The 72,089-nt window shown below is 44.3% G+C and overlaps 1 protein-coding gene across 1 annotated transcript; it reads left to right on the forward strand.

The window, feature by feature from the left end:
* The first annotated feature begins 20,517 nt into the window (after positions 1-20,517).
* On the forward strand, positions 20,518-22,908 carry LOC123071650 (fructose-bisphosphate aldolase 1, cytoplasmic). Its single transcript, XM_044495229.1, has 2 exons — positions 20,518-20,754; positions 21,569-22,908. The coding sequence occupies exons 1-2, from the start codon at positions 20,727-20,729 to the stop codon at positions 22,615-22,617; spliced, it is 1,077 nt and encodes a 358-aa protein (XP_044351164.1). The 5' UTR covers positions 20,518-20,726; the 3' UTR covers positions 22,618-22,908.
* Positions 22,909-72,089: the final 49,181 nt, after the last annotated feature.

The raw sequence follows: 72,089 nt of genomic DNA on the forward strand, positions 1-72,089 counted from the left end.
AGGCCAGTCGTTGGCTTCCACCCCCTTGTAACTAGTACTGGGGTGTTCGTGGAAAACCCAAACACTCTTTATCCAAATTCTTGGTCCTTTAAGGAGGTGTTTTAGCGCAGCGAACAAGGCAATCGGACTATTCGGCTTTATAACTCTCACTTGGCCATAGAAGTCTATAATTTTAAATTTCGGCGAAGCCCCTAGTATTCGGAAGGCCGAACTGGGGCGCTATACACGCCTAAATCGGGCAAGTCTGATTCCTCGCCTTAAGCGAAAAAAATCTTTAAGGATTTAGTACTTCGCGAACAGCGACCAGCTCTCGCCGCATCATGACGGTCAGTTTTCGGCTTTCTCTACTAAGGTGCTCGTCCGGAAGAACCGGGACACAATCGCAGTAGTTCTCCCTGTGCTACCTTAGCTGATATAACGGAACGTAAGGTACCAAAACAAGGGAGCCGGGCTAACCCAACTATTGACCCAAGACATGATTTGGAGCTGATGCATATAATGCTATAAGTTCGGGGTGCCGCACTGTCGAAAGTGTTCGGACTTTTCTTGCCATATTATGGGGCTCGATAAGAAGCCCCTGGCAAACTGAGCGTACCAAAATGTACGGATGTGATATTAAATAAATATTCAAGGGAAAATATGAAGATATTAGTAAGAAGCTGACGATGTTATACCGTTTCCCATTGTTATTTGTATAATACGTCAAGGCGTATGTTTACAATTAATGCATTAAGTGAAAACAAATAGGACCATTTGATATGTCCTATCCAAGGGCAGGCTGTATGCAGGTATGTAAAACAGGTATAACGATCATTAACAAATACCACCTGGGTACTCCCTTGTGTGCAAAGACTCTTGCCTCCTTGGTGTTCCCTCCTGTAATGAGTCCAGTTATCCGATCTCTCTGAAGGGGCTGCCCGAAAGTAGGGTCCTGAAAGAAAGAAAGAAAAATGGTATGCGGACCTCATGGCGGCCGAACCGCACTGCATGCCACATTGTCGTCTCGCTTCCACCTATGCCCATGGTATTTTAAGCGCGTATTTGTGTACGCATGGCACGAACGCCGCCTAAATGGGGCTGGGGTGGAGGCCGGATTGCTAATCGAGCTCCTGGCGTGCCTGACGGTCCTGTTGCGGGGTGCTCCGGACTCGCTTGACGGTGTTCGGGGTTGTCGTTGCCGAATTGGTTGTTTGTCAAAGGTGGCTGCTTTGTACTTCTGCCGCGAGGGTCGCAGTGTGCTCTTTCATATGGAGGGAGCGGTCTGTGTTCCCATTGACTGTTATAACCCCGCGAGGTCCTGACATTTTGAGCTTGAGGTATGCATAGTGTGGTACCATTGAATCGAGCAAATGCGGTTCGTCCAAGTAGTGCATGATAGCCACTACGGAAAGGGACGATATCGAAGATTAACTCCTTGCTTTGGAAGTTATCCGGAGATCCGAAGACCACTTCCAGTGTTATTGAGCCCGTACAACGGGCCTCTACCCCTGGAATTACACCCTTGAAGGTGGTTTTGGTGGGTTTGATCCATGACGGATCGATGCCCATTTTGCACACTGTGTCCTGATAAAGCAGGTTCAGGCTGCTGCCACCGTACATGAGGACTCGCGTGAGGTGGAATCCGTCGATGATTGGGTCAAGGACCAATGCGGCTGAGCCGCCGTGACGGATGCTGGTGGGATGGTCCCTACGATCAAAGGTGATCGGACAGGATGACCATTGGTTGAACTTTAGGGCAATGGGCTCCATCGCATAGATGTCCCTAAGTGCACGCTTTCGCTCCCGTTTGGGGATGTGAGTGGCATAGATCATGTTCACCGTTTTCACCTAGGGGGGGGATTTCTTCTGTCCCCCAGTATTCGGACGTCGGGGCTCCTCGTTATCGTTGCTGTGCAGCCCCTTGTCCTTGTTCTCGGCATTTATCTTGCCGGACTGTTTGAACACCCAGCAATCTCTGTTAGTGTGATTGGCTGGTTTATCGGGGGTGTCGTGAATCTGGCACGAGCGGTCGAGTATGCGGTCCAGACTGGACGATCCCGGGTTGTTTCTTTTAAACAGCTTCTTCCGCTGACCGGATCTAGAGTTGCTGAATCTGGCATTGACAGTCGTATCTTCAACATTGTCGCCATTGTTCCGACGCTTGTGTCTATTGCGCCGTGGCTTTTCATTACTGTCACGGATATCTGAAGTGCCAGAGTTTCCTGGCGCGGTGTTACTGCAAGCCAGCCAGCTGTCCTCACCCGCGCAAAAGCGGGTCATTAGTGCCGTGAGGGCCGCCATGGACTTCGGTTTTTCTTGGCCGAGGTGTCGGGCAAGCCACTCGTCGTGGATATTATGCTTAAAGGCTGCTAGGGCCTCGGTGCTCGGACAGTCGACAATTTGGTTCTTTTTAGTTAGGAACCGAGTCCAGAATTTCCTGGCTGACTCTCCAGGCTGTTGGGTGATGTGACTTAAGTCATCGGCATCCGGTGGTCGCACATAGGTGCCCTGGAAGTTATCGAGGAATGCATCCTCAAGATTTTCCCAACTGCCAATGGAGTTTGCTGGCACGCTATTCAGCCAATGTCTGGCTGGCCCTTTAGGCTTGAGTGGGAGATACTTGATGGCATGTAGGTCATCACCGCGAGCCATGTGAATGTGGAGAAGAAAATCTTCGATCCACACCGCGGGGTCTGTTGTGCCATCGAATGACTCGATGTTGATGGGTTTAAACCCTTCTGGGAATTCATGTTCCATTACTTCATCAGTGAAGTAGAGGGGGGTGCGGTGCCTCTGTGCTGGGCTATGTCGCGACGCAGTCCAATTAGGTCTGGTCGGTTATGTTCGGCCTGGCCGGATTTATTAGTATTGTATCCGATATGACGATCAGCGTCATGAGCTGTGGTGCGCCCCCGTGATCCGTAGATCGATCTTGGTTGTCCTGCGTTGTTTTCCAATATGTCTCGCAGGTCCTGTGTATTGCCCTAGGCCGTAGTGAACCGGCGTGGGGGTGCGGGCTGGTATCCAGCCTGATATGTCGTTTTATCCCGGCCACGGGGTGGCCGGTCAGCCTCATCCTGTGCTGGAAGTTCAGGCTCTTCGGCCTCTTCTTCTAGCGATTTGTGCTTTTGGTATCCCCTGATGGGGGGCTTGAGTCCGTATTCCTCGGCCGCCAGGACTTCGATCCATCTGTCTGCGAGCAGATCTTGATCAGCTTGGAACTGTTGCTGCTTCTTTTTCAGGCTTCTTGCAGTGGCTATAAGTCGGCGCTTGAAGCGCTCCTCCTCTATGGGATCCTCTGGTACGCCGAATTCGTTGTCACCAAGGCTCACCTCGTCTTTGGAGGGAGGCATATAGTTATCATCCTCCAAGTATCCGTCCGTCGCCTATTCGTCTGGGCCGACCTGCCCGTGTTCCTGTTCGGCTTGCTTGAAGGTGGATTGATCAGGATTGTATTCCTCTTCGGCACCATCTGGATTTTCTTCTCAAGTGCCGGTGTCGCTGTGGCGGGGCTTGGAGCGGCGCCGGTGACGCCCATGCTTTGATTTCTTCCCTGAGGGTTATCTCCTTTTGCCTCATCGCCATTGTTTTCTTTGGGAGTATCCACCATATATATATATATCATATGAAGAGGTGGCAGTCCAGCACCCTATGGGAGGTGGTTCCTGTTCTTCTCCCGCATCATCGTCTATACCGTCGATGTCTTCGGAGTCAAAGTTAAGCACGTCGGTCAAGTCATCGACCATGACTATGAAGTGGGTGGTGGGTGGGTGATGAATTTCTTCGTCGCCTGCTTCCCACGCGAGCCGAACATAGTTCGTCCAGGAATCTCCTGATAGAGAGAGAGACCTTAATGAATTTAGCACATCGCCGAAGGGGGACTGCTGGAAGATATCCGCGGCGGTGAATTCCATTATTGGAGCCCAATCAGATTTGATGGGCATGGATGCACGCGGTCCGGGACCTACGACCGAAGGTAAGTCCGGGGGTCCGGAGACACAGATCTCCTTAGGAGCGGAGTCTGTGTTCGGCTCCAACACCGATGAGTGTGCGGCCTCCGGGGCGGGGTCCATCCACCCGTCCTCGGAAGGCACGACCTGCTCTGGAACGAAGTCCGGAGCCGTAGTAGGTGCGATGTTCCGAATACTATCCGGCTGCAGATCTAGGTCATGCACGTCGTGATTGTTCGACGCTCCTGACATGGGCCCGAATCCATCGAAGATCAAGTCTCCACGGATGTCGGCAGTGTAGTTTATGTTTCCAAACCTGACCTGATGGCCAGGGGCGTAGCCATCGATCTGCTCCAGATGGCCCAGTGAGTTGGCCCGCAGTGCGAAGCCGCCGAACACAAAAATCTGTCCGGGGAGAAAAGTCTCACCCTGGACGGAGTTGTTGAAGGTGGGAGAAGCCATCAAGCCTTACAGCGACGACACAGACGAACTCTCAATGAAAGCACCAATGTCGGTGTCAAAACCGGCGGATCTCGGGTAGGGGGTCCCGAACTGTGCGTCTAAGGCTAATGGTAACAGGAGACTGGGGACACGATGTTTACCCAGGTTCGGGCCCTCTCGATGGAGGTAATACCCTACTTCCTTCTTGATTGATCTTGATGATATGAGTATTACAAGAGTTGATCTACCACGAGATCAGAGAGGCTAAACCCTAGAAGCTAGCCTATGGTATGATTGTTGTTCTGTCCTACGGACTAAACCCTCAGGTTTATATAGACACCGGAGGGGGCTAGGGTTACACAGAGTCGGTTACAGAGAAGGAGATCTATAATCCCGATCGCCAAGCTTGCCTTCCATGCCAAGGAGAGTCCCATCCGGACACAGGATGAAGTCTTCAATCTTTTATCTTCATAGTCCAACAGTCCGGCCAAAGTATATAGTCCGGCTGTCCGGATACACCCTTATCCAGGACTCCCTCAGCGGCGAGTCAGCTTCTTGATGTCTACTACGCAACCTTCTTCTTGTAGACGTTGTTGGGCCTCCAAATGTAGAGGTTTGTAGGACAGTAGCAAATTTCCCTCAAGTGGATGACCTAAGGTTTATCAATCTGTGGGAGGCATAGGATGAAGATGGTCTCTCTCAAACAACCCTGCAACCAAATAACAAAGAGTCTTTTGTGTCCCGAACACACCCAATACAATGGTAAATTGTATTGGTGCACTAGTTCGGCAAGAGATGGTGATACAAGTGCAATATGGATGATAGATATAGGTTTTAGTAATCTGAAAATATAAAAACAGCAAGGTAGCAAGTGGTAAAAGTGAGCAAAAACAGTATTGCAATGCTTCGAAACAAGGCCTAGGGTTCATGCTTTCACTAGCGCAAGTTTTCTCAATAATGATAACATAATTAGATCATATAACGATCCCTCAACGTGCAACAAAGAGTCACTCCAAAGTCACTAATAGTGGAGAACAAACGAAAAGATTATTGTAGGGTACGAAACCACCTCAAAGTTATTCTTTCCGATCAATCCATTGGGCTATTCCTATAAGTGTCACAAACAACCCTAGAGTTCATAGTAAAATAACACTTTAAGACACACATCAACCAAAACCCTAATGTCACCTAGATATTCCAATGTCACCACAAGTACCCGCGAGTTTGATTATACGATATGCATCACACAATCTCAGATTCATCTATTCAAACCAACACAAAGAACTTCAAAGAGTGCCCCAAAGTTTCCACCGGAGAGTCAAGACGAAAACATGTGCCACCCCTATGCATAAGTTCACAAGGTCACAGAATCCGCAAGTTGATCACCAAAACGTACATCAAGTGGATCAGGTGAATATCCCATTGTCACCACAGATAAGCACATACAAGACATATATTAAGTGTTCTCAAATCTTTAAAGACTCAATCCGATAAGATAACTTCAAAGGGAAAACCCAATCCATTACAAGAAGGTAGAGGGGGAGAAAAATCATATGATCCAACTATAATAGCAAAGCTCGCGATACATCAAGATCGTGCCATATCAAGAACACGAGAGAGAGAGAGATCAAACACATTGCTACTGGTACATACCCTCAGCCCCGAGGGTGAACTACTCCATCCTCGTCATGGAGAGCGCCGGGATGATGAAGATGGCCACCGGTGAGGAATCCCCCCTCCGGTAGGGTGCCGGAATAGGGTCCCGATTGGTTTTTCGTGTCTATAGAGGTTTGCGGCAGCGGAACTCCCGATTTAGGTTTCTTTTGGGGGGTTTCTGTATTTATAGGAATTTCTAGCATCGGTTTCACGTCAGGGGGGTCCCCGAGTCAGCCACGAGGTAGGGGGCGCGCCCTGCGCCCTCCACCCTCGTGGATGACTCGGGACTCTTCTGGCCCAGCTATTTTGCTTCAGGGGCTTCTTCTGGTCCATAAAAAATCTCCGCCAATTTTCAGGTCAATTGGACTCCGTTTGATATTGCTTTTCTGCGAAACCAAAAAACAAGAATAAAACAGAAACTGACACTGGGCTCTAGGTTAATAGGTTAGTCCCAAAAATCATATAAAAAACATATAAATGCATATAAAACATCCAAGATAGATAATATAATAGCATGGAACAATCAAAAATTATAGATACATCAGGGACGTATCATTTCTTGGTCGCGGTTGCGACTGTGTCGGGGGGGGAGCGAGGGGGGGGGGAGCTCTCGGTTCCCCGGCGGCAAGACGACAGTGGCGGCGTTGCAGAGCGGATGTTGCGGCGCCCGCAGCTGGCAGAGTCACCTGAAAAAATAGATGGCGGCGTCGGTGACGAAGGAGGCGGGTGAGCATTTGCTGCTGGATGGGGAGAGGCCAATGTGCCACCGGCCAGCGGGCCCGGGGAAGGAGAAGGCGAGCGCGCACGTCCGTCTTGTGTCTGCGCCGACGCAAATCCGGCTCAAAAATGGGCTGGGAATGAGTCGCCCGCAGATGAAAAGCGGACGCGCGTCCGTTTGGCTCGGCACATTGGGCCGACTTTTGTGTCCGCGCCAACCCAAACAGATGCCCGTGGACGAAATGGGTCGCCCCGTTGGAGTTGCTCTTATTTAACGTGATAGTGGACTATCGCCGGCCTTTCTAGCCAGCATTAATGTTTAATTAACACATTTTAAAAATGTGCGCTAGAATGTTTTTTGCCGCGCCGGTTAAAAACTGGGTCGGGCTAGCGTTGGATGCAATCGCCGACCCAAATGCAAAAGCGGACATAGGTGTTCATCAGACCGACCCAAACGAATAAAATGCGAACAAAAACGTTGTCCGTTCCGTTCGACGTATTGGAGTTGCTTTTAGCGACCGGGACGGACGTTCGAGACGGATTTGGGCGCGCGGAACACCCCCACCCCGTGTCGCTTTTGCCGGTCCAAGGCGGCACCGAAAAAGCAGTGGACGGGCACATGAATGCGGTGGTAGGAGGTGGAACGGAAGAAAGGCTCCCCTGCAAAAAGAAAAAAAGAAGGAATGGAAGAAAGGCTATCTGCCGGATGCCCGTTGTTGGACGGAGAGGAGGGAACCGTGGGCGACCGCACGTCCGTCCGTACGTGCACGCCTCAAGCGGTGGGAGGAAGGAGCCGGAAAAGGACGCTTCCGAAAGCGCACGGACCCGAACCCAGAAGCGGCGGCAAAGCCCAAAACGGGACGCCGAAAACTGGCAGAGGCCGTCCAGGTTTAGGCGCCGGCCTCCGGAAACCGCTTGCGTCCGACGGTTTTCCTTTTCCGTTTCCCGACGCCGTCAGTCACATCGGCCCTGGCCGCGCGGCGCGGGTCCGCGACGCGACGAAGCCGCTGCATCTGCATGGCTTTGCTGGCTGGCTGCCGAGCGGGTGGCCCCGCGGGGTCCTCGCTCGTTGACAGGGCAAGGCGCGCTGGGGCGTCTCGTCGCGTCCCGTTTGGGTGGGGGCCGGCACGGGCGTGGGTTGGTGGTGAGGCAAAACCCGTGACTGGTGGCGGCCGCGGTCGGGTTCGGGCGAGGCCCGCTGGAAGGGGGTTTTCCCTTTTCGCGTGCGCACCCCCGGGAAAAGTAAAAATACACGCCGATGTTTCCGAGGAGCGTGGGGGACCTATTTTTCTCTCCTTTTTTTTTCTTGGAACTGAACCTGACCCTTCGAGCAAGCAAAACTATACGCGCGAGTAGTATTGTTTATTATAGCAGCACTTCGAAAAACGAAACGCACCATGGAGTTGATGCTAGTTTAAATTGCGAGGGCATGTGCTTTACGTAATGGAGTAGGTAGGAGTAAATTTGAACGGGCCATGGTCCTCCATGTGCAGATACGCAAAGACAGGCACTGCCCACTACCGTTTTTTGAATCGGCCCAACATGTTGTTTTACCCAATCATCTGAAAAGGTGAACGTTGGTTGGTTTATGCACAGTGTACAAAAGGCCACTTTGGATTTTAATAGCAGTTGCCTAATTTGATTAGTAGATATCTACCTTTCTATTTTCCTAATAAAGTACAATGGCCAATCAAAAAAGAAATGCTCCCAGCCGTTTAGAGTTTTCTTGTCTGCCGACGGCGCCGCCCCCAATCTGCCTCGTCTTATGTGGCTTTAGGGTCAGGCGCGGTTGATCCCGACCTTTGCCGCCGAGAGGGCTCATACTTTGTTTTTACGTGTTTTTTATGAGTCTGTTCAAAGTTTGTGTCCTGCTGAGGAAGGCGATGCGGCGACAACTCCTTGAAGATGGAATAAAGTTCTCTCCGCCTAGCCCCCGTTCTGGCGGGGCGTCTCACGTCGTCAGAGGGCTCGTAGAGGTGTGTCTCCGACGTATCTCACGGGATTTGGTTGGTGTTTGTCTTCGGTGATTGGGTCCGGTCTTCATCCATCTGCATTTATATGTCTGCAGGTTGGATCCTTTCGATCTACATCTCCTTTTATCAGAAATGGTTGGTGTTAGTACGATGACTTCTCGGTTGTCTAGTACAACAAGGTTTACCCGATTGCGATGAGGGAGGAACGATGACGGTGACGCGCCCTTGACTCGCTCCAGTGCTTGCAGTCGTTGGTAGGTGGCATTGGCGGAGCTATGTCTATTGCTGCAGGGGCCATGGCCCCCCGACCCATGAACTTTTTCTGAAGAAACTCTATTTTGGGTGGCACAAATTCAGAGAAATACAATTTTTGGCCCCTCTAGAAAATTGTATTTCTTCATTTGCCCCCTCAGTTGTTCTTCGCTAGCTCCGCACTGCTAGGTGGTCTATGGATATAGATGCAATTTTTTGTTACTTCTCGTGTTCTTAGTAGTGCCATGATATGGGATGAATAGATCGAAATATTTCATGCAAAAAAGTACAAGAGCCTAATTTTCTATTGCTAACACCAACAATAAGTCCATAATAACATCATAAGAGAACTTCTTTTTGTGAAATTGTAACAACAAAATTGTTTGATGAAATTAATGTGAAAACAAAGAAAAAGATAAATCATAACTACACTTCCACTTCATTCGTGGTTGCCTCATGGATGAGATGCATATACGGGGTGTGCCAACCATTTGCCCTTCAATAACCATCCGATTATATCAATCCATGCGGAGCAATTTTTTACACACATTGAAAAATGGTAAAAATGTGGATCTTTTTTAGATTGAATGTGGAATTGTCTGTTATGGGAAATGTGGAATGTTAAGATTATTAAAGCTCGTGAGATTGATAGATCACTTTACTCTTCTCTGGTGAAGGAGATAAAGTACCTCTCGAGTCTTCGTAGAACTAGTGTTACTCATATTAGTCGGTCTCGGAATAAAGTCAGTAACTCTTTGTTGGAAATATGCCCTAGAGGCAATAATAAAATGGTTATTATTATATTTCCTTATTCATGATAATTGTCTATCATTCATGCTATAATTGTATTAACCGAAAACCGTAATACATGTGTGAATACATAGACCACGACATGTCCCTAGTGAGCCTCTAGTTGACTAGCTCGTTGATCAACAGATGGTTATGATTTCCTGACTATGGGCATAGGATGTCATTGATAACGGGATCACATCATTAGAAGAATGATGTGATGGACAAGACCCAATCACAAGCATAGCACAAGATCGTGTAGTTCGTTTGCTAAAGCTTTTCTAATGTCAAGTATCATTTCCTTAGACCATGAGATTGTGCAACTCCCGGATACCGTAGGAATGCTTTGGGTGTACAAAACGTCACAACGTAACTGGGTGGCTATAAATGTGCACTACAGGTATCTCTAAAAGTGTCTGTTGGGTTGGCACGAATTGAGACTGGGATTTGTCACTCCGTATGACGGAGAGGTATCTCTAGGCCCACTCGGTAATGCATCATCGTAATGAGCTCAATGTGACTAAGTAGTTGGTCACAGGATCATGCATTACGGAATGAATAAAGTGACTTTCCGATAACGAGATTGAACGAGGTATTGGGATACCGATGATCGAATCTCGGGCAAGTAACGTACCGATTGACAAAGGGAATTGTATACGGGATTGCTTGAATCCTCGACATCATGGTTCATCCAATGAGATCATCGTGGAACATGTGGGAGCCAACATGGGTATCCAGATCCCGCTGTTGGTTATTGGCCGGAGAGCTGTCTCGGTCATGTCTGCATGATTCCCGAACCCGTAGGGTCTACACACTTAAGGTTCGATGACACTAGGGTTATAGGGAAGGTTTGTACGTGGTTGCCGAATGTTGTTTGGAGTCCCGGATGAGATCACAGACGTCACGAGGAGTTCCGGAATAGTTCGGAGGTGAAGATTTATATATGGGAAGTCATCATACTGTCACCAGAAGTATTCGGGGGCTTATCGGTATTGTACCGGGACCACCGAAGGGGTTCCGGGGGTCCACCGGGAGGGTCACGGCTCCGGAGGGCCCTTATGGGCTGTATGTGGAAGGGAACCAGCCCCAAGTGGGCTGGGCGCCATCCTCCCTAGGGCCCATGCACAGGGTTGGGGGGGGGAACCCTAAAGGGGGCGCCTCCTTGTCTTGGGGGGCAAGCCCCCTTCCCTTGGCCGCCGCCCCCCTCTAGATCTCATCTAGAGCCCCCCCCCCCCCTTCACCCTATAAATAGAGGGGAGGAGGGAGGGCTGCCGCACCACATCCAAGGCGCAACCCTCCCCCCTCTCCAACACCTCTCCTCCTCCGTTTGAGCTTGGGAAAACCTTCCGAAGAACCGCTGCTCCACCACCACCACGCCATCGTGCTGTTGCTGGAGCTGTCTTCCTCAACCTCTCCCTCCTCCTTGCTGGATCAAGGCGCGGGAGACGTCATTGGGTTGCACGTGTGTTGAACGCGAAGGTGCCGTTGTTCGGCGCTTAGATCGGAATCCACCGCGATCTGAATCGCTACGAGTACGACTCCTTCATCCGCGTTCTTGTAACGCTTCCGTGTTGCGATCTTCAGGGTATGAAGATGCACTCCCCTCTCTCTCTCGTTGCTAGTTTCTGTTGGGGAACGTAGCAGAAATTCAAAATTTTCCTACGCGTCACCAAGATCTATCTATGGAGAAACCAGCTACGAGTAGAAGGAGAGTGCATCTACATACCCTTGTAGATTGCTAAGCGGAAGCGTTCAAGTGAACGGGGTTGATGGAGTCGTACTCGCCGTGATTCAAATCACCGATGATCTAGTGCCGAACGGACAGCACCTCCGCGTTCAACACACGTACAGCTCGACGATGTCTCCCACGCCTTGATCCAGCAAGGAGAGAGGGAGAGGTTGAGGAAGACTCCATCCAGCAACAGCACAACGGCGTGGTGGTGATGGAGGAGCGTGGCAATCCTGCAGGGCTTCGCCAAGCACCTACGGGAGAGGAGGAGGTGTCACGGGAGGGAGGGAGGCGCCAAGGGCTCAGGTATGGATGCCTCCCTCCCCTCCACTATATATAGGGGCAGGGGAGAGGGGGGAGGCGCAGCCTTGCCCCTTCCTCCAAGGAAGGGGTGTGGCTAAGAAGGGGGGAGGAGTCCATCCTCCCCAAGGCACCTCGGAGGTGCCTTCCCCCTTTAGGACTCTCCCCTTTTTCCTATATCTTGGCGCATGGGCCTCTAGGGGCTGGTGCCCTTGGCCCATGTAGGCCAAGGCGCACCCCCTACAGCCCATGTGGCCCCCCGGGGCAGGTGGCCCCACCCGGTGGGCCCCCGGGACCCTTTCGGTGGTCTCGGTACAATACCGATTACCCCGAAACTTGTCCCGATGGTCGAAACAGGACTTCCTATATATAAATCTTTACCTCCCGACCATTCCGGAACTCCTCGTGACGTCCGGGATCTCATCCGGGACTCCGAACAACATTCGGTAACCACATACAAACTTCCTTTATAACCCTAGCGTCATCGAACCTTAAGTGTGTAGACCCTACGGGTTCGGGAGACATGTAGTCATGACCGAGATGTTCTCCGGTCAATAACCAACAGCGGGATCTGGATACCCATGTTGGCTCCCACATGTTCCACGATGATCTCATCGGATGAACCACGATGTCAAGGACTCAATCAATCCCGTATACAATTCCCTTTGTCTAGCGGTATGGTACTTGCCCGAGATTCGATCGTCGGTATACCGATACCTTGTTCAATCTCGTTACTGGCAAGTCTCTTTACTCGTTCCGTAACACATCATCCTGTGATCAACCCCTTGGTCACATTGTGCACATTATGATGATGTCCTACCAAGTGGGCCCAGAGATACCTCTCCGTTTACACGGAGTGACAAATCCCAATCTCGATTCGTGCCAACCCAACAGACACTTTCAGAGATACCCGTAGTGTACCTTTATAGCCACCCAGTTACGTTGTGACGTTTGGCACACCCAAAGCACTCCTACGGTATCCGGGAGTTGCACAATCTCATGGTCTAAGGAAATGATACTTGACATTAGAAAAGCTTTAGCATACGAACTACATGATCTTGTGCTAGGCTTAGGATTGGGTCTTGTCCATCACATCATTCTCCTAATGATGTGATCCCATTATCAACGACATCCAATGTCCATGGTCAGGAAACCGTAACCATCTATTGATTAACGAGCTAGTCAACTAGAGGCTTACCAGGGACATGGTGTTGTTTATGTATCCACACATGTATCTGAGTTTCCTATCAATACAATTCTAGCATGGATAATAAACGATTATCATGAACAAGGAAATATAATAATAATCAATTTATTATTGCCTCTAGGGCATATTTCCAACAGTCTCCCACTTGCACTAGAGTCAATAATCTAGTTCACATCCCCATGTGATTAACACTCACAGGTCACATCGCCATGTGACTAACACCCAAGAGTTTACTACAGTCAGTAGTCTAGCTCACATCACTATGTGATTAACACTCAATGAGTTCTTGGTTTGATCATGTTATGCTTGTGAGAGAGGTTATAGTCAACGGGTCTGAACCTTTCAGATCCGTGTGTGCTTTACAAATCTCTATGTCATCTCCTAGATGCAGCTACCACGTTCTATTTGGAGCTATTCCAAATAACTGTTCTACTTGGAGCTATTCTAAATTGTTGCTCCATTATACATATCCGGTATCTCTACTCAGAGCTATCCGGATAGGTGTTAAGCTTGCATCGACGTAACCCTTTACGACGAACTCTTTTACCACCTCCATAATTGAGAAAATTCCTTAGTCCACTAGTTACTAAGGATAACTTTGACCGCTGTCCTGTGATCCATTCTTGGATCACTCTTGTACCCCTTGACTGACTCATGGTAAAGCACACTTCAGGTGCGGTACACAGCATAGCATACTGTAGAGCCTATGTCTTAAGCATAGGGGACGACCTTCGTTCCTTTCTCTCTATTCTGCCATGGTCGAGCTTTAAGTCTTAACTTCATACCTTACAACTCAGGCAAGAACTCCTTCTTTGACTGATCCATCTTGAACACCTTCAAGATCACGTCAAGGCATGTGCTCATTTGAAAGTACTATTAAGCGTTTTGATCTATCCTTATAGATCTTGATGCTCAATGTTCAAGTAGCTTAATCCAGGTTTTCCATTGAAAACACTTTCCAAATAACCCTATATGCTTTCCAGAAATTCTACGTCATTTCTGATCATTAATATGTCAACAACATATACTCATCAGAAATTCTATAGTGCTCCCACTCACTTCTTTGGAAATACAAGTTTCTCATAAACTTTGTATACACCCAAAATCTTTGATCATCATCAAAGCATACATTCCAACTCCGAGATGTTCACTCTAGTCCTCAGAAGGATTGCTGGAGCTTAGCATATTTCAGGATGGACAAAACCTTCCGGTTGTATCACATACAACCTTTCCTCAAAAATCGTCGAGGAAACAATGTTTTGACATCCTATCTGCAAGATTTCATAAATAATGCAGTAATTGCTAATATAATTCCAACAGACTCTTAGCATCGCTACGAGTGAGAAAGTCTCATCGTAGTCAACTCCTTGAACTTGTCGAAAAACATCTTAACGACAAGTCGAGCTTTCTCAATGGTGACACTTACCATCATTGTCTGTCTTCCTTTCAAAATCCATATGTACCTAACAGCCTTACGACCATCAAGTAGTTCTTCCAAAGTCTACACTTTGTTTTCATACATGGATCCTCTCTCGGGTTTTATGGCCTTGAGCCATTTATCGGAATCCGGGCCCACCATCGCTTCTCCATAGCTCGTAGGTTCATTGTTGTCTAGCAACATGACTTCCAAGACAGGATTACGTACCACTCTGAAGTAGTACGCATCCTTGTCATCCCACGAGGTTTGGTAGTGACTCGATCCGAAGTTTCATGATCACTATCATAAGCTTCCACTTCAGTTGGTGTACGTGCCACAGGAACAACTTCCTGTGCCCTGCTACACACTTGTTGAAGTGATGGTTCAATAACCTCATCAAGTCTCCACCATCCTCCCACTCAACTTTTCGAGAGAAACTTTTCCTCGAGAAAGGACCCGATTCAAGAAACAATCCCTATTGCTTTCGGATCTGAGACAGGAGGTATGCCCAACTGTTTTGGGTGTCCTATGAAGATGCATTTTGTCCGCTTTGGGTTCGAGCTTATCAAGCTGAAACTTTTTCACATAAGCGTCGCAGCCCCCAAACCTTTAAGAAACGACAACTTAGGTTTCTCTAAACCATAATTCATACGGTGTCATCTCAACGGAATTACGTGGTGCCCTATTTAAAGTGAATGTGGTTGTCTCTAATGCCTAACCCATGGACAATAGTGGTAATTCGATAAGAGACATCATGGTATGCATCATATCCAATAGGGTGCAGTTATGATGTTCGGACACACCATCACATTATGGTGTTCCAGGCTGTATTAGTTGTGAAACTATTTCCACAATGTCTTAATTCTGTGCCAAACTCATAATTCAGATATTCATCTCTATGATCATATCATAGATATTTTATCCTCTTGTTACGACGATCTTTCAACTTCACCCTGAAATTACTTGAACCTTTCAATAATTCAGACTCATGATTCATCAAGTAAATGTACTCAACATCCACTCAAATTATCTGTGAAGTAAGAACATAACAATATCCACTACATGCCTCAGCACTCATTGGACTGTACACATCAAAATGTATTACTTCCAACAAGTTGCTATCTTGTTCCATCTTACTGAAAACGAGGCTTTTCAGTCATCTTGCCCATGTGGTATGATTTGCATGTCCCAAGTGATTCAAAATCAAGTGAGTCAAAACGGTCCATCTGCATGGAGTTTCTTCATGCGTATATACCAATAGACATGGTTCGCATGTCTCAAACTTTTCAAAAACGAGTGAGTCCAAAGATCCATCAACATGGAGCTTCTTCATGCGTTTTATACCGATATGACTTACGTGGCAGTGCCACACATAGGTGGTACTATCATTACTATCTTTTGGCATGAACATGTGTATCACTACGATCGAGATTTCAATGAACCATTCATTTTAGGTGCAAGACCATTGAAGGTATTATTCAAATAAATAGAGTAACCATTATTCTCTTTAAATGAATAACCGTATTGCGATAGACATAATACAATCATGTCTATGCTCAACGCAAACACCAAATCTCGATGGTAGAGGGAACGTGCGATGCTTGATCATATCAACGTTGGAAATACTTCCAACACATATCGTCATCTCATGTTTAGCTAGTCTCCGTTTATGTTGTAGCTTTTATTTCGAGTTACTAACACTTAGCAACCGAACCGGTATCCAATACCCTGGTGCTACTAGGAGTACTAGTAAAGTACACATTAACATAATGTATATCCAATATACTTCTATCGACCTTGCCAGCCTTCTCATCTACCAAGTATCTAGGGTAATTCTGCTCTAGTGACTATTCCCCTTATCACAGAAGCACTTAGTCTCGGGTTTGGGTTCAACCTTGGGTTTCTTCATTGGAGCAGCAGCTGATTTGCCGTTTCATGAAGTATCCATTCTTGCCCTTGCCCTTCTTGAAACTAGTGGTTTCACCAACCATCAACAATTGATGCTCCTTCTTGATTTCTACTTTCGCGGTGTCAAACATCATGAATATTTCAAGGATCATCATATCTATCCCTGATATGTTATAGTTCATCACGAAGCTCTAGCAGCTTGGTGGCAATGACTTTGGAGAAACATCACTATCTCATTTGGAAGATCAACTCCCACTCGATTCAAGTGATTGTTGCACTCAGACAATCTGAGCACAAGCTCAACAATTGAGCTTTTCTCCCTTAGTTTGCAGGCTAAGAAAATCGTCGGAGGTCTTATACCTCTTGACGTGGGCACGAGCCTGAAATCCTAATTTCAGCCCTCGAAACATCTCATATGTTCCGCGACATTTCGAAAACGTCTTTGGTGCCTCTACTTAAACCATTTAACTGAACTATCACGTAGTTATCAAAACGTGTATGTTCGATGTTCATAACATCCACAAACGACGTTTGGGGTTCAGCACACTGAGCGGTGCATTAAGGACATAAGCTTTCTACTGTCCGCATAATCGCTACTGTCAACTTTCAACTATATTTTCTCTAGGAACATATCTAAACAGTGGAACTATAGCGCGAGTTACGACATAATTTGCAAAAGGTCTTTTGACTATGTTCAGGATAATTAAGTTCATCTTATGAACTCCCACTCAGATAGACATCCCTCTGGTCATCTAAGTGATTACATGATCCGAGTCAACTAGGCCGTGTCCGATCATCACGTGAGACGGACTAGTCATCATCGGTGAACATCTTCATGTTGATCATATCTACTATACGACTCATGCTCGACCTTTCGGTCTCCGTGTTCCGAGGCCATGTCTGCACATGCTAGGCTCGTCAAGTTAACCCTAAGTGTTTTCGCTGTGTAAAACTGTCTTACACCCGTTGTATGTGAACGTAAGAATCCATCACACCCGATCATCACGTGGTGCTTAGAAGCGACGAACTGTAGCAACGGTGCACGGTTAGGGGAGAACACTTCTTGAAATTTTGTAAGGGATCATCTTATTTACTACCGTCGTCCTAAGTAAACAAGATGCATAAACATGATAAACATCACATGCAATCAAATAGTGACATGATATGGCCAATATCATTTTGCTCCTTTTGATCTTCATCTTCGGGGCTCCATGATCATCATCGTCACCGGCATGACACCATGATCTCCATCATCATGATCTCCATCATCGTGTCTACATGAAGTTGTCACGCCAACGACTACTTCTACTTCTATGGCTAACGTGTTTAGCAATAAAGTAAAGTAAGTTACATGGCGTTCTTCAATGACACGCAGGTCATACAAAAAATAAAGACAACTCCTATGGCTCCTGCCGGTTGTCATACTCATCGACATGCAAGTCGTGAATCCTATTACAAGAACATGATCAATCTCATACATCACATATCATTCATCACATTCTTCTTGGCCATATCACATCACATAGCATACCCTGCAAAAACAAGTTAGACGTCCTCTAATTGTTGTTGCATGTTTTACGTGGCTGCTATGGGTTTCTAGCAAGAACGTTTCTTACCTACGCAAGACCACAACGTGATATGCCAATTGCTATTTACCCTTCATAAGGACCCTTTTCATCGAATCCGTTCCGACTAAAGTGGGAGAGACTGGCACCCGCTAGCCACCTTATGCACCAAGTGCATGTCAATCGGTGGAACCTGTCTCACGTAAGAGTACGTGTAAGGTCGGTCCGGGCCGCTTCATCCCACAATACCGTCGAAACAAGATTGGACTAGTAACAGTAAGCATATTGAACAACATCAACGCCCACAACTACTTTGTGTTCTACTCGTGCAAAGAATCTACGCAATAGACCTAGCTCATGATGCCACTGTTGGGGAACGTAGCAGAAATTCAAAATTTTCCTACGCGTCACCAAGATCTATCTATGGAGAAACCAGCTACGAGTAGAAGGAGAGTGCATCTACATACCCTTGTAGATCGCTAAGCGGAAGCGTTCAAGTGAACGGGGTTGATGGAGTCGTACTCGCCGTGATTCAAATCACCGATGATCTAGTGCCGAACGGACAGCACCTCCGCGTTCAACACACGTACAGCTCGACAATGTCTCCCACACCTTGATCCAGCAAGGAGAGAGGGAGAGGTTGAGGAAGACTCCATCCAGCAGCAGCACAACGGCGTGGTGGTGATGGAGGAGCGTGGCAATCCTGCAGGGCTTCGCCAAGCACCTACGGGAGAGGAGGAGGTGTCACGGGAGGGAGGGAGGCGCCAAGGGCTCAGGTATGGATGCCCTCCCTCCCCTCCACTATATATAGGGGCAGGGGAGAGGGGGGAGGCGCAGCCTTGCCCCTTCCTCCAAGGAAGGGGTGCGGCTAAGAAGGGGGGAGGAGTCCATCCTCCCCAAGGCACCTCGGAGGTGCCTTCCCCCTTTAGGACTCTCCCCTTTTTCCTATATCTTGGCGCATGGGCCTCTAGGGGCTGGTGCCCTTGGCCCATGTAGGCCAAGGCGCACCCCCTACAGCCCATGTGGCCCCCCGGGGCAGGTGGCCCCACCCGGTGGGCCCCCGGGACCCTTCCGGTGGTCCCGGTACAATACCGATTACCCCGAAACTTGTCCCGATGGCCGAAACAGGACTTCCTATATATAAATCTTTACCTCCCGACCATTCCGGAACTCCTCGTGACGTCCGGGATCTCATCCGGGACTCCGAACAACATTCGGTAACCACATACAAACTTCCTTTATAACCCTAGCGTCATCGAATCTTAAGTGTGTAGACCCTACGGGTTCGGGAGACATGTAGTCATGACCGAGATGTTCTCCGGTCAATAACCAACAACGGGATCTGGATACCCATGTTGGCTCCCACATGTTCCACGATGATCTCATCGGATGAACCACGATGTCAAGGACTCAATCAATCCCGTATACAATTCCCTTTGTCTAGCGGTATGGTACTTGCCCGAGATTCGATCGTCGGTATACCGATACCTTGTTCAATCTCGTTACCGGCAAGTCTCTTTACTCGTTCCGTAACACATCATCCCGTGATCAACAACTTGGTCACATTGTGCACATTATGATGATGTCCTACCGAGTGGGCCCAGAGATACCTCTCCGTTTACACGGAGTGACAAATCCCAATCTCGATTCGTGCCAACCCAACAGACACTTTCAGAGATACCCGTAGTGTACCTTTATAGCCACCCAGTTACGTTGTGACGTTTGGCACACCCAAAGCACTCCTACGGTATCCGGGAGTTGCACAATCTCATGGTCTAAGGAAATGATACTTGACATTAGAAAGCTTTAGCATACGAACTACATGATCTTGTGCTAGGCTTAGGATTGGGTCTTGTCCATCACATCAATCTCCTAATGATGTGATCCCATTATCAACGACATCCAATGTCCATGGTCAGGAAACCGTAACCATCTATTGATTAACGAGCTAGTCAACTAGAGGCTTACCAGGGACATGGTGTTGTCTATGTATCCACACATGTATCTGAGTTTCCTATCAATACAATTCTAGCATGGATAATAAACGATTATCATGAACAAGGAAATATAATAATAATCAATTTATTATTGCCTCTAGGGCATATTTCCAACAGTTTCTCCATAGATTGATCTTGGTGATGCGTAGAGAATTTTAATTTCTACAACGATCCTCAACACTCTTTGGCAAAGTTTGCTCGTTTAAAAGGTAGGACTATGACCTGGTTGGGCTTTGGGCCGCCTGAAGACATTGAGTTGAACAAGATTTATTGTAATCCTGTGTGATGTGAATCATACCAGTCTTACCCGCAAAAAAATAGAAATAAAAAATAGACCATACACCTATATGTTATATCAAATATATCAAACAAAATCATGAAAATGGCGATGAAATAACTGGGAATACCATGTGCAACACATATTTATGTCTGTCTTAGGTTTTTTAGGTGAATGCTTTTCGTAGTTGGTGCATAGCCTAATACTTTATTTAGGAGAACTTATTATGAAGCTTCAATTTTTTTCTTCCAAATCTAAATAAAGAAATTCCTGGTTTCCTCTATTTTCAGAAAACCCGCACCTCCCAAATAAAGCCACCGCCGAGGGCCTGGATAAAAATAACACAGGAAACCAGGGGCGGTGGGAGAGACAGCCCAACGTTCCTACGGAGGCGCACCCAGATCGGATCCCCCTTCCTTTCCCCTCGTCCAAGCCTTGGCCTCTTTATAACCCCCACCCTCTAATCATCCCCGTCCACCAAAGCCTTCAGCCTCCCTCCCTCCCTCCCCTGCCAACCCCAAATCTCCCCTCGCCCGTCGCAGCTCTCGAATCCCCCCCGAGCATCGACCATGTCGGCCTACTGCGGAAAGTACAAGGGTATGATCCGTCCTCTTCCTCCTGCCCCCTCCCCCCTTGCTCGTCGTTCTCTCGATATGCCTGCCTTCTTCGGGTGTCGATAGATCTGTTACCCGTTTTGCTCTTCTGCGTGCTTAGATCTGCCGATGCTCGCGATTCCGTGCCATGGTTTGTTAGATCCGCACTCGCGGGTTAGATCCGTACGCGCTGTGTTTGGTTCTAGCTCGTTCGAGGCGCTGGCAGTTGGATCGGGTGCCCAGGGGATCGTCGGTTGCGTCCGATGATGCGTTGCATGCTGATAATTCTGTAGTTTGCTGCTGCTGTTAGGCGCATGCTGGTGATTATTTTGTGCGAATGATTATACTGGCGTTCCTTCCTTTTCTAGTAGTTTGTGGTTAGGTTGATTTACACATCTGCACATGTTTCTGTTGGGTTCGTGGTAGTGGTAATTAATTCTGGTTTTAGTTATTGAAGGTTGCATCTGTAAATCTAGATCTGTATAGGTCCTAGGGGCATATTTTTCTAAGGAATATACCGTTCTTATAAATATAGTCAAGCTGTATGTTTTGCTCTCCTGTAATGTTGATTATTAGTTGCACTTGCCCTTATGTTTACCACCTTCCTGTTGCGCATGTGCAATGTTTTAGAAAATTGTTGAAATTTTGTACTCAATTGTCAGAATTATGTTAGTAAATTTGATTTGCATTTGCTGTTATGCTTGCTAAACATTGTGAATGGTTGCACCAACTTGCAGCTCTGTAGATTTGAGCACAATTTATAATATATTTACAGTTATGGCAATTGATTGTAATACTCTTGGTTGATTATCTTGCAGATGAGCTCATCAAGAACGCTGCCTACATCGGCACCCCTGGCAAGGGTATCCTCGCTGCTGATGAGTCCACCGGCACCATCGGCAAGCGCTTTGCCAGCATCAATGTTGAGAACGTTGAGGACAACCGTCGTGCCCTCCGTGAGCTCCTCTTCTGCACCCCTGGTGCCCTCCAGTACCTCAGCGGCGTGATCCTGTTTGAGGAGACCCTGTACCAGAGCACCAAGGGTGGCAAGCCCTTCGTCGACATCCTCAAGGCGGGCAATGTCCTCCCTGGCATCAAGGTGGACAAGGGTACCATTGAGCTTGCTGGAACCAACGGTGAGACCACCACCCAGGGCTTTGATGACCTTGGCAAGCGCTGCGCCAAGTACTATGAGGCTGGTGCCCGCTTCGCCAAGTGGCGTGCAGTCCTCAAGATCGGCGCCACTGAGCCATCGCAGCTCTCCATCGACCAGAACGCTCAGGGTCTGGCTCGCTATGCCATCATCTGCCAGGAGAATGGTCTGGTGCCCATTGTGGAGCCTGAGATCCTTGTTGATGGACCTCATGACATTGACCGCTGTGCTTACGTCACCGAGATCGTCCTTGCTGCCTGCTACAAGGCCCTCAACGACCAGCATGTCCTCCTCGAGGGCACTCTCCTGAAGCCCAACATGGTCACCCCTGGTTCTGACTCCAAGAAGGTGGCCCCTGAGGTGATTGCTGAGTACACCGTCCGCACCCTCCAGAGGACCGTCCCTGCTGCCGTCCCCGCCATTGTCTTCCTCTCTGGTGGACAGAGCGAGGAGGAGGCGACCCTGAACCTGAACGCCATGAACAAGCTCCAGACCAAGAAGCCCTGGAACCTGTCCTTCTCCTTCGGGCGTGCCCTCCAGCAGAGCACCCTCAAGGCCTGGTCCGGCAAGACGGAGAACGAGGAGAAGGCCAGGGCGGCGTTCCTGGTGAGGTGCAAGGCCAACTCCGAGGCCACCCTCGGCACCTACAAGGGCGACGCCACCCTCGCTGAGGGCGCCTCCGAGAGCCTCCACGTCAAGGACTACAAGTACTGATTGATCTGCCTTCGGTGCTGTGGCCCGTTTGGGCGTCCCGCTTACCAGTATCATTGTCATTGTTTGGTTTCCTGAGTCCTGATATATCCTCGGATATCGAACATCGTTTTTAATAATATGGAACTTGTGTTTTCATAATACCGTAGTAGTTTCTTTTTGGAGTTGAAGTACCCTGAAAATCGGGTGCTGCGTATCGTAAATTGGAGCAGGTTTTTGTTCCATGGTCCTGTAATTTACCTGCTCATACAATGTTAAAACCTGTCATATGCTGAGTACACATGTGTTCCGTCACTTTTTTCTTGCTTGGCTATCGTTAAGTTTCATTCATGAAACGTGATTGCGCTGAGGCGTCTGGATTTTCCTTCGTCAGTTTGATGCACGACTTTCAAGATTTTGATAATGAAGGCAAAAATACTGCCACTTCCTTCCTTGATGTCATGTACTCCCTCAGTTCCTAAATGCAGTATAAGTCTAGACATTCCACTTATATTTAGGAACAGATTTGAAGGCACATAGCAGCAGATTCCAATCGACGTCCTCATCCAGCAAATCCATCGACCAGTTCCTGAAAGATCTCAAACCTGTAAATTACACATCTACAGGTTTGACAGTGCCATTGAAGTAATAAACGCAATTCAAATCTATGTACATGAACCACCTGCCTTTTGGATAGTAAGCTGTAAGCCCTTGGGCACAAGACACTGTATTCCATCGCCCCGCAGCTTTGTACCAAAGACAAATTAGAGACGAATGGAAAGTTGCTCAATAACACTAAATTAAAGGCTAGCAGATGATACAAGACCCCATGTAAGAATATTTTGTCAGTACATAACTCAAACACGAACATCTTACTGAAAGCACAAGTTCTTCGAATCATCTTGCTCAATGACTTATAATAGAATTGGGACAGGGACACCACCAATAGTCCAATACTAATGCAAACAAAGATCTCTTTCTCTATCCTAACAACACCACGAGAGGAAACGCCTTCATCCGATCATCTAAAAAACAGAGCACCCGAGCCTATAACATAGGAATCACATGCATGAAAGGAAAAGACTGAACCAATCAACCCCCAAACAAAATAGTAAGCTCACCACAATCATATACTAGTATATACATGTACCTTTTCATCCGCAAGGGAACATAAACCTACCTACGAATTCCTCCTAAAACCATCTTGATCCAACTAAAAAATTTCACAGGAGAAAACTTCAAACCGGTATGACCTTTCCAGAAAGAAAAATAAATACTCAATAAGCAAGATGGATGTTTTGCACAAAAACAACAATAGAACAAAAAAGTACTCCCTCCGTCCTAAAATAAGTGTCTCAACTACAACGGAGGGAGTAACTGAATGACTTTAGATCACAGGACTATGCTTTTACGCCATGAACAAATAGGAGAAAAGGATGAATAGGCTAATAAATATACACACCTTTGCATCAACACTATGTCTGGTTGAGATAACATTCAAAGACAACAACAGTGGCATAAAAAGCCCAACTTCACACTCATAAATTATTAGATCCAGTTAGGGCACACAATGTTTTTGAAATGAGCACCTCTCAACCCCAACCTAGCGGCTGCACCGCAGCGGCGGCAGCCACTGCGGCCCCGTCGCACACCACCCCACCGGCCACCTGATGGTGTCCTGGACTAGGGGGTGCTTGACACGTCTACTCCCGACCATATGGGATGGCGTTCCTGGTGAGGTGCAAGGCCAACTCTGAGGCCACCCTCGGCACCTACAAGGGCGACGCCACCCTCGGCGAGGGCGCCTCCGAGAGCCTCCACGTCAAGGACTACAAGTACTGATCTATCTGCCTTCGGTGCTGTGGCCCGTTTTGGCATCCCACTTTTCATTGTTTGGTTTTCGGATATCGAACATCGTTTTTAATAATATGGAACTTGTGTTTTCATAATACCGTAGTAGCTTATTTTTGGAGTTGAATTACCCTGTAAATTGGGTACTACGTATCGTAAATTGGAGCAGGTTTTTGTTCCATGGTCCTGTAATTTACCTGCTCATACAATGGTAAAACCTGTTATATGCTGAGTACACATCTGTTCCATCGTTTTTTCTGATTTTAAAGGCGCCTGAACTATTTTGGGCGTCACTCCTTCCGCTTCGCGCGAGTGGAGCGCTGGCAAGCCGTGAGCGGAATCAATCCTAACACTTGGCCCGATTTTTTTTCTTTCTATTTTGTTTTATGGTCTTTTACATTTAGTTGAAGATTTTAGTGATGCTGAAAATTAAAGGGACATTGCTGAGTAGCACTACGCATTTCGTACACAACAGGAACTACGTACAGTACTTCTTGAAAGAAAAACAGTGCATTTTCTTCCTGCAAATAAGTGTTCCCTCCGTAAACTAGTATAAAAGCGTTTAGATCCCAAAATGCTCTTGTGAGCTTGATCTCACATGCACCCTTTGTTACAGTAAAATTGAAAAAATATTTTAAAAGTTAAAAAATCTATTTTTTTTACAACAAACATTGATGTCATTTTCACGTGCGTGCAAAATTTCAATGACAAAATGACATTCATGCAAATCTCGGTAAAAATAATCAATGCTTCAAAAACAGTTTTTTCAATCTTTTTTGCCGAGGCCTCCACAATGTTATTTTATCACGAAAATTGGCACGCATGTGAAACACACATCAATGTTTGTTGCCAAAAAAATTCAGTTTTTTTTCAATTTTACTGTAGCAAAGGATGAACTCACATACTCCATGTCCCGTTTAGATCACTCTAAACTCTTTTATATTAGTTTACAGAAGGAGTAATTATCAGCATCAATCACTACTCCGATTCTCACCTGCTGTCTCTCCCGAATCGCCTATGGCTTTGTTTGTTTCAGCTATACGTAGCAAAAATCAGAAGTTGAAAAACAACTGAATCGGAACATTCGGATGTAAAGACCATGTCCGCCCGTGTTGACATTTCAGGTCCTGTTTTACGTGTAATCACAGTGACTCGGGGTGTTTTTCTTTTCTTCTAAAACCCCTCACATAACTTATTTTGAGATGAAGGAAGTATTAATTAAATAAAATCATCCATTATAGTTTTCACCACACATGACAGAACACTATTAACACATCATCACATCTATTAACAAAGCTAACCCCCTCGCATATACTCTCTCCGTTTCAAAAATAATTTTTACATCAACAGTCAAACTTATCATTTCCAAAAAAGGAAATCCCCAAAACACATTCAGTTTCCAAAATAATAGGCTTGTGGAGATTGATACTGATGTAAAGACCAACGAATTTGATGATGCCTTCTCATGGATGGAGGTTAAAAGTCAGAGGTCTAAAAAGTGTCAAGCTAAAATTTCCACTAGATTTAGATGATAGGTCTATTTTGGAATGTGAGAGGGCTTAATGGCCCTCACAAGATCACAAAGGTGCAGGAGCTCATTAGATCTCACTGCCCTGACTTTGTTTGCTTATCTGAAACAAAGAAAACTGAGTTTAGTATTACTCAGCTAGAGGCTATAGACTCTAGAAATGGTTTTATTTGGAATTGGTTGCCTGCTAATAACACTACTGGAGGCTTATTAGTGGGGGTCAAGGAAGATAAATTTGAGATTATAGCTTGTAATGTATTCACTTACAGTATCTCCCGTTTGATGAAGAACAAGTGTAATAACACTGTTTGGAGGCTTATCTCTGTTTATGGTTATGCTTATGATGAATTTAAGCTTGATTTTATTAATGAGCTCCATAACCTCCTAAATAACTGGACTGGGCCCACTATTATGGGTGGAGACTTTAATTTGGTTAGAGCTGCTGAGGACAAGAACACTGGGCTAGTCATCCAGCATTGGGCTGATCTTTTCAATGACTGGATTAATAAATTTGGCCTCATTGAGATTAAGAATGCTGGTAGGAAGTTTACTTGGGCCAATAACCAAGACAATCTAGTCATGGCTGCTTTAGATAGGATTTTTGTCTCTGCTGACTGGGAAAGACTTTTTCCTGCTAGCCAGGTTAAAACTCTTCCTAGAATTGGGAGTGATGAAACTTCCCTCATTTTCAACTCTGATGCTATTTCCATTCCTAAGAATAAAGTTTATAGATTTGAAAAGTGGTGGCTAGAAGTTCCTGGCTTTGATGAGATTGTTCACAAAGCTTGGAGTGTTGATTGTAAGTACTCCTCTGCTATTGATATTTGGCAGTTCAAGATCAGGAATACTAGGAAAGCCACCAAGGGGTGGAGTCTCAATTATGAGGCTTCCCAAAACAGGACTAAGCAAGCTTTAGTTGCTGAATATAATTGTATAGACATTCTTGTAGAAACTCAGCCTCTGTCCCCTAATTCTAAAGCTAGAATTAAAGTGATTGCAGGTGATTTAAATGAGATTTGGAAGAAAGAGGAAATCAAGGCCAGGCAGAGAGCTAGGGAGAGAGACATTAGGGAGGGGGATCTAAACTCTGACTACTTTCAAGCCCTAGACAATCAGAAGAGAAGGAAGAAGCATATTGCTGTGCTCGAAACTGCTGCTGGCCCAGTTGAAGACACTGAAGGTATTATTGCTAATGTAGTAGATTATTATAAAAATCTCTTTGGCTACTCTCCTGCTATAAATCTTAAACTTGTTGATGATTTTTGGGATCAGTCTAGCATGGCTACTGCTGATCATATTGAGTTCTTGGAAAAACCTTTTACTGAAGAAGAAATTAAGAATGCAGTTTTTGGCTCATATGCTGAAGGTGCTCCTGGACCTGATGGTTTTCCATTTTTATTTTATCAACATTTCTGGGATCTCATTAAAAGTGACTTGTTTGCACTTTTTAGAGATTGGGAGAAGGGGGAGATGGACTTGTACAAGCTCAACTTCTCCCTTCTGACCCTTGTCCCAAAGGAACCAAATGCTGTTTCTTTGGACAGGTTCAGACCCCTTTCCATGATTAATTGTAGTTTCAAGATCTTTGCAAAATGTGCTGCTAATAAGCTAGGCCTAGTTTGCAATGATTTAATCTCTCCTAATCAAACTGCTTTTATCAAAGGCAGGTTTATATTGGAGAGTATTGTTTCAGCCCATGAGGTGGTTCATGCTGTAGCAGCAACCACCTCCAGGGATTTTGTTTTAAGCTTGCTTATGAAAAAGCTTATGACATGGTGAATATAGATTTCCTTTTGGACATACTTAGGAGAAGAGGCTTTGGCCCTAAATGGATGTACAAATTAGGCTCCCTACTTCACAATGGGTCTGTTGGGGTCAGGATTAATGACACCAATAGTGAGTTTTTTATTGCAGGCAAATGTGTGAGGCAGGGTGATCCTGCCTCACCCTTGCTTTTAATCTTGCTGCTGATGTGTTCACTAGAATACTAGCCAAAGCTGCTAATCAGAACATGATTGCCGGGGTTTTTCCTCCTTCTAACCCAGCTGGGGTCATAAGCATGCAATATGCTGATGATACCCTCCTGTTTTTAGATAAGAATTTAGAGCACGCTAGGAATTTAAAGTGGCTCCTTTCTTGTTTTGAGCAACTTTCTGGGATGAGGATCAACTTTCATAAATGTGATCTGGTTCCTATTAATATTGATAGGGATGAGGCTACTAGTTTTGCTCAGTCTTTGGGTTGTAAACTAAGTTCTTTCCCCATTAAATATCTGGGTGCTCCCCTCCACTACTCTAAAATTAGAAGAGAGGACCTCCAGCCTTTGGTTGACACTATTATTAAAAGAGCAGCTGGCTGGAGGGGGAGGCTGTTATCCTTTGGTAAGAGGTTGATTCTGGTCCAAGCTTGCCTAGCCAGCATCCCTTCTTATCTTATGGGATATATTAAATTCCCCAAGTGGGCTATTAAGCTTATTAACTCTCAACTGGCACATTGCTTTTGGGATGATTATGAAGGTCATCACAAATATCACCTAGCTAGTTGGGGGTCGCTTACTATGAAAAAGATGTATGGTGGGTTAGGGATTACTGATCTCTCTTATATGAACTTATGTTTGCTTGCTTCTTGGGTCAGCAGATATAATAGAGATGAGGGTAAGATCTGGAAAAGCATAATAGGTGCTAAGTATGATACCCAGTCCCCCAACATTTTTACTTGCCCTTATGCTGGTGCTTCACCTTTCTGGAAAGGTGTTCTTTGGGCTGCCCAAGCTACTAAGTTTGGCTACTCCTGGAATGTTGGCAATGGTAAGAAAGTCTGGTTTTGGGAGGATCACTGGTTTGGGTCGCCCCCCTAGCTACTCTATACTGAGACTTATATAACATTGCCAATGAGCACGACTGTACCTTAGACCAAGTTTGGGATGGCTCTAACCTTAAGATTACTTTTATGAGATGTTTTTCTAGTGAGCTTCTCTTTTTGTGGTTTGAGCTAGTAGAGATTGCTAAATCCATCCTCTTTTCTTCGGATGAGGACTCGCTTATTTGGGACCTTAATCCCAGCGGGGTTTACTCTATAAAATCTTTGTATAATGTAGTTAATTTTAGGGGTGTGCTTCCTAAAAACACTCCTGCTATGTGGAAAATCAAGATCCCTGCCAGGATTCATATTTTTCTATGGCTGGTGGTTGACAACAAGATTTTGACCAGGGATAACTTGGGTAAAAGACAGAATGTTCCTGACTTATCTTGTGCATTCTGTTCGTGTGATGAATCTTGTCACCATTTATTTTTTGGCTGCGAGGTTGCGACTGAATTCTGGAGAAACATCTCTAGAATCACTGGATACAGAGGGACAACCAACATGCTTTCCTTCTCGGACTGTTGGTCTAGAGGAAGTAATATGAGTGCTACAAATATTGTGCATGCAGCCGGCCTCCGGGCCATCTGGAATACCAGGAATGACTTAATTTTTAACCGCGCCAAATGGCTTAATACACAGGTGCTGTGGCGCAAGACGGCCTCATATGCTGCACGGTGGGAACCTCTATCTGTAGACCCTGTTAAAAAGCAAATTCAAAACATGGTGCGGGAGCTAGAGATTCTGATCAAAGCTCCATTACCGCTGATGTGGCCGGATCCAGGCTGAGGAGCTGGGTGCAGTTTTTGTTTTTAGCTGTTAAAATGAGCTTGTGGCTCTGAAGTTAGACAGGGGAGGTGGCTAGTTTTCATTGCCCTTAATTTGTGGCCGTCTTCCTTGTAATAGCTGGCTGCTAGCTTATATTTTCCCTTTGCTTTAGTGTGCGATAGTGTTACATTTGTAGTTTCTTTGATGTACTGGACTGTTGTGATTTCTTTGCTTGGCAATGGAATCGGGGCTGGGCCCTCTTCTTCTAAAAAAAATAAAGACCAACGAGGATGCCTCTTAGTTTCGCTTCATTGACCCTATGGCATGCCCCAATATAATCCCAAGAGGAAAAGATAATTTCTCCATTATGGTTCCTGGCAATCACCCCACACTCGCAGCATCCATGACCTCCACAAAACTTGCGTCGACATTAATCTTAGTGAACTCCGAAGTGGGAGGCTGCCAAGCAACTAATTATTGCCTTTCTTTCAATATGGAGAAGTACAAAAATACGAAGTATAATTGCTTCCACTCCATTTAAATTGAAAAGCCCATCTTTAATGTCGCTTCAACACCTTCATATGCCATGTAAACCACATCCTCCCTCCGTCCACAAATATAAGATATTTTGGATATTTTAATATAGACTATATATACACTGAAATGAGCGAACAAATACACTAAAGCATGTGTGTATACACTCGATTCAGAAAAGAGTTAGAACATCTTATATTTGTGAGCGGAGGGAGTATAACATTGTTTAGTTAATACAAGTGAAACACCTAAAATAAAATGTGGAATAATTCGGGCGATTATATTAGTCAGGGCTCTAGCCAATCCCTGTCCCCACTCACAACAGCTGGGTCTGACTCAGAGCTTCGGCCTGACTCATGGTTTGTGTACAACTCAGTGAGGTGGCTCGTTGGACTTGCTTGCAGCGTGTGAGAAGTAACGTGAGCTATCTAACTTTACCAGCACATCCAGTGAAATGCGCTTCTCATAGGAGTGTGCCATTGCATACGACATCAAAAGCGATATTCATATACCAGGGTATATCAGTACACCCTTGTAACATTTTTAATCTATTCAAATAGCCATGCCCATGTTTATGGACGTCTTGCTAATTTTGTACTTAATCATAGAAGAACTTCAACAAGTAATTAATAAAACTTGCCAAATGTATGAGTGCCTTGGGGATTCTTCTTTGGGTGATGCGAAGGGGGATGCAAGGCAACTTTATGTTTGCGGACAGGTTAGGTGGATACATTACATGACTTTTATATGTTTACTTACCTCATATATGGTCTCTTAACTTATCTCATCTCTGATAGACGCAAGTTGTAGCATGGCTCTGTAGAATGCTCGTGCTTGCTGCTGCTCAAACCATATAGCCCTAATTTTGATAATGTTGCATACTTAGTATAGATCTGATGTAAGTCTTGTGGAGTATGTCATGTACGCGCCCTTGCTATTCAATAAACTTGTAGCTTTTAGGACATGTATGGTGAAGGGCGCCGTTAGCTATGGTTATCCTAGGCAGTGGTCTGGAAAGGGGTATGACTACCATTTGATTTTTCTTTAAGGCCTTCTTAAGCCTTACACACCTCCAGATGCTATATTCTAAACATCGTTTTAAAGAAAAATGCTTGAAATAGCCCAAAATTAAAGGATTTCAACAAGACTAAATGATATAGTTCAATAACAAAGGACTAGACAATTTTAAGGTAGCTTGACATTAATAAGCCATGGGGCAACAACACAACAAAAATTACGTATTAAGAATTAGGTGCCACCGGAATCTCCATTAATAGACAATCACTTATCCCTGCCCACCGCGGAAGTACTCAAGGTAGCAAGCTAGTTAGGCTAGTCATAGTGGGGAGTAACTTAGACTAGTAACATGCATATGTTACTAGTCTATGTTACTACCTCCATAGTGGGTAGTGTTATAGATGTGGTAACATAGAGTGCTTCATTTATTACTTTGTAGACTCATTTTACATTGAAAATCGCTATGTGATGGTAACATATTATGTTACTCCATTTGCATCTCTCCTCATTAATTACTTGCCACATCATATTTTTTGCCTATGTGGCATGCATGTTACTACCTATGTTACTCCCACTATGAGCAGCCTTAAAAAATGATGATCAATCACCTGCCAGGAGTTAATGTGGATAACTTATAGGTTGCAAGTTTGCAACACATCGGTACCAAACACACTAACACATTCGGATCCAACACGCACATCAGAGATCTGCAAGCACAAAGAACTCGCCTAGTGCCTCACTTGCCGGCGACGCAGCTGACCGCGTTATCATGCCGCCACATACTGGGGAAGACCAGCGGGGAATGGAAGACGACTAGTCGAGCTAGAGGAAGCAGCAGTAGCCGCCGCCGTCGTCGTCGTACATAAGAGTGTGGTCGGGTGGATAATGGAGAAATGGAGTTTTGGGGAGTGGGAGCTCTTGGTGGGGTGGAAGATTCGGTACTTTTCCAATTTTGGCTTGGTCACACTCGATTCATTGGGTTGATGGGCTCCAAAAAATAGTCTGCTACATGCTATCCCCTTTTAGCGCAATATAGCGTGCTATTTTGCGAATAGTGCCATAGTGTTGGTGTCCTGGATTAGGGGGTGCTTGCCATGCCGGCCAGCTAGTTATGTGCCGGGCCGAGGACCCACCGAAGACTAATGAATGGGCCATGCTGGCCCTGGCCCTCGACGCAGCCAAGACGAAGATCTCCTGGAGGCTTGACGCACACTTCAAGCATATTTGAATGATCAGCATGCTTATCTGTAAATTGTAGCCGACCATGTGTAAACCCTAGGTACCACTGGCATTTATATAAGCCGTGGGGTTTAGTCTGTAGAGACGCATACGTAGTTTTAGAGCTTAGAACATCTTCATATGATCTCGAGGTAGATCATCTTGTACCTTGTACCTATTACAATCAATATATAAGAAGCATGATATAGGGTTTTACCTCATCAAGAGTGCCCGAACCTTGGTAAAACACCATGTCCCTACTTCTCCTATTACCATTTAGCTCAGGTCGCCAAGCTTGGGACCCCCTACCCGAGATTTGCTAGTTTTAGCACCGACACATAGCGAGCAAAAGGGTTCTCCCCATATGCTATAGAGTGCTAATTTTTCTGTATCCTCCTAGCCTTGAAGGCCAAGGAAGGAGTCGTGTACACCACAGTTAGCAGTCGAGTGACGAACGTCCCAAAATCCAGCATGGACCCCGTGGAGAAGATGGACAAAGGGCTATCAAGGTGCTTCTCAGCCATGGTGATCGCCTTGAGTAGAATGAAGTAGAAGGTTGGTGACTCGGCCATGCTGAGCAACCGGGTCTTCATGAAGGCTGACTCATTAGTGGGGGACGCCAAGGGTGAGGAACCCGGAGGAGAGTGGGGTCATCGGGAGGTAGTAGGAGAGTTGCCTCTCGTACATCATGACTTCACACCGCCACAACACCCGAGGAGGTCGTCGAGCCTAGGTACAAGTCTTCGGAGTGGTTGCAGCCAAGTGATACGTCTCCAACGTATCTATAATTTTTGATTGCTCTATGCTACTTTATCTACTGTTTTGGACTATATTGGGCTTTATTTTCCACTTTTATATTATTTTTGGGACTAACCTATTAACCGGAGGCCCAGCCCAGAATTGCTGTTTTTTGCCTTATTCAGTATTTCGAAGAAACAGAATATCAAACGAAGTCCAAATGGAATGAAACCTTCGGGATCGTGATTTTCCAAACGAACGTGATCCAGGAGACTTGGACCCTACTCCAAGAAGCTTCCGAGGAGGTCACGAGGGTGGAGGGCGCCCCCCTGGGCGCGCCCCCTACCTCGTGGGCCCCTCGGAGCTCCACCGACATACTCCTTCCTCCTATATATACCTGCGTACCCCCGAACGATCAGAACAGGAGCCAAAAACCTAATTCCACCGCCGCAACCTTCTGTACCCATGAGATCCCATCTTGGGGCCTGTTCCGGAGCTCCGCCGGAGGGGGCATCCACCATGGAGGGCTTCTACATCATCACCATAGCCCCTCCTATGAAGTGTGAGTAGTTTACTTCAGACCTTCGGGTCCATAGCTAGGAGCTAGATGGCTTCTTCTCTCTTTTTGGATCTCAATACAATGTTCTCCTCCTCTCTCGTGGAGATCTATTCGATGTAATCTTCTTTTTGCGGTGTGTTTGTTGAGACCGATGAATTGTGGGTTTATGATCCAGTATTATCTATGGAAAATATTTGATTCTTCTCTGAATTCTTTTATGTATGATTGAGTTATCTTTGCAAGTCTCTTCGAATTATCTTTTTGGTTTGGCCAACTAGATTGGTAGTTCTTGCAATGGGAGAAGTGCTTAGCTTTGGGTTCAATCTTGCGGTGTCCTTACTCAGTGACAGAAAGGGTTGCAATGCACGTATTGTATTGTTGCCATCGAGGATAACAAGATGGTTTTTTTTATCATATTGCATGAATTTATCCCTCTACATCATGTCATCTTGCTTACGGCGTTACTCTGTTTTACTTAATACTCTAGATGCATGCTGGATAGCGGTCGATGAGTGGAGTAATAGTAGTAGATGCAGAATCGTTTCGATCTACTTGTTTTGGACGTGATGCCTATATACATGATCATTGCCTACTCATAACTATGCTCAATTCTGTGAATTGCTCAACAGTAATTTGTTCACCCACCGTAGAATACTTATGCTCTTGAGAGAATCCACTAGTGAAACCTATGGCCCCTGGGTATGTTCTCATCATATCAATCTATATCACTTTATTTACTTGCTTTGTTTTTACTTTGCTTTTACTTTTACTTTGCATCTATCTATCAAAAATACCAAAAATATTATCTCTATCAGATCTCACTCTCGTAAGTGATCGTGAAGGGATTGACAACCCCTAAGCGTTGGTTGCGAGTTGCTATCGTTTTGTGTAGGTACGAGGGACTTGTGCGTGGTCTCCTACTGGATTGATACCTTGGTTCTCAAAAACTGAGGGAAATACTTACGCTACTTTACTGCATCATCCTCTCCTCTTCGGGGAAATCCAACGCAGTGCTCAAGAGGTAGCAAGAAGAATTTCTGGCGCCGTTGCCGGGGAGGCTCACACAAGCAAGTCAACCATGCCAAGTACCCATCGCAATCCCTATCTCTCGCATTACATTATTTGCCATTTGCCTCTCGTTTTCCTCTCCCCCACTTCACCCTTGTCGTTTTATTTGCCCTCTCTTTCCCAATCTCCTCCTCTCTTTTCGTTTGCCTTTTCCCGTTGCCTTTCTGTTGATCTTGTGTTAGTTTGCTTGCCATCATGACTAGTTTCATATCGTCTCCGTTATCTCCCGAGAATGAGGTCTTAAATTTTAAACAAAGAGAGGGAGAAAATCTAAAAGATGCTTGGTATAGAATTTGCAATGCTCAAAATAAATCTACCAGGAAGCAATCTACCTCAGTTCTTCTTCGCAATTTTTACGTAGGTGCTAATCCTTGGTATAGATATATCCTTGATACCATTACCGGAGGGAATTTTTTGGGTAGCCATACTTTTGATTCTTATAATGCTTTAATAGATATATTTGGTTCACCGCCCCTTTTGATTAATGGAACTACGTTAACTTTGGAGCATGTTATGCAAAGGCTTGAAGCTATTGAAAATAAAGTTGCTACCATTGAATCAATTGAAAATCTTGATAAAAAGATCCACAATCAAATTACCCAATATGGATCTAAGGTAGGAATGACTTTGAAAAATATTAAAGAAAAAGAACCCCTTGTTAATGAAAAAATAAATCTAGATTCCACAAGAATCGATAAACTTGAGGGTATCATTACCAACTTGGGAACCGCTTTTTCTTCCGTTCAAAACACTCCAAGTTCTTCTACTAAAAATATTAAGCTTATTTATGTTCCTAAGAATAAGGGTGAATCATCTAGTAAGGAAACTGCGGATCTTAAATCTATAAGTGTTCATCCCAATCTTTTTTCTACCATTAAGGAACAATTTGCTATAGATGAGTTCTTTGATCTTTTGCCCGAAAATTTGTCAATTACTAGGAATAAAGAAAACTCTAAAGGAGGTAATTGCCTTATTGAAGAATTGCCTACCAAAGATGGCAATACCTAGATCTATCCTTGCTTTTATGCCTAGCTAAGGGCGTTAAACGATAGTGATTTTTGGGAGGCAACCCAATTTTATTTTGTGTTTCTTGTTTTTGGTTCTGTTTAGGAATAAATAATCCATCTACCTTCTGTTTGGATGTGGTTTTATGTTTTAATTAGTGTTTGTGCCAAGTAGGACCTATAGGATAACCTACGATGATAGTTGATTTGATTCTGCTGAAAAACAGAAACTTTGCGCGCACGAATTTAGTTATGATAAATCACAGGAACGTGATTTTGCGTTGATTCTTTTTTCTGCTGATCAATAAACATATTTTCCAGGACTTCCTATTTTTGTAGAATTTTTAGAGTTCTAGAAGTTTGCGTTAGTTACAGATTGCTACAGACTGTTCTGTTTTTGACAGATTCTGTTTTTCGTGTGTTGTTTGCTTATTTCAATGCATCTATGGCTAGTAATTCAGTCTATGAACCATAGGGAAGTCGGAATACATTAGGTTTAACACCAATATAAATAAATAATGAGTTCATTACAGTACCTTGAAGTAGTCTTTTTTTTTCTTTCTCTAACGGAGCTCACGACATTTCTGTTGAGTTTTGTGTTGTGAAGTTTTCAAGTTTTGGGTGAATTCTTTTGATGGATTATGGAACAAGGAGTGGCAAGAGCCTAAGCTTGGGGATGCCCATGGCACCCCCAAGATAATCCAAGGACACCAAAAAGTCAAAGCTTGGGGATGCCCCGGATGGCATCCCCTCTTTCATCCACTTCCATCGGTAATTTACTTGGAGCTATATTTTTATTCACCAACATGATATGTGTTTTGCTTGGAGCGTCTTGTATTATTTGTGCCTTTGCTTGTTAGTATACCACAATCATCCTTGATGTACACATCTTTTGAGAGAGCCATATATATTGGAATTTGTTAGAATACTCTATGTGCTTCACTTATATCTTTTGAGCTTGATAGTTTTGCTCATAGTGCTTCACTTATATCTTTTGAGCGTGATAATTTTTGCTCTAGTACTTCACTTAGATCTTTTAGAGCACGGTGGTGGATTTGTTTTAAAGAAACTATTTTGATCTCTCATGCTTCACTTAGATTATTTTGAGAGTCTTTAATTGCATGGTAATTTGCTTAATGTTAATATACTTGGTGTTCAAGATATGTGAAACTTTCTTTTGAGTGAATTGAATACTAAGATAAGTTTGATGCTTGATAATTGTTTTGAGATATGGAGGTGATAATATCAAAGTCGTGCTAGTTGGATGATTATGAATTTGATAAATACTTGTGTTGAAGTTTGCAAGTCCCGTAGCATGCACGTATGGTTAAAGTTGTGTAACAAATTTGAAACATGAAGTGTACCTGGCTTGTGCATCCTTATGAGAGGCGGTCGGGGACGAGCGATGGTCTTTTCCTACCAATCTATCCCCCTAGGAGCATGCGCATAGTACTTGAATTTTTGATGACTTCTAAATTTTTGCAATAAATATATGAGTTCTTTTGACTAATGTTGAGTCCATGGATTATACGCACTCTCACCTTTCCGCCTTTGCTAGCCTCTTTGGTACCGTGCATTGCCCTTTCTCACCTTGAGAGTTGGCGCAAACTTCGTCGGTGCATCCAAACCCCGTGATACGATATGCTCTAGCACACATAAACCTCCTTATATCTTCCTCAAAACAGTCACCATACCTACCTATCATGGCATTTCCATAGCCATTCCGAGATATATTGCCATGCAACTTCCACCACCATCATCATGACATGCATTACTTTTGTCATATTGCCATTGCATGATCTTGTAGTTGACATCGTATTTGTGGCAAAGCCACCATGAATTATTTTCCATACATGTCACTCTTGATTCATTGCACCATCCCGGTACACCGTCGGAGGCATTCATATAGAGTCATATCTTGTTCTATGTTTCGAGTTGTAATCCTTGTGTTGTAATCAATAGAAGTGTGATGATCATCATTATTAGAGCATTGCCCAAAAAAAGAAAAAAAGAAGAGAAAGGCCAAAAAGAAAAAAAAGAAAGGCCCAAAAAAGGGGCAATGCTACTATATCTTTTTCCACACTTGTGCTTCAAAGTAGCACCTTGTTCTTCATGTAGTGAGTCTCATATATTGTGCTTCAAAGTAGCACCTTGTTCCTCATGTAGTGAGTCTCATAAGTTGTCTTTTTCATACTAGTGGGAATTTTTCATAGAACTTGGCTTGTATATTCCTATGATGGGCTTCCTCAAATGCCCTAGGTCTTCATGAGCAAGCAAGTTGGATGCACACCCACTAGTTTTCTTTTGTTGAGCATTCATAGCTCTAGTGCATCCGTTGCATGGCAATCCCTACTCACTCACATCGATATCTATTGATGGGCATCTCAATAGCCCATTGATACGCCTAGTTGATGTGAGACTTTCTCCTTTTTTGTCTTCTCCACACAATCCCCATCATCATATTCTATTCCACCCATAGTGCTATATCCATGGCTCACGCTCATGTATTGCATGAAGGTTGAAAAAGTTTGAGATTATTTAAGTATGAAACAATTGCTTGGCTTGTCATCGGGGGTATAGAAGTTGGGAACATCTTTGTGTGACGAAAATGAAGCATAGCCTAACTATATGATTTTGTAGGGATGAACTTTCTTTTGCCATGTTATTTTGAGAAGACATGATTGCTTTGATTAGTATGCTTGAAGTATTATTATTTTTGTGTTAATATGAACTTTTGTCTTGAATCTTTCGGATCTGAATATTCATATCACAATTGAGAAGATTTACATTGAAATTATGCCAAAGTATCACTCCGCATCAAAAATTCTTTTTTATCATTTACCTACTCGAGGACGAGCAGGAATTAAGCTTGGGGATGCTTGATAGGTCTCCAACGTATCTATAATTTTGGATTGCTCCATGCTACTTTATCTACTGTTTTGGACTATATTGGGCTTTATTTTCTACTTTTATATTATTTTTGGGACTAACCTATTAACCGGAGGCCCAGCCCAGAATTGCTATTTTTTGCCTTTTTTAGTATTTCGAAGAAACATAATATCAAACGGAGTCCAAACGGAATGAAACCTTCGGGATCGTGATTTTCCAACCGAACGTGATCCAGGAGACTTGGACCCTACTCCAAGAAGCTTCTGAGGAGGTAACGAGGGTGGAGGGCGCGCCCCTACCTCGTGGGCCCCTCGGAGCTCCACTGACGTACTCGTTCCTCCTATATATACCTACGTACCCCCGAACGATCAGAACAGGAGCAAAAAACCTAATTCCATCGCCGCTACCTTCTGTATCCACGAGATCCCACCTTGGGGCCTGTTCTGGAGCTCCGCCGGAGGGGGCATCCACCATGGAGGGCTTCTACATCATCACCATAGCCCCTCCGATGAAGTGTGAGTAGTTTACTTCAGACCTTCGGGTCCATAGCTAGTAGCTAGATGGCTTCTTCTCTCTTTTTGGATCTCAATACAATGTTCTCCCCCTCTCTCGTGGATATCTATTCGATGTAATCTTCTTTTTGCGGTGTGTTTGTTGAGACCGATGAATTGTGGGTTCATGATCCAGTATTATCTATGGAAAATATTTGATTCTTCTCTGAATTCTTTTATGTATGATTGAGTTATCTTTGCAAGTCTCTTCGAATTATCTTTTTGGTTTGGCCAACTAGATTGGTAGTTCTTGCAATGGGATAAGTGCTTAGCTTTGGGTTCAATCTTGCGGTGTCCTTACTCAGTGACAGAAAGAGTTGCAAGGAACGTATTGTATTGTTGCCATCGAGGATAACAAGATGGGCTTTTTATCATATTGCATGAATTTATCCCTCTACATCATCTCATCTTGCTTATGACGTTACTCTGTTCTTACTTAATACTCTAGATGCATGCTGGATAGCGGTCGATGAGTGGAGTAATAGTAGTAGATGCAGAATCGTTTTGATCTACTTATTTTGGACGTGATGCCTATATACATGATCATTGCCTAGATATACTCATAACTATGCTCAATTCTGTCAATTGCTCAACAGTAATTTGTTCACCCACCGTAGAATACTTATGCTCTTGAGAGAAGCCACTAGTGAAACCTATGGCCCCCGGGTCTATTCTCATCATATCAATCTATATCACTTTATTTACTTGCTTTGTTTTTACTTTGCTTTTACTTTTACTTTGCATCTATCTATCAAAAATACCAAAAATATTATCTCTATCAGATCTCACTCTCGTAAGTGACTGTGAAGGGATTGACAACCCCTAAGCGTTGGTTGCGAGTTGCTATCGTTTTGTGTAGGTATGAGGGACTTGTGCGTGGTCTCCTTTTGGATTGATACCTTGGTTCTCAAAAACTGAGGGAAATACTTACGCTACTTTACTGCATCATCCTCTCCTCTTCGGGGAAATCCAACGCAATGCTCAAGAGGTAGCACCAAGCTGGAAGCTTGTGATGGCTTCCAAGCCGGTTAGCACCAGGGTGTCGAAGACATACTTCCCCGTGGTGTAGGAGCCATCCAGGTAGCTGAGGGCGTACTGGCACTCGCCGTGAGAACAACCGTTCCACTGCCTACCAAGCCGTGTGTAGACCGTGGAGGTGCAGGATACCCTAACCCTAAACCCTAGAGAGGGAAGCTATATAGAACAGTACAAAATTAATCAAGCCACACACACAACTTTTTATCATACATATGTGCTTGAAGATTACACCATGTATATGTGCTTACATGATGTAATTTTAATTAGCAAATAAAGTCCTAATACACCACACACATGTGATTACGTGATGTAAATAATTTTTATAAGATGCATGTACTCAACTATAAGTAACTGCTAAATAAATACAACATACTTGGGGGGGTGCCCCCTGTCCACCCAATAATAGTGTTGATGTTATCTGTGAATCATATTTTTTGTAATTTATTTATATATATAGGAGAAAACTTGGACATGGTAAACATGTGCATCTAAGCAACTTCTTCCTCGCTTTGAACCGACCCACATAAAAGAGCAGATGTCCCATCATTTGGACGATGGACCGAAATGGAAACAATGCTTTGCAATAATGATCTGTCCAGGTGCTTTACCATGGCCGAGTTCATGCTAGCTATCGTCCTGCTCTCTCCTCTCTCGATCTTTGGTTCGTTTTGATATTGTGTCTCCGTCCGTGCGCTCTTTCATTCACCCTCGTGGGTCGGTCATCTTCTCATCTAGTGTAATCACCATGAGTGGTAATTAAGGGTTTTGATTGGTCTTACTTTCCTAGCTAGCTAGATCCTGACCGCTCCACCATTGGCATAGAGAAAGCTAAGTAGCCACCGACAGGAGGAGGAGGACGCGCAACACGTGTGGGATGCGGCCACAACGTCTGTCCCTCTCTACGTTGATCTATCAGTACTATCCCGCTCTCTCCTTTCTCGATCTTTCAAATTGGAAGGGAGGCCCTCTTTTATCATTTCAAGTGATTTAGGGCATTTAGATCTTTGGTTTCATTTAGTTTTCGGTCTACCCTCTAAAACCAAAACCACTCCCTCCATCGATGTTGATATTACACACGGGTTTGGCAGCCTAGAGTTGTAGCATTCCTACCTTGTGGAGTTGGACATGTTCATGCTAGTTGTCGTCCAATCCTGGAACATGTTGGACCATGCTAGTGGAGGATTGGTAATGTTACAACATTGAGATCTTCTTGTTACAAACCAGTGTAATTGCAACGCTCATGGAAGTTTTTGCTTCGGGAATTATGCTGGAAGGGGTAAACTCTACCTCCATTGGTATTATTCCTAAAATTCCCAACTCTACCAGTTTGTCCCATTATATGCTAATTAGTCTTTGTAATGTTATATACAAGGTCATTTCCATGTGCATGGTGAACCTCCAGATAAAGTGCCTTTATTCTGGGGCGTATGATCACTGATAATGCTCTGGTGGCCTTTGAGTGTATTCACCACATCAAACATGAGAAGACTCAACAAAAGGTTTTGTGCATATAAGCTTGATATCTCAAAGGCATATGACAGGGTGGATTGGAAGTTCTTGAAGCAGGTGATGCAAAAGTTGGTTTCCTCTCAATGATTGGTGGACTGGATAATGTCTTGTGTTACATCAGTGAGATATTATGTCAAACTTAATTGTACCCCCTTGGATTCATTTGCACTATTGCGTGGTTTTCGGCAGGGTGATCATCTACCCCTCACTGTTCCTTTTTGTGGCTAATGGACTATCTGCAATTATGAAGCATTATGTGTCTAGTGGTGATATCTCTCTGCTAAAGGTGTGCAGAAGAGCCCTAGGTATCCCACACCTTTAGTTTGTTGATGACACTGCTATTTTTTGAGGCAAATAATGCTCAGGACAAAGTAGTTAGTTTGCATTGGATCAATATGGAAAGGCAACATGTCAATGTCCAAATTTTGATAAGCGTTATATTCTTTTTGGTGCAACATGCCCTTATGTCAACCAGGGGGAAGTCAGAGGGGTTCTCAGTGTTACTAGTTTGGTTTTTGAGGAGAAGTACCTTGGCCGCGCTACGCCTCATGTCCGCATGTCCAAGGGAAGGTTTCATAATCTCTAGATGAGCTTAACTAAAAGGTTGATCCAGTGGGGAGATGGTCACCTTGCCCAACCCAGTAGGGAGACACTCATTAAATCTATTGATTAGACCCTACCCACTTCTATGATGAGGTTTTTCAAATTACCCTTCTCTGTGTGCGATGAACTTACTAGGATGGTAATAGCCTTTTATTGGAAGCTGAGAAGGGCAAAAGGAAAGTAAATTCATGGGCATGGGATGATTTAATGAAACCAAAGAGTAAAGGTGGTGCTGTTTTAGATATTTTAGAATTTTTAACCAATATTTATTAGCTAGGAAAGCAAGGAGATTGATCTCTAAGCCCGACAATTTGTGTGCACAAGTGTTAAAAGCTAGATACTATACGAATGGTAAACTTGAGGATACTATTTTCTTTGGCAATCATCTTCTTCATGGCGAGCTATTAGCTATGGACTCGAGCTCCTGGAGAAGGTTTCGACTTTGAGAGTGAGGAACTGGAGAAATATATGTGTGTGGCGTGATAAGTGGATTCCTAGGCCCTTCTCCTATAAACCCTTCACATTGCAAGGAAAGTGCAGAATACATTTTGTCTTAGATTTTCTCAGTGAGAATGGCTCATGGTGTTGGAAATATGCACTAGAGGCAATAATATTTATATTATTTATTTCCAATTTTATAATTAACGTGTATATTCTATGATATACCTTTTGTGGTTCTTGAATATGAAATTCAGAGGAAAACTCATAAGCATGTGTGGAAGTATAAATGGCAAAACCACATTCCTAGTCTTTCCTGTAGGACTAGCTCAAGTGTTATATTGATGGTTCCATTTTCCTGATTATGGGCATATGCCAATAACATTTGAGAGCACGATGTTGGTAGAACTATCATGTTGAATTGACCCAAGTTATTCCTTATATCGTTGATGTCTACTACACAACCTTCTTCTTGTAGACGTTGTTGGGCCTGCAAGTGCACAGGTTTGTAGGACAGTAGCAAATTTCCCTCAAGTGGATGACCTAAGGTTTATCAATCCGTAGGAGGCGTAGGATGAAGATGGTCTCTCTCAAACAACCCTGCAACCAAATAACAAAAAGTCTCTTGTGTCCCCAACACACCCAATACAATGGTAAATTGTATAGGTGCACTAGTTCGGCAAAGAGATGGTGATACAAGTGCAATATGGATGGTAGATATAGGTTTTTGTAATCTGAAAATATAAAAACAGCAAGGTAACAAGTGGTAAAAGTGAGCGTAAACGGTATTGCAATGATAGGAAACAAGGCCAAGGGTTCATACTTTCACTAGTGCAAGTTCTCTCAACAATAATAACGTAGAAAGATCATATAACAAGCCCTCAACATGCAAAAAAGAGTCACTCCGAAGCCACTAATAGCGGAGAACAAACGTAGAGATTATGGTAGGGTACTAAACCACCTCAAAGTTATTCTTTCGGATCAATCTATAAAAGAGTTCGTACTAGAATAACACCTTAAGACACAAATCAACCAAAACCCTAATGTCACCTAGATACTCCATTGTCACCTCAAGTATCCGTGGGCATGATTATACGATATGCATCACACAATCTCAGATTCATCCAACCAACATAAAAGTACTTCAAAGAGTGCCCCAAAGTTTCTACCGGAGAGTCAAGAACGTGTGCCAACCCCTATGCATAGGTTCCCAATGTCACGAAACCCGCAAGTTGATCACCAAAACATACATCAAGTGGCACATGATATCCCATTGTCACCATAGATAATCACGGCAAGACATACATCAAGTGTTCTCATAAAAACTCAATCCGATAAGATAACTTCAAAGGGGAAACTCAATTCATCACAAGAGAGTAGAGGGGGAGAAACATCATAAGATCCAACTATAATAGCAAAGCTCGGGATACATCAAGATCGTGCCATAGAGGAACACGAGAGAGAACACGAGAGAGAGATCAAACACATAGCTACTGGTACATACCCTCAGCCCCGAGGGTGAACTACTCCCTCCTCGTCATGGATAGCGCCGGGATGATGAAGATGGCCACCGGTGATGGGATCCCCCTCCGGCAGGGTGCCGGAACAGGGTCCCGATTGGTTTTTGGTGGCTACAGAGGCTTGCGGCGGCGGAACTCTCGATCTATTTTCTGTTCTGGAAGTTTTAGGGTATATTGGTATATATAGGAGGAAGAAACACGTCAGGGGAGCCACGAGGGCCCCACGAGGGTGGAGGGCGCGCCCAGGGGGGGGGGGGGGGGTGGGCGTGCCCCCCTACCTCGTGCCTTCCTCGTTTCTTTCTTGACGTAGACTCCAAGTCTCCCGGGTTGCTTTCCTTCCAAAAATAACTTCTCCAGTTGATTCCGTTCCGTTTTGACTCCGTTTGATATTCCTTTTCCTCGAAATACTGAAATAGGCATAAAACAACAAATCTGGGCTGGGCCTCCGGTTAATAGGTTGGTCCAAAAAATAATATAAAAGTGGATAATAAAGCCCAGTATTGCCTAAAACAGTAGATAAAGTAGCATGGAGCAATAAAAAATTATAGATACGTTGGAGACGTATCAAGCATCCCCAAGCTTAATTCCTGCTCGTCCTCGAGTAGGTAAATGATAAAAAAGAATTTTTGATGCGGAGTGCTACTTGGCATAATTTCAATGTAATTCTTCTTACTTGTGATATGAATATTCAGATCCGAAAGATTCAAGACAAAAGGTCATATTGACACAAAAATAATAATACTTCAAGCATACTAATCAAAGCAATCATGTCTTCTCAAAATAACATGGCAAAAGAAAGTTCATCCCTACAAAATCATATAGTTAGGCTATGCTTCATTTTCATCACACAAAGATGTTCCCAACTTCTATACCCCCGATGACAAGCCAAGCAATTGTTTCATACTTAAATAATCTCAAAAAATTTCAACCTTCACGCAATACATGAGCGCGAGCCATGGATATAGCACTATGGGTGGAATAGAATATGATGATGGGAATTGTGTGGAGAAGACAAAAAAAGGAGAAAGTCTCACATTGACGAGGATAATCAACGGGCTATGGAGATGCCCATTAATTGATGTCAACATGAGGAGTAGGGATTGCCATGCAACGGATGCACTAGAGCTATGAATGCTCAACAAAAGAAAACTAGTGGGTGTGCATCCAACTTGCTTGCTCATGAAGACCTAGGGCATTTGAGGAAGCCCATCGTAGGAATATACAAGCCAAGTTCTATAATGAAAAATTCCCACTAGTATAAAAAGGACAACTTTATGAGACTCACTACATGAAGAACAAGGTGCTACTTTGAAGCACAATATATGAGACTCACTACATGAAGAATAAGGTGCTACTTTGAAGCACAAGTGTGGAAAAGAGATAGTAGCATTGCCCTTTTTATTTTTTATTTATTTGTTTGGCCCTTTTCTTTCTTTTGGCCTTCCCCTTTTTTTGGGCCTTTCTTTTTTTATTTGGGCAATGCTCTAATAATGATGATCATCACACTTTCATTACAACATATGAATTACGACTCGAAACTAGAACAAGATATGACTCTATATGAATGCCTCCGGCGGTGTACCGGGATGGTGCAATGAATCAAGAGTGACATGTATGAAAAATAATGCATGGTGGCTTTGCCACAAATACGATGTCAACTACATGATCATGCAATGGCAATATGACAAAAGTAAAGTATGTCATGACGATGATGATGGAAGTTGCATGGCAATATATCTCGGAATGGCTATGGAAATGCCATGATAGGTAGGTATGGTGGCTGTTTTGAGGAAGATATAAGGAGGTTTATGTGTGATAGAGCGTATCGTATCACGGGGTTTGGATGCACCGGTGAAGTTTGCACCAACTCTCAAGGTGAGAAAGGGCAATGCACGGTACCGAAGAGGCTAGCAAAGGCGGAAAGGTGAGAGTGCGTATAATCCATGGACTCAACATTAGTCAAAAGAACTCATATACTTATTGCAAAAATTTAGAAGTCATCAAAAATCAAGTACTACGTGCATGCTCCTAGGGGGATAGATTGGTAGGAAAAGACCATCGCTCGTCCCCGACCACTACTCATAAGGATGCACAAGCCAGGTACACTTCCCGTTTCAAATTTGTTACACAACTTTAACCATACGTGCATGCCACGGGACTTGCAAACTTCAACACAAGCATTTCTCAAATTCACAATTACTCAACTAGCACGACTTTGATATTATCACCTCCATATCTCAAAACAATTATCAAGCATCAAACTTATCTTAGTATTCAACACACTCATAAGAAAGTTTCACATATCTTGAATACCACATATATTAACATTAAGCAAATTACCATGCTATTAACGACTCTCAAAATAATCTAAGTGAAGCATTAGAGTTCATCTATTTCTTCAAAATAAAACTACCACCATGCTCTAAAAGATATAAGTGAAGCACTAGAGCAAATGACAAACTACTCCGAAAGATATAAGTGAAGATCAATGAGTAGTCGAATAATTATACAACTATGTGAAGACTCTCCCATTTAATAATTTCAGATCTTGATACTTTATTCAAACAGCAAGCAAAGCTAAAGAAAACTACATTGCAAGGATAGCACAACTCATGTGAAGAAGCAAAAACTTAGGCTCAACCGATACTAACCGATAGTTGTTGAAGAAGAAAGGTGGGATGCCTACCGGGCATCCCCAAGCTTAGATGCTTGAGACTTCTTGAAATATTATCTTGGGGTGCCTTGGGCATCCCCAAGCTTGAGCTTTTGTGTCTCCTTAATTCCTCTCGTATCATGGTTTCTCTTTTTATCAAAAGCTTCATTCACAACAAACTCAACAGGAACTCGTGAGATAGGTTAGTATAAACCAATGCAAAACCTTATCATTTTCTACTGTAACAAATCACTAAAATAATTATTCAACATTTCATACCAAATGCCTCTGTATATTTAATACTCCTATCCTCAAATAGAATCATTAATCAAGCAAACATATGCAAACAATGCAACCGTAGCAGCAATCTGCCAAAACAGTACAGTCTGTATAGAATGCAAGAGTATCAATACTTCCCTAACTCCAAAAATTATGAACTAAAATTACCACTGTAATAAATTTACCAGAGCTCAATATGCAAAAAGATTCAACATTATACCACTCTCTGACTTTTCTAGGGAATTTTTGCAACAGCGGTAAACTTTCTGTTTTCAAACAGCAACATGCAAACTAGCAGAATAAGCATGGCAAAGGCTATCCTTGACCTTTTTATTGAACCTAAAGATGAAAAACATTATTATAACTAACAGCAAGCAAAAACTAAAAAAAGAAAATGACGCTCCAAGCAAAACACATATCATGTGGTGAATAAAAATATAGCTCCAAGTAAAGTTACCGATGAACGAAGACGAAAGAGGGGATGCCTTCCGGGGCATCCCCAAGCTTAGGCTCTTGGTTGTCCTTGAATATTACCTTGGGGTGCCTTGGGCATCCCCAAGCTTAGTCTCTTGCCACTCCTTATTCCATAGTCCATCGAATCTTTACTCAAAACTTGAAAACTCCACAACACAAAACTCAATAGAAAACTCGTAAGCTCCGTTAGTATAAGAAAATAAAACAACCACTTGGGTACTGTAATGAACTCATTATAAATTCATATTGGTGTAATATCTACTGTACTCAAACTTAATCTATGGTTCATACCCTCCGACACTACTCATAGATTCATCAAAATAAGCAAACAACACATAGAAAACAGAATCTGTCAAAAACAGAACAATCTGTAGTAATCTGTATCAAACGTATACTTCTGAAACCCGAAAAATTCTACCAAATTAGGAAGTCCTAAGAAATTTGTGTACCAATCCAGAGCAAACAGAATCAGATCAGAAGCACGTTTCTGTGAATTAACAAAACTAATTGACAGGGTGCAAAAGTTTCTGATTTTCAGCAGGATCAACACAACTATCACCGTAAGCTATCCTAAAGGTCTTACTTGACACTTTATTGAAACAAAAGCTATAAAACATGATTACTACAGTAGCATAATCATGTGGACACACAAGAACAGTAAGGATAAATATTGGGTTGTCTCCCAACAAGCGCTTTTCTTTAATGCCTTTCTAGCTAGGCATGATGATGACAATGATGCTCACATAAAAGATAAGAATTGAAACATAACAGGAGCATCATGAAGCATATGACTAGCACATTTAAGTCTAACCCACTTCCTATGCATAGGGATTTTGTGAGAAAAAAACTTATGGGAACAATAATCAACTTGCATAGGAAGGTAAAACAAGCATAGCTTCAAAATTTTAAGCACACAGAGAGGAAACTTGACATTATTGAAATTTCTACAAGCATATGTTCCTCCCTCATAATAATTTTCAGTAGCATCATGAATAAATTCAACAATATAACCAGCACCTAAAGCATTATTTTCATGATGTACTAGCATAGAAAATTTACTACTCTCCACATAAGCAAAATTCTTCTTTATGGCATACGTATCATCACAATAATCATCATAGATAGGAGGCATGCTTTCATCATAGTAAATTTGCTCATCAAAGCTTGGGGGACAAAAAATATCATCTTTATCAAACATAGCTTCCCCAAGCTTGTGGCTTTGCATATCATTAGCATCATGGATATTCAAGGAATTCATACTAACAACATTGCAATCATGCTCATCATTCACATATTTTATGCCAAGAATTCTATGTAATTCTTCTTCTAGTACTTGAGCACAATTTTCCTTTCCATCATACTCACGAAAGATATTAAAAAGGTGAAGCGTATGAGACAAACTCAATTCCATTTTTTGTAATTTTCTTTTATAAACTAAACTAGTGCTAAAACAAGAAACAAAAAGATTCGATTGCAAGATCTAAAGATATACCTTCAAGCGCTAATCTCCCCGGCAACGGCGCCAGAAAAGAGCTTGATGTCTACTACACAACCTTCTTCTTGTAGACGTTGTTGGGCCTGCAAGTGCACAGGTTTGTAGGACAGTAGCAAATTTCCCTCAAGTGGATGACCTAAGGTTTATCAATCCGTAAGAGGCGTAGGATGAAGATGGTCTCTCTCAAACAACCGTGCAACCAAATAACAAAAAGTCTCTTGTGTCCCCAACACACCCAATACAATGGTAAATTGTATAGGTGCACTAGTTCGGCGAAGAGATGGTGATACAAGTGCAATATGGATGGTAGATATAGGTTTTTGTAATCTGAAAATATAAAAACAGCAAGGTAACAAGTGGTAAAAGTGAGCATAAACGGTATTGCAATGATAGGAAACAAGGCCTAGGGTTCATACTTTCACTAGTGCAAGTTCTCTCAACAATAATAACATAGAAAGATCATATAACAAGCCCTCAACATGCAACAAAGAGTCACTCCGAAGCCACTAATAGCGGAGAACAAACATAGAGATTATGGTAGGGTACGAAACCACCTCAAAGTTATTCTTTCGGATCAATCTATAAAAGAGTTCGTACTAGAATAACACCTTAAGACACAAATCAACCAAAACCCTAATGTCACCTAGATACTCCATTGTCACCTCAAGTATCCATGGGCATGATTATACGATATGCATCACACAATCTCATATTCATCCAACCAACATAAAAGTACTTCAAAGAGTGCCCCAAAGTTTCTACCAGAGAGTCAAGAACATGTGCCAACCCCTATGCATAGGTTCCCAATGTCACGAAACCTGCAAGTTGATCACCGAAACATACATCAAGTGGCACATGATATCCCATTGTCACCATAGATAATCACGGCAAGACATACATCAAGTGTTCTCATAAAAACTCAATCCGATAAGATAACTTCAAAGGGGAAACTCAATTCATCACAAGAGAGTAGAGGGGGAGAAACATCATAAGATCCAACTACAATAACAAAGCTCGGGATACATCAAGATCATGCCATAGAGGAACACGAGAGAGAACACGAGAGAGAGAGAGATCAAACACATAGCTACTGGTACATACCCTCAGCCCCGAGGGTGAACTACTCCCTCCTCGTCATGGATAGCACCGGGATGATGAGGATGGCCACTGGTGATGGGATCCCCCTCCGGCAGGGTGCCGGAACAGGGTCCCGATTGGTTTTTGGTGGCTACAGAGGCTTGCGGCGGCAGACTCCCGATCTATTTTCTGTTCTGGAAGTTTTAGGGTATATTGGTATATATAGGAGGAAGAAACATGTCAGGGGAGCCACGGGGGCCCCACGAGGGTGGAGGGCGCGCCCCGGGGTGGGGGGGTGGGTGGGCGCGCTCCCCTACCTCGTGCCTTCCTCGTTTCTTTCTTGACGTGGACTCCAAGTCTCCCGGGTTGCTTTCCTTCCAAAAATAACTTTTCCAGTTGATTCCGTTCCATTTTGACTCAGTCTGATATTCCTTTTCCTCGAAATACTGAAATAGGCATAAAACAGCAAATCTGGGCCGGGCCTCCGGTTAATAGGTTAGTCCCAAAAATAATATAAAAGTGGATAATAAAGCCCAATATTGCCTAAAATAGTAGATAAAGTAGCATGGAGCAATCAAAAATTATAGATACGTTGGAGACGTATCAATCGTCTGAAGTCTTTAGTTCATAACACATGAGTTAACATATGATTGACTCCCTAGACCATGAGAGTATCAAGTCAATCCATACCAGATGTTGCTCTTTGGAGTTGTTCCAACGTTATCCATAATAGGGTGATCATACCAGGCACTTACGGGTTCGCCAGAAACGTATGATGAGGAACTAGATAGGTCGAGACTAGGTATTTCTTCGTCCGACGATGGACAATTATTCTTAGGGCCCTCTCGGTGTGATGACATCCATCATCGTCATGCCGGAACACGACAACAAGAAAGAAGAACAAAACCGGTAACGAGGAGACAAGTATAGTGAGCATGTGTATGACCCACGGGATACATATATATCTCACCTCGGGTTTGTATTGTATCACAAAGCAAACAGAACTATATATGTTAATCAACAATTCACTTGAATATCATTCGTGTAAATATTGGTGTCAGTGCTAAAACCGGTAGATCTCTGATAGGGGGTTCTGAGCAGGTGATCTCGACACAATGGTTAACAAGAAGTAAAGGGGACACGAATTTACCTAGGTTCGGGATCTCTCTAAGAGGTATACCCTACTCCTCCTGTTTATATTGTGTGGATGGGTGCTACTTATATAGTTTGTTGGGATTTTCCTCAAGCAGAAGGGTGATGTAGCACAATACCGAAGTCTTTCCCTCAGTTAAGAACCAAGGTTTATCAAACCAATAGGAGACTCCACGAGAAACAGAATAGCGGTACCTACACACACAAAGCAAATACTTGTACCCAACAAAGGCAAGAGGGTACAAAGGCAAGGGGGTCGTCAATCCCCTCATTCTTGTCGGTTACAAGGGTCAAATTTGATAGTGATAGATGGATAATATAAAAGAAAATAAAAAATAAAAATTACAACAATTTATTAGGGTTTGAGTAAATATAAAGTGAATGGACCCGGGGGCCATAACATCATTAGAGGCATCTCTCTCATAATTAAGCATAATAACATGATGGGTAGACAAATAACTATTGGGAAATTGATAGAAAAGTGCATAGTTATGATGTTATTCATGGCATGATCAGTACATAGGCCTTACGCTTGTGACAAGTAGACCGAAATAATTCTGCATCTACTACTATTACTCCACTTCAAGAGCGCTTCTATGCTTGCCTCTCTAGGTATTAAGTTCATAACAAATAGAGTAATGCTTTAAGCACTATGACATGATGTAGACAAAATAAGACCAACCAATATGATCAAATACTACTAGGGAAAACCTTATACACAGAACCTTAGCAGTAGCGCTGGACAAGAAGGGGTGCTACTGCTAAGTAGCAGTAGCGTGTGTCATAAAGAGGCGCTACTGCTACAGTCTTAGCAGTAGTGCGGCTCGGTAGAACAACACTACTACTAAAATTACCCGTCCGTTCCTGCCACACTAGGTTTAGCAGTAGCGCGCCCCCTATAACCGAGATACTACTACTTTAATAGCAGTAGCGTGCTTTTTGTGCGTGGCGCTACTGCTAATTTTGAACCTGGCCACATGGCAGACCCCGCTTAGCAGTAGCGTCGCCCATAGAAGCGCGCTACTGCTATCTTATTAGCACCAACGCGTTTTACACCCGGCACTACTGCTAAACCACAGCCATCACCTATTTCCTCCCCCTCCCCCTCCCCCATCCTCTCTTCCTTCACTTTCCCCTAGGTCCCACCTCCTCTCTCCCTCACTTTGCTTCTTCCTCACTACTTCTCCCCCCATTACTCTCCTTCTTCTACCTATCTTTCTCTCTCTTTATTGCTCCTAGCTAACTACACCACCTCCATTAATGCATCTCCTTTCTCTTTTTTCCTTCCCCCTCCACTAGAAGAACTTATCTCCTTCCCAAACTAGCTAGGTAGATCTAGCATTTAGTGAAGTGACCTATGTACCTCCCTAACTAGATCTAGCCTTGTCAAGAAGAGCTTTGTCACTTTTGATCATTCCATAGGTGTGTGTGGTGACACCGATCAACATCATCATCACCGTGCTCGATCTCAAGATAGGTGATTAAAAATTTGTGCTTTTGCAAGAATGGAAATATGTGTATGTGTGCGATATGACATAATCAGGCGATATGATGAAAATTGTGTGTGTGGCATGAGTTGTCGCCGAATTGTGCTTGTGAGTTGCCTATGTTTTGCCGAAATGTCCATTTATTTCCATTTTGGCGAATTCTGGGCAAACTCTATATGTCCTATTTTTAGGGAAGGTCATGCCGAATTTTTGTATGACTTTGATGCATGCATGCATTTTTATAATCAATTTGTTTGTTATTACCGTGTAGACGTTCATGATGGTCAGTGGAACAATGGTGGACATGTGGTTGCGGTCGGCGGTGCAGGACATGAAAGAAAATAACCGTTCAAAGATTTTATGTTCGTGTCGAAGATGCAAAGGAGGAGTTTGGCTCGACCCCTATGATGATGGTCGTGTGACGACGCACCTGCTCATGACTGGTTTCATGGATGCCTATACTCGGGGGATAATTGAAGATGAGGATGATGAGGACGCCGATGGGGCAGGCAATAACGACACGGGGCAAGACGAAGAGATGACCGATAATGGCGGCAGAGAAGGGGCCAGACATGGCGGCCGAGAAGGGGCCGGACATGATGGCAGAGAAAACATGGACTCCACGCCGCATACTTCATCGGTACTAAGATCAATCGTGTGGGACCCTCATGTTCAAGCACTGCTTTGCAAGGAAACGAGTACTGACATAGCTGCTTCTAGAGAGGAGGCCAAGCTGCAGCAACTAGTGATAGACTCGAACACTCCATTATATGATGGTTGCGATCTCGAGGTGACCCACTTGAGTTTCGCGCTCAAACTTCTGAAGACAAAGTCTAAAAACAAATGGACCGACACTACCCTCGATGAGCTTCTAAAGTACCTAAAGGATGTTCTTCCTGCGGGGAATCTATATCCTAATAGTGTGGATGAGGCCAAGAAGATTGTGTGCCCTCTTGATCTGCCGCATGTTAGATACCATGCATGCATCAACGATTGCATAATTTATCAGAAGGAGCACGCGGAAAAAACCAGCTGTCCAGTGTGCAATGCTTCTCGATACAAGAAGGCCGGGAAGAAATCTCCCTAGAAAGTTTTTTGGTACTTTCTGATCACTCTTCGAATTCAATGTTATTTTTTAGATCCCAAGGAAGCAAAGCTCATGCATTGGCACACGGAGAGGACAAAGCCCGATGATGGAAGTGATCCAAAGCTAAGACACCTCGTGGATGGAAGCCAGTGGAGAGCGTTCAACATCGAATATCGATATTTCACATGTGATGCAAGGAACATCGTGCTCGATGTGTGTACCGATGGCATAAATCCGTTTGGCAACTAGAACACCAACCATAGCACATGGCCCGTGTTTGTATGGATGTACAACCTCCTCCCTGGTTGTGCATGAAGTCGAAGTACATACACATGAGCATGCTGATTCAAGGGCCGAAGCAACTGGGAAATAATATTAATCTTTATCTGGGGCTACTTCAAGAGGAGTTAGACACCTTATGGAAAACACCGGCCAAGACGTGGGACTCCAGCAAAGGCGAGTATTTCTATATGAGAGCCGCGCTGATCACGACGGTGCACGACTATCTCGGTTACGGATATGTCACAGGCTAGGTGTGCCATGGATATTGCGGATGCACGCGGTGCATGGATGATACAACGTCTCAGCAGCTAACATCAAGGAAAGATGGCGGGTCTGGAAAAATCGTGTACATGGGGCATCGAAGATGGCTCGAGAAGTACGACCCATGGAGAAACCGTGGAGATCTATTCAATGGTGAGGCTGAGCATCGAGGACCTCCACGTAAGCAGAGCGACACCAAAATCGATGAGCTATTGAAAAACTAGGAACAGGGCCCCGTATCAGGAAAGACGATGAAAAAGGCGTCGGAGCCGCTGCTGAAGGTATGGAAGATGAGGTCTATTTTCTAGGACTTGGCGTACTGGCACAATCTCGACACACCTCATTGCCTTGATCAAATGCATATATGTAAGAATGTCCTCGAGAGCTTGCTTGCGACACTGATGAACATGTCGGATAAGACCAACGATGGGCCGAAGGCAAGAAAAGACTTGCAAGATTTGAATATTAGGGAAGATCTGCACATGCCGCCCCGTAAAAAGTCAGAGGAGACATAGACGGAGACAGAGGCATGGGAGAAGAAGGGAAAAAAGTAAAGGAAGAGGATTATTTCCCCCCTTCTTGCTTCACCTTAAGTCCGGCTGAGATCGATCAATTCTTCAAGTGCCTTACCGGAATCAAAGTTAGTTCCGGTTACTGTGGGAAGATAAGCAGATTTCTAGACACGAAGAAGAAAAGGTTCATAGGGATGAAGTCCCATGACTGTGATGATGACGTAGATACTACCTCTTGCCCTTAGAGAGATAATGGACAAGCACGTCCGTGACACACTTATTGGTCTCTGCAACTTTTTCGATGTTATCTCTCGAAAGTCGATCAGTGTGAAGCAGCTCCGAAGGCTACATGAAGAGATCGTTGTGATACTAAATGAGCTTGAGATGTACTTCCCACCCACATTCTTTGACGTCATGGTGCATCTGTGTGTTCATATTGTGGACGACATAATAGACCTGGGGCCGTCATTCCTGCATAACATGATGCCATTCAAGAGGATGAATGGGATCATCAAAGGATTCGTTCGTAACATGTCCCGTCCGGATGGAAGCATCGTCCAGGGCTATCCGACTCAAGAGTGCATATCTTTCCGCGAGAATTTTCTATATGGCGCAGACCGGCCGCCTGGTGTTGGTTTGCCCATTAAGAAGCACGTTGGAAGACTCGAAGGAGAAGGTCACTCCAACGGTCACAGGGAACTGCATGTGGCCTACTCAGATTGATGCAACGACTTTGACAGAGAAAACTTGGTAGTGCTACAACACCTAGACCAGGTAGATCCTTTCGTGACACTACACAAAGAAACTATCGCAAAGAAGTATCATGATCACGGGGTATGCAGGACGGACACCAAAGTTACTAGAGAGCATAACTCCACTTTCCTGCATTAGTTCAAGGAGCATATTCTTGTCCCCCGGAAGAGTCTCTAAGGACGGATTGCTCATATACACCTTAGCACATGGCCCCTCGCCCAACCTCATCACCTATTAGGCATACGATGTCAACGGATACACGTTCTACACGGAGGCCAAAGATATGAACAGTGATTTTCAGAACTAAGGGGTGAGGATGGAATGCATGACCGACAACGACATCGGCGCAACTAAGAGATTTTATGGAAGGGTCGAGGAGATCTGGGAGCTTGACTACTCTGGATTGCACAGCGCGAGGATGTTCCATGTCAGATGGGCTAAGAATGTCGAAAGAGAAAACCGGTATTTCACTACCATGACTATACCCAACGCCAAGAGTGTTACCGTGAACGCCATCGCAAAAGACGAGCCATGGGTACACGCTAAGCACGTGACACAATGTTTCTTCATAACTGACCCAAGAAATCCGAGCTATGTTGTCGCGAGGAGAGGCAAAATGAACATCATTGGAATGGATGGAGTCGCCAACGAGGAAGACTACGACCAGTATGGCAACCCAATGAGTGAAGATGATGATGACGATGAAGTATACGTCAAAAGAAGAATCAATACTACATTACCTAAGAAGGATCGTACTCCATGGAAAAGGAAAAGGAAAAGTCACAAAGAGGGGCTCAATTATTCGTCAACAAACAAGGAGGGAAAGAAGCTCACTCAAAAACAAAAATGTCGACGCGGAGAAACCGTTATCGGTCAAATGATGTAATATATATGTTCCTATTTTGTGTACACACTTAACCATTTTGCATGGTGTCGGGGATATACCCCGCGGTGTAACCCGCCGGATGTATGACCCGGCTGGAGTTTGGCGACTCATTGGTGATCCACCTGAGACTAGTAAATCACTGGTGACCCGGAGGACGGGTTAGATGAATAACAAGGCCCAAGGCCCAGAAGGAGGCTTATGATAAGACCGACTCAAGGTGCGTGTCCAGTGGGCCGGCTTAAGAGGAAAGCATAAGGAATATTCCCTTACAAAGGAATCAAGACTAGGACTCTACTTGTAATAGAGTAATCCTAATCCTACTAGGACTAGTCATGTAACCCGTCCCTTCAACTTATATAAGGAGGGGCAGGGCACCCCAAGAGGGGGCGAAATAATCTCGAGGGCTAGATACAACTAGAGGAGAGCCGGCTTATACATCAACTCCCTCATGAGCATATTGAATAAGACCTAGCCACAAACAACATGTAGGGTTATTACCGGATGATGTTTCCCGGGGCCCGAAGCTGTCTAAACCTTGTCTCGTGTGCTAATTCGCTTAGACAATGTACACACATCTCTCGTCCCGATCAACCCCTCTCAAGCTACTACCTAGTTGTGTTGGCCTCACGACAAGTCCTTACACTAGGACATATGCCGTGACAAATCCACGACATTTGGCACCCACCGTGGGGCTCGCACACGGTGGTGATGAGTTCTTGGAGGGATCTTTCCTAAGGATCGAGAGGCTCATGATTGACCAGATGAAGAAAAGCCAGTCAGAAGAATCTACATCGACTCCGTGTTCAGTCATCAAAGATCAAATCAATTCTCATCTTAAGATCAAGGACAAAATAAAATTTGGCAACGGCGCCTGCACACGGCAACTCCTGTCAGTTCGATTCTCTCCTCTGCAACGGCTAACGAGATTGTCTAAAGAAAACAAAAAGTACAACAGCGACATCCACGCACGAGGATCGAGGAGTTCATCTGGTTTGACCAGTTCTAAGTACTGCTATCCACGTGAGGGTCATTGTCTGGGAGTACTAGTTGTTCCACAGCCGGCCATGATGTAGGAAAGGATACATATCTAGTTAAAAAAATGAAAACACTAACGCCCACACGTGTGGCAACATTGCAACTCGCCCACACGCCTGGATCACCGTCCAGTTAAATTTGCACGAATCTTGACACACCGAGATAGTTTTCGCGTGCCACGTAGGACAAGGCCGGTGTGTGGGCGTTGGAGAGGTCGCCCACATGCCCCACAGCACGCGGTTGCTAGCTGCGCTATGTGGGCGAACTAGTTTCTGCCCACACATCCACCACCTAGTCCACGCGCGTGTGGGCAAACTGCTTTTCACCCACACGACAGTCGTACGTTGTTGGATGGCAACTGCAGTTGTGCATACATGGCAACTAGATAAACACGCATGGCAACTGTGATTCGTTTGCTAGATGGAAATTGCAGTTGCACATACATGGCAATCAGGTAAACATACATGGCAACTGTGATTAACCACACGTGGCAACTAGGTAAACACACATCTATTGTTTGACCATATGTGGCAAATAGTTAATCACACACGACAATTATGGTTTGATTACATGCGGCAATTACCATAAATTAGACATGGAAACTATAGTTGAGCAAAACAGAGAGAGTTGCCATGCTTTTTCAACCATATTTGCCATCTCGGATAACTACGTCTGCCATCCCGGATGGCAACTAAATCGTCATCCCGCGGGTACCTAATGTAGCTGCGCCAGGATGTGTGGGCATATTTGCTTCGTGCCACATGCGCGGGGTGGGGATGAGTAGGACTTGTTTGGCGTGTGGCACGAAGTAGCTGCGCCCACATGTGTGGGCAATTCTACTATTCACCCACACACAATCCGTGTGGACTGCCCCCTGCTCATGCCACACATGGTGTGTGGGGGGATGCCTATTATGCCACACATGTGGTGGATATCGGCGTCCAAAAATGAAAACACTAATGCCCACACGTGTGGCAACATTGCAACTCGCCTGGGGTTAAGCCGCCGAGCCAATTACGACCCGGACTCTGCGGCTGCAACCGCACTTCCCATCGCTGGTCTGCTTCCGCTCGAACCGGCCTCGGCCTCCGCTGGTGAGCCGCCGCTTCGTCCTCGAACTGGCCTCCGCTGCACTGGCCTCTGCTAAAGTACCTCGCCTACCTCTGTTCTACTCCGTGTGCACGCATGTGTGCACACAGCCATTCGGATCGCATCTGCTGCTAACTGCTCTGAGCCGCCACAGCTACTGCTCGCACCCCTGCCGGCTCACGCCGCCTCCGCTGGCTCACCGACCACCAGTTCTCGGCCATGGCCGAGTTATTGGCACGGCCTCGTCGACTTGACGCCTCTACTACCGCATCAAGACGCCGCACCGCCTGCGCCAACGCGGCCACGGCTGGAGCCGCCCAAATCCACCGCTGCTACGGCCAATATAGTGCGCCTCGCCGGCTTGCCACTTCACTGTCGGAGCGTGCCTCGAGCCGCCACCCTAAGAAGCCACCCCGGCCTTGTGCCTTGTCTGAGCCGCCCTCGCCGCCATGCATAAACTGCCGCTGTGGCCCGCCTCGGCCTCAATCATCTGACGTGGCTGCGCCGAGCCACCCCGGACGAGCGGCCTCACCTCTGCTCTGAGCCGCCATGCTACCACGAGCCGCCGCTTTGTCGACCCACCTTCATCGTGGCTCACCTCACTGGCTTGCCACCTCATTGCCGGAGTGCTGAATAATGTTGGTGGTTCTTGGGAAGAATCATGGAAAGGTTGTGTTAATGATGACAATAGAGCACTTTTGTGGGTTATCAAGTTTGCCTCACCAACATCTGTTGGAGCTGACTGAATTGACCCTGATTGCAGCTGGGTTGAACAATGGGTGCATCGGGCAAGCCCATGTACACATATATATTTTTTGAATCTCAATGGAAATGGGACTCATGCTCGAGTTAATGCGATACATGCCGAGTACCAGAAGAGAAAACTTGGAATTAGCACAAAGAGCCACCAAGTCTGCATATATTGAGGCACATTCTGAATTTCATAAGTGGAGTTGATGGGAAGAAGCGGTGGATTTATCACAATGCATGCTTCCCTGTCAAGCGAGCGAGTTGACATTTGCCTGAGACCAAGGGGTTTGTTCTCATGTTTACACTTGATGGAGTACAACATTGTCAGGTTATCCATGGATGCTACATACGGATCATCTGTTGTCCAGACAAATCAGGTGAATTATGTCCAATTAATTTTTATTGATGTGTTTTTATTCTTTAAAAGAACAAGTGCTCTGGCTTGCGATATTTTTTGATGCAGGATAATTGTTCACTGCAAGAGTGATGGTCACGTCATGGATATAAAACTTGCACCATCATTATCATGCGCTAGTATCTGACCGTGCTATAATGCTCAGCGAATGTATGTGCAAGCCGAGGCCCCTGTGACCCGGTCTACATCAACACGACATGATTGACTTGCCGTCCGCATGGCTTACCACACCTGCAATTGACTCGCCTGTCCGTGCACCGATGGTGGTAACTCGCCCATCCGCACCGGCTTACAATGCCATGGTTGACTAATCTGTCCGTGCCACCTCTGATGCTGCGGTTGTCTTTACCGCCCAACTCGCGGTCAGGTCTACATCAACTCATACGGGATCATTTATAACATGCCGAGCTTCAACATATTACAATGTTTCGCTGTTCATACTGCCGTTTTATATCACAGTCAAGGATGGAGAATCTCAAGACAACTCCTTGAGTCGTCTTAAGACTCGGGGGCTACAATGACATGACTCGGCAGAATTGGCCGATTTCAGTGAATTCAAGAACTCCGGTTCATTGGAGGGAAAAATAACCCGGCCCCTCGGAGGCTGCTGCGGCCAATATAGTGCGCCTCGCCGGCTTAAAATGAAGGATTCCGGTTTAAAATCCGGTTCAAGGGAAATCTATCTCTCCAAAAGCTTTGAAGCTCTCAATATCCGGTTTAAAATTCTGGTTCAAAAAAAAATCCATCTCTCGCAAGTTCGAGTTCTCAGGAAAAACTAAAGGTTGCCAAAGTGAACTTGCGGCCATAATGCGCGGTTCAAACATGGGTATCCTGCCTTATTGGCTTATCATATCATTGGTCACTTGGGGGCTTCCGACTCACTGAGCATAGTTGTGCTTACCCTCTTGATCCGGCTTACACGCCTTGTTACAAATTACTTGGGGGCTTCCTGCACTACAAAAAAAAGACACATCCATGACATTTTAGGCCGAACGAATTTTTTTCTGTCATACTTATGACACTTCTATGACGATAATTGTGACAAAACCCGGTATCATCATAGATGTGGTGGGCTCCTACTTCTATGACAAAAATTCATGATAGAAAATGGGCTTTTCATCCTGGGCGGGCCGGAGACGCAACTGCATGACATTATTTGGGCCGTCCATGACGGAAAAAACCATGGTAGAAGCGAGGGCGTGGAAAATATCGGGGACTTCCCAGTACAGTGGGTGGTAGGGGGCCAAGCGATGCACGTTTCTCTCGTACACATACACGCGTGGGTGCGAGGCATTGGGCTGTAACTAAACCTGTCGTGGTTTTGTCACGGCAGATGTCCTTTGTGTCAGGACTTAGTCGTGAGGCCAACGCATCTATGTGGTAGCTTGAGAGGGGTTGAGTGGGACGAGAGACGCAGGGCGAATCAACACACAGGACAAAGATTTAGACAGCTTCAGGCCCCGGGAAACATCATCCGGTAATAGCCCTACATGTCGTTTGAGGCTAGATCTCATTATCATCACGAGGGAGTCGCTGTAAACTGGCTCTCCTCTAGTTGTGTCTAGCCCTAGAGATTGTTTCTTGCTCCTCTCTCTTTGGAAGCCCTGCCCCTCCTTATATATGTTGAAGGGGCGGGTTACATGACTAGTCCTAGTAAGATTAGGATTACTATATTACAAGTGGAGTCCTAGTCTTGCTTCCTTTGTAGAAAAATATTCCTTGTCCTTTCCTCATAAACCGGCCCACCATAGCGTGATCCGGCCTTCCATAAACCACCCGTTGGGCCACCGGGTCTTGTCGCTCCTCTGACCCTCCTGCCGGATTACTAATGAATCTTAAACCGCCAGGTCCAAGTGGGTCGCCGGTGACTCGCCAAACTCTAGTCGGGTCATACATCCGGCGGTTTATACCGCGGGGTATATCCCCGACATTAGCCCCCAGTTTAATTTGGATTCATCCATGTTAAACTGATCTGCAACATAAACACAAGAACAAATTTGTCGAGTTGTGCTCCGGTTTAAATATTCCTGTAAACCGACACTTGATCATCCTTAAATCCTTGTCATTTCTTCCTTCTAAAAAATCCGAGTTAATAGACCAGTTTCATAATCGATTTGCTTGCAGAAGATATTTTGTAAATAAAGAATCCATTTGAATTGTCCTTCAATGCTCTGACTTGACAAAAATATTAGTCTTTGAAATATTCAACTGATATCCAGCTGGCTTGAAGATGTAAAACTTGCCGGTTTATGATTACCACCATTGTCGGGTTATAAAAACTGATAATTCCGGGTCATGATTGTTGCCAACGCCGGTTCATGATTGTTGCCAACGCCGGTTCATGATTATTGATGACGCCGGGTTGCAGACTACAGGGTCGTAATGATTGGTGACGCCGGGTCAATCCGGTTTGAAAATATAAAACTTGTCGATCTCGGCAACTTGTGGAAAATAGACATGTCTCAGCCTTACTTCTCTTGAATTTTAAATCTCAGACTAACAATCTGGCCGATGAACTCAACTGATGTACATCCTTTCAGACTAATCCCCCCGTCCCTGCGCTCGTCTTGGTCGTTGTTGGTTTGACTATCCCCGATCCGTGTCTGCCAGGTCATGGGCTCGTGGCCCCTCTTTTTTTGGCATGAATAACTCGACAGATCACGCATATGCTTTGGCAATAACTCTGACAGTTGGACAACAAAATAACAGGAGCGGCAAGACGTCTAGCGGTGGTTAGCCGCTCATGCCAGGCAATAGCATGACCGGACCGTTGTAGGAAACCAACTAGACTTTAATTTTTAATCCATCTTGGGGTCAGCGTGTGAGCTGGCTATTAAATCCTTCCTTGAATTTCATACGTGTACAGTGGCTGTACTAGTTGATGTCTCTTGACGTGCACGAGCTAGGGAATCCATCAAGCTTTTTTTTGTGTTGATCAGCACTTGGACCCTTGATTCCTGTGCGTGTGCTAGGTCAATCCAGAAACTTCACGGGGCTGAAGCAACTGACTTGGTCGCCGCTGTACCAACAGATGATGCTCATGACGTGTGTTTAGCTATCTTTGATCACCTCGGCCTTGGACGGCGGTACGTAGAGCAGCCAAAGCAACCCGGCGGACCGGATAGGGCGGCTTAGATTTGACAGCGGCGCAGTACAAGTTCGAACTGGCCTTGGTGTACTGTTGCAGTATGATCGCCGCAGCGGAAAACCCAATCGGTCACAGCGACCGGTGGCGGTGCTCGGCGGAAGCAGACGGAGAGGCCGCGGCAGTTACTCAAGGCACAGCGATGCGAGAGCCAATCCTTATCAACGACCGGTCGGGGGCAGAGGCGCGAAGAGAAAACCGGCAAGGCGCAGCGACAGAGTCCGTGCCCATGATCCTATCCACTTCCGGGTCATGGTTGACCTCGGATCTTGTTTCCATCCCACTCACGCGCGCGTTGATACGGATTGGTACAACGTGGCATACAACGGGTGTAGTTGAATTCTTATCTGACTCAGCGACGCGTAGTAGCAACACCAACAGCAGATCCAAACAAAACCTTGTCTAGGTCTCGCCGTAGAATTTTCCATCTGTAGTAATGAACCTGGAAAGACAACTTTATTGCTGTTGCTGGATTTTTTCTTCTTTTCAATCTTGTCTGATGAACTCAAAGTTGATCCTATGCTGACTCTTCTTCATCACAATGATCGCGAGCTTCTCGAAACCCTAGGAAAGATCCCTCCAAGAACTCAAAACCACCATGTGTGGGCCCCACGGTGGGTGCCAACTGTCGTGGTTTTGCTCAAAACAAAGAATTTGAAAATAGTTCTTTGATAATAATATAATACCTATCCCAAGCCTACTGAACCCGAGTGATTGCACTGCAAGCTACGCATTACTAAACCCGAGCGATCGATCGATGGCCGTTAGCTGAACCCAATCGACCGATTTCTTCGTTCACTACTGCTGCTAACTAAAGCCGATCGAACCTGCTGCCTCCTTCCCTTGATGAACAGTGAGCGTTGTTGGGGTGTTTGGATGAACAGTTCCCGGTGGGGGGTTGGATGAACAGGACCCCGTGGTGCTGCCGCTGGATGAACAGGACCCCGATCGATCGAGCCGGTTGGGCGTGGATGAACAGGACCCCGTGGAGGGCTGGATGAACAGGACCCCGTGCATGGAAGGTTGAACAGTAGCCGGTGGAGGGCTGGTTGAACAGTAGCCGGTGGAGGGATGGATGAATAGTAACCCATGGAGGGGTGGTTGAACAGGACCCCGTGGAGAGGGCTGGTTGAACAGTAGCCGGTGGAGGAGCACGCGGTGGAGGCTGGATGAACAGGAGCCCGTGGATGAATAGTCACAGGTGGAGGCTGGAGGAGGTCGACGGTGGATGAACAGTAGCCCGTGGAGGCTGGAGGAGGTCGACGGTGGAGATGAACAGTATCTCGTGGAGTCCCGTTTTGCGATACGCCACACCCCTCCCGATGAACAGGACCCCCGTGATACGTCTCCATCGTATCTATAATTTTTGATTGTTCCATGCCAATATTATTCAACTTTCATATACTTTTGGAAACTTTTTATATTATTTTTGGGACTAACATATTGATCCAGTGCCCAGTGCCAGTTCCTGTTTGTTGCATGTTTTATGTTTCGCAGAAACCTAGTATCAAACGGAATCCAAACGGGATAAAAATGGATAGAGAATTATTTTGGAATATTTGGGATTTTCCGGAGGAAGAATCTACGCGAAACGGTGTCCGAGGTGGCCACGAGACAGGGGGGCGTGCCCTCCCCCCTGGGCGTGCCTGGCACTCTCGTGGGCCACCCGTAAGGAGGTTGATGCGCTTATTTTGCCACAAGAAAGCTAATTTTATGAGAAAAATCTGGGCGAAAGATTCACCCCAATCGGAGTTACGGATCTTCGGATATAAAAGAAACGGTGAAGGGGCAGAATATGAGAACGCAGAAATAGAGAAATAGATCCAATCTCGGAGGGGCTCTCGCCCCTCCCACGCCATGGGAGCCAAGGACCAGAGGGGAAACCCTTCTCCCATCTAGGGAGGAGGTCAAGGAAGAAGCATAAGAAGGGGGCCTCTCTCCCCCTTGCTTCCGGTGGCGCCGGAACGCTGCCGGGGGCCATCATCACCACCGCGATCTTCACCAACACCGCCATTATCTTCACCAACATCTCCATCACCTTCCCCATCTATATCCAGCGGTCCACTCACCCGCAACCCACTGTACCCTCTACTTGAACATGGTGCTTTATGCTTCATATTATTTTCCAATGATTTGTTGCCATCCTATGATGTCTGAGTAGATTTTCGTTGTCCTATCGGTGATTGATGAATAGCTATGATTGGTTTGAGTTGCATGTTTTATTATTGGTGCTGTCCTATTGTGCCCTCCGTGTTGCGCAAGCGTGAGGGATTCCCGCTGTAGGGTTTGCAATATGTTTATGATTTGCTTATGGTGGGTGGCGTGAGTGACAGAAGCACAAACCCGAGTAAGTAGGTCGTTTGCGTATGGGATAAAGGGGACTTGATACTTTAATGCTATGGTTGGGTTTTACCTTAATGAATCTTTAGTATTTGCGGATGCTTGCTAGAGTTCCAATCATAAGTGCATATGATCCAAGTAGAGAAAGTATGTTAGCTTATGCCTCTCCCTAAAATAGAATTGCAATAGTGATTACCGATCTAGTAACGTAGTCAATTGCTTAGGGACAATTTCACAACTCCTACCACCACTTTTCCACACTCGCTATATTTACTTTATTGCATCTTTATCTAAACAGCCCCTACTTTTTATTTACTTGTTCTTTATTATCTTGCAATCCTTTCCTATCACACCTACAAAGTACTTCTAGTTTCATACTTGTTCTAGGTAAAGCGAACGTCAAGCGTGCGTAGAGTCGTATCAATGGACGATAGGACTTGAGAGAGTATTTGTTCTACCTTTAGCTCCTCATTGGGTTCGACACTCTTACTTATCGAAAGAGGCTGCAACTACCCCATATACTTGCGGGTCATCAAGACCTTTTCCTGGCGCCGTTGCCGGGGAGTCATAGCGTGGGGTGAATATTCTCGTGTGTGCTTGTTTGCTTTATCACTAAGTAATTTTTATTCTCTGTTCTTAGTTGTTCTTTATCTTTAGTCATGGATATGGAACACAAAATACCAAAAAAATTAGGTGTACTTGCTGCTCATGGAGATGGGGAACCTCCTAAAACCCTCGATGCTCGTTATGTTAAACATATTATGTACCACTTTGATAATCCTGAGAAAACACCACTCAATTATGTTATGGGACACACGTTGGATCAACGTGAATACTTTAGGGATTATTGCTTGACACAAAAAGGGAAACTATTATGGGATCAAATTCATTTATTGAAGTGGTATGCTAGGCAAGTATGCGTGAGATATGATTATACTTGCTGCTCTAGGATGAAGGCTCCACACCTTCCCTTTTCATGCAGATTTAATGATGATAAAACCTTGGCATCTTATGCTAATGGTATCTATGATTACTACGATGCGGAACAAATAGAAGAATTCGTTGCTTTTATGGGTGCTTATGAAATTGAATCTATGTTCAAAGAGTTTGAAAATCTTTATGATGGTGGTGATAGATCTGAGAATTTTGCTATACTTAAATATTGTTATCAGAATTATGAATACAATTACAATATTGATGCATTTATTGAGAAAGTCTCTGCTGTCCAAGAAGAGACTAATATTTTGCAGGAAGCTATGCAAGAAGAAATTGATGAAACTGTGAGCTCATTGGATGAAAAAGATGATGAGGAGAGCGAAGATCAAAAGGAGGAAGAGCGGATTGATCACCCATGCCCACCTTCTAATGAGAGTAACTCTTCAACTCATACATTGTTTAATTCCCCTTCGTGCTTACCGAAGGATGATTGCTATGATGATTGCTATGATCCCGTTGATTCTCTTGAAATATCCCTTTTTGATGAAGCTTGCTATGCTTGCGGCCAAGATGCCAATATGAATTATGCTTATGGAGATGAACTTGCTATAGTTCCTTATGTTAAACATGAAATTGTTGCTATTGCACCCACACATGATAGTCATATTATCTTTTTGAATTCTCCCAACTACACTATATCGGAGAAGTATGTGCTTATTAAGGATTATATTGATGGGTTGCCTTTTACCATTGCATATGATGATTTTGATGAATGTAATATGCATGTGCTTGCTGCTCCTACTTGCAATTATTATGAGAGAGGTATTATATCTCCACCTCTCTATGTTTCCAACACGATAGAATTGCAAGAATCTGCTTATACTATGCATTGGCCTTTACTATGTGTGCATGAATTGTTCTTTTATGACATGACAATGCATAGGAAGAGAGTTAGACTTCGTTGTTGCATGATATATGTTACTTTGTGCTCACTACTAAATCACAAATCTTTGTTAATTAAAATTGGCTTTGATATACCTTGGGATCCGGGTGGATCCATTACTTGAGCACTAAATGCCTAGCTTAATGGCTTTAAAGAAAGCGCTGCCAGGGAGACAACCCGGAAGTTTTAGAGAGTCATTTATTTCTTTTGAGTGCTTTCATATAGTTTAAAAACAAAAAAATAAATAAAGAGGGTAACCTAAAACTTTTCAAAAAGGAAAGTGAAAGTGAGAAAGACAAGCATTGTTGAAGTGGGAGCTAGCCTTGAACTTTGTTCATGCTCACGGAAACTTTGCGAATCTTGATTACAAAAACTTTTCATCAAAAATAATTACCCCCTTGTACAATTTCATTGTATTATAAAAATAATGTGCCAAGGTTTGCCTTTAGGATGTTTACAATGCTTGTTGGTTTGTACGGTGCAGGACAGAAACTTTGGCTGTAGTGTGCGATTTTACATTTTGAACTGGAACATCAAATGGTTCTGATTCCTTTTGCACTGTGTTTATGTACAAATTTTTTATGCTTCCTAATTTTGGTAGAATGTTTGGGGTAACATAAGTATGGTGAATGTTCAGATTGCTACAGACTGTTCTGTTTTTGACAGATTCTGTTTTTGATGCATAGTTTGCTTGTTTTGATGAAACTATCAATTTATATTAGTGGATTAAGCCATGGAAAAGTTATACTACAGTAGACACAATGCGAAAACAAAATATGAATTGGTTTGCAACAGTACTTAGAGTGGTGATTTTCTTTATTATACTAACGGATCTTACCGAGTTTTCTGTTGAAGTTTTGTGTGGATGAAGTGTCTAAACGAGGAGGTCTCGATATGAAGAAAAGGAAGAGAGGCAAGAGCTCAAACTTGGGGATGCCCGAGGCACCCCAAGTAAATTTCAAGGAGACTCAAGCGTCTAAGCTTGGGGATGCCCCGGAAGGCATCCCCTCTTTCTTCAACAAGTATCAGTATGTTTTTGTATTCGTTTCGTTTATGCATTATGTGCAAGTCTTGGAGCGTCTTTTGCATTTAGTTTTCATTTTTCTTTTATGCACCATGCTGGTATGAGATAGTCCTTGTTTGATTTATAGAATGTTCATTGCACTTCACTTAAATCTTTTGAGTGTGGCTTTATAGAATGCTTCATGTGCTTCACTTATACATTTGAAGTTGGATTGCCTGTTTCTCTTCACATAGAAAACTGCCATTTGTAGAATGCTCTTTTTCTTCACTTATATTTGTTAGACCGTGGGCATATCTTTTGTAAAAAGAATTAAACTCTCTTGCTTCACTTAGATCTATTTAGAGAGATGACAGGAATTGGTCATTCACATGGTTAGTCATAAAATCCTACATAAACTTGTAGACCACTGAATATGATATGTTTGATTCCTTGCAATAGTTTTGCGATATAGAGGTGATAATATGTGGGAGGTACTAGTAGATGGTTGTGTTTAGTAAGGATGTTGGTGTAAGGTTTGTGATTCCCGAAGCATGCACGTTTGGTCTACTAACTATGTAACCAAATTGGCGCACAATGTATTTTGATTGTTTATCTTTGTGTGAAGGTCGGGGGCGCATGATGGTTAACTCCTGCCAACCTCCCCCCTAGGAGTATGCGTGTAGTACTTTGTTTCAAGGGCTAATAAATTTTTGCAATAAGTATGTGAGTTCTTTATGACTAATGTTGAGTCCATGGATTATACGCACTTTTACCTTTCCATCATTGCTAGCCTCTTCGGTACCGTGCATTGCCCTTTCTCACCTTGAGAGTTGGTGCAAACTTCGCCGGTGCATCCAAACCCTGTGATATGATACGCTCTATCACACATAAGCCTCCCTATATCTTCCTCAAAACACCCACCATACCTACATATCATGGCATTTCCACAGCCATTCCGAGATATATTGCCATGCAACTTCCATCATCATCATATACATGACTTGAGCATTCATTGTCATATTGCTTTGCATGATCATAAGATAGCTAGCATGATGTTTTCATGGCTTGTCCGTTTTTGATGTCATTGCTATGCTAGATCATTGCACATCCCGGTACACCGCTGGAAGCATTCATATAGAGTCATATCTTTGTTCTAGTATCGAGTTGTAAGTTAATAAAAGTGTGATGATCATCATTATAGAGCATTGCCCCATGAAAAAAAGAAAAAAAAAAGAAAAAGAGGAAAGGCCAAAGAAGCCTAAATAAAAAAGGGGGCCAAAGAAGCCCACCCAAAAAGAAAAAAAAGAAAAAGAAAAGGGGCAATGTTACTATCCTTTTTCCACACTTGTGCTTCAAAGTAGCACCGTGTTCTTCATATAGAGAGTCTCTTATGTTGTCACTTTCATATACTAGTGGGAATTTTTCATTATAGAACTTGGCTTGTATATTCCAACGACGGGCTTCCTCAAATGCCCTAGGTCTTCTTGAGCAAGCAAGTTGGAGGCACACCCACTTAGTTTCTTTTGTTGAGCTTTCATACACTTATAGCTCTTAGTGCATCCGTTGCATGGCAATCCCTACTCCTCGCATTGACATCAATTGATGGGTATCTCCATAGCCCGTTGATTAGCCGCTTCAATGTGAGACTTTCTCCCTTTTTGTCTTCTCCACATAACGCCCACCATCATATTCTATTCCACCTATAGTGCTATATCCATGGCTCATGCTCATGTATTGCGTGAAGGTTGAAAATGTTTGAGAATACTAAAGTATGAAACAATTGCTTGGCTGACACCGGGATAGGCATGAGGGTACCTTGTGTTAAGAAAAGGGAGCATACAACACTATATGATTTTGTAGGGATAACTTTCTGAAGTATTGATATTTTGAAAGACATGATTGTTTGTTGGGATGCCCTAAGTATTATTGTTTTTATGTCAAATGATAGACTATTGCTTTGAATCACTCGTGTCTTAATATTCATCCCATGATTAGACTTATGATCAAGATTATGCTAGGTAGAATTCCACATCAAAAATTATTCTTTTGCATCATTTACCTACTCGAGGACGAGCAGGAATTAAGCTTGGGGATGCTGATACGTCTCCGCCGTATCTATAATTTTTGATTGTTCCATGCCAATATTATTCAACTTGCATATACTTTTGGCAACTTTTTATATTATTTTTGGGACTAACATATTGATCCAGTGCCCAGTGCCACTTCCTGTTTGTTGCATGTTTTATGTTTCGCAGAAACCCAATATCAAACGGAATCCAAGCGGGATAAAAACGAACGGAGAATTATTTTGGAATATTTGGGATTTTCCGAAGGAAGAATCAGTGGCCGAGGTGGCCACGAGACAGGGGGGCGCGCCCTCCCCCCTGGGCACGCCTGGCACTCTCGTGGCCCACCCCTAAGGCGGTTGATGCCCTTCTTTTGCTGCAAGAAAGCTAATTTTATGAGAAAAATCTGGGTGAAAGATTCACCCCAATTGGAGTTACAGATCTCCGGATATAAAAGAAACGGTGAAGGGGCAGAATCTGAGAACCCAGAAACAGAGAGATAGATCCAATCTCGGAGGGGCTCTCACCCCTCCCACACCATGGGAGCCAAGGACCAGAGGGGAAACCCTTCTCCCATGTAGGGAGGAGGTCAAGGAAGAAGAAGAAGAAGGGGGGCTCTCCCCTTGCTTCCAGTGGCGCAGGAACGCCGCCGGGGGCCATCATCACCACCACGATCTTCACCAACACCGCCGTCATCTTCACCAACATCTCCATCACCTTACCTCATCTATATCCAGCGGCCCACTCTCCCGCAATCCGCTGTACCCTCTACTTTAACATGGTTCTTTATGCTTCATATTATTTTCCAATGATGCATTGCCATCCTATGATGTCTGAGTAGATTTTCGTTATCCTATCGGTGATTGATGAATTGCTATGATTGGTTTGAGTTGAATGTTTTATTATTGGTGCTGTCCTATTGTGCCCTCCGTGTCGCGCAAGCGTGAGGGATTCTCGCTGTAGGGTTTGCAATATGTTTATGATTTGCTTATGGTGGGTGGCGTGAGTGACAGAAGCACAGACCCGAGTAAGTAGGTTGTTTGCGTATGGGATAAAGGGGACTTGATACTTTAATGCTATGGTTGGGTTTTACCTTAATGAATTTTTAGTATTTGCGGATGCTTGATAGAGTTCCAATCATAAGTGCATATGATCCAAGTAGAGAAAGTATGTTAGCTTACGCCTCTCCCTCAAATAGAATTGCAATAGTGATTACTGGTCTAGTAACGTAGTTAATTGCTTAGGGACAATTTCACAACTCCTACCACCACTTCTCCACACTCGCTATATTTACTTTATTGCATCTTTATCTAAACAGCCCATACTTTTTATTTACTTGTTCTTCATTATCTTGCAATTCTTTCCTATCACACCTACAAAGTACTTCTAGTTTCATACTTGTTCTAGGTAAAGCGAACGTCAAGCGTGCGTAGAGTCGTATCAGTGGCCGATAGGACTTGAGAGAGTATTTGTTCTACCTTTAGCTCCTCGTTGGATTCGACACTCTTACTTATCGAAAGAGACTGCAACTATCCCGTATACTTGCGGGTCATCACCCCGTTTCGACCGTAGCGCTCCAACACAAGTTTGTTTCCTCTATTTTGTGGTACGCCACACCCCTCCCGATCAACAGGATCCCGTTTCGACCGTAGGAGGTCCATTTCCTCCGTTTTGCGGTACGCCA

The sequence above is a fragment of the Triticum aestivum genome, chromosome 3B (genome assembly GCF_018294505.1).
Source record: "Triticum aestivum cultivar Chinese Spring chromosome 3B, IWGSC CS RefSeq v2.1, whole genome shotgun sequence".
NCBI lineage: Eukaryota > Viridiplantae > Streptophyta > Magnoliopsida > Poales > Poaceae > Triticum > Triticum aestivum.

Coding starts and splice junctions, on each gene's coding strand:
- LOC123071650 (XM_044495229.1), top strand. CDS start 20,727: ATGTCGGCCTACTGCGGAAAGTACAAGG. Junction 20,755..21,568: donor CTACTGCGGAAAGTACAAGG/GTATGATCCGTC, acceptor ATTATCTTGCAG/ATGAGCTCATCAAGAACGCT.